Source organism: Ochotona curzoniae, unplaced genomic scaffold (genome assembly GCF_017591425.1).
Source record: "Ochotona curzoniae isolate NIBS_2020 unplaced genomic scaffold, NIBS_Ocur_1.0 scaffold_2683, whole genome shotgun sequence".
In the NCBI taxonomy this organism is placed as follows: Eukaryota; Metazoa; Chordata; class Mammalia; order Lagomorpha; family Ochotonidae; genus Ochotona; species Ochotona curzoniae.
Window position 1 is genome coordinate 7027087 of NW_024467100.1, and position 68993 is coordinate 7096079.

The following is a 68993-nucleotide window of genomic DNA, read 5'->3' on the forward strand; positions in this document are numbered from 1 at the left end:
GTCACAGCACCCATTTTACTCCCACAGTTTGGGAGGGAGGCCTGTGTGAAGTACAGAAATTTGAATTATGGAAATTTTTTTTTCATAAAGAAATGTAACTTTATTATTTTCAAGTACATAAGAAACACATCTCACACTAAGTTCCTACATAAGGTCACCAGTAAAGAGCATGTAAATAGATGTTTTTAACAGATATACAAGGATTGAGGTTAGCCCATGCATTTACTACTTATTAATGAAGATTGCCAAAGTGCCTGAAGAGTATTGTTTTAGGCAGAACTAAACATGCCACCTCTAGCAACAGTGTTTGTACTCTTTATTAAGCCAATGTCACTTTATTGTATGTACAAAGATAAAATTTTGCGCACAGTCAATAAACTCAAATTAATTGGGCCTCAGTTCATATGGTTTCCTATTTAGAGCTATCCAGAGCCCAAAGTCATGACTCACTTCAAGTCACATCCTGTAAAGCAAATTCCAGTGCAGTGAAATATACTAGGGGCTGGGAGGCTATTTGTAGGTCTGATCTGATGTTTGTCTTTTGTGTGCTCTGCTTTTCTGCATCAAGTTTCGCATTTTCCTTTGCTGTCTCCCTCACCTGCTTCGTTCACCTAAATCTCTCTGTATAGGACCCTCCCAAAGTTGTTTAAGCTCCAAGCATGGGCAGAACTGTCATCAAAGCCAAAATATTAGGTGGGGAGTGAGTAAAAGAGCAGTCTCTCCCAGAGACACCTGAGACCAGCTCCCATCTCAGAAAAAGCGGGTACAAGCACCATGCCCAGGAAAGCACTGGCTGGGAGCAAAGGCTCTGCCATCTGAGACATCAAAGGCGGGTCTCCTGAGAGTTTCTTTTTTGCTGTCCAGAGATTCTGAGTGTGTTCATGACCTAAGCTGAGTTGGCCTGATCCTGGAAGACAGGATGGCTCCGTGAACCTCTCCAGCCTGATTTCAGCCATTGGCCAAGGAACTTCTTTTCCAAGGCTGGATTGGCAATGCCCTGGGATGATGCAGATTCATCAAGGTGGACACGAGATGGTTGGGAGTGGGCGGGGCCGGGGAAGAACTGACAGTTGGCCCTCCCTGAACAACAAAGCTGCAGGGCTGGGTGAGACCAATCACGTGTGATGGAGAGAGCTGGAGTTTCTGGCATACGGGCCTTGTGAACCGAGAGGACTACTAAGCAAGGGCTCGGAGAGATCTGCGTCTCCTCCATTCAGCTCCCCAGGCTGCCTTCTGCCCCTGCCTTGCTGTTACTCTGCTGAGATGTGATTTTGGTCAGCTCAGGGAGGGACAGGAATTCTGAAAGGGCATGACACTGAGCTGAAGCCTGTCTTGAGAGCCAAGTCACATCACATTTTCCGTCATTCAGTGACACACTCCTTCCTCTCTTACATCTTTTGCTGGACCATTTCCCTCCTCCAACCAGCCAGACCCCTACCCTCCCAGCTTCCGTCCAGTCTCTTCTCCAGCTCTCTCTTTCTCTTAGCCTTGACCAGGAGATGGCCTTGGCTCTCCAACTAGTTGCCCCTCTGGTCTCAGGTTCTTGTACTCACAAGGAGAACCTTGTGTCATTTCAGGGCCTGTTTTGGGGCTGGTTAGGGACCCCCGCCCCCCATTAGGGACAAAATCAGAAAGAAAGCTAGGGGAGGAGTGAAAGCGGGAAGTTGAGTGAAGCTAGAGAGATAAGGGGACATGGTGGTGACCTGAGAGACTTGCTTCTCCCAGACTGGATGGACGTCTGACTTTGGATATTGATCTGTTTGAACAGGAGGTGGAAGTGAAAAGAGAAGGCACACGTGGGGCTGGGGTACTCTCAGTTTCTCAGGAAAAGTAGCATGGTGGAGCAGGCTGGAAAAAGATCTGCGGAGGGATGATTGATCACAGTGAGGTCTGCAGGTCACCCCAGGCTGATTTAAACACACCCCTCCTGACTCAGCCTGCTGACTTGCCTCATTCTCTTTTCCCCAGTCTACCCCCAAATCTCACCCCACTCTTTTCCATCCCTCTCCATCCCCTGCAACACCTCCAGAGCACCCAATCTTTCGCATGCCTGTTTCTTCTTCCATTGGGCTCAGTAGTATGTCTCCTTCTCCACCCAACCTGTTGGAGAGATTGGAGATGGGTTTGCAACGTGAGCTGAGAAGGAAGCAAGAAACCAACTTCCCCAGAGCTTGTGTCATTGATGCCAGGAGGAAGAGATGCCTGGTGAAGGAGGCAGAAGAAATCAGCTTGGGGAAAGTTAGAGGGAAGGAGAGTCAGAGCCTGGACCCATAGAATCAAGGCAAGGCCAGGTCATGCCTGCCTCTAGGGAAGACTTACATTTAGCTCAGGGGAGTATGGGCTAGAATAGGTCAGGGGCAAGAATGGGATGCCTACAAATGCAGGGCTGAGGGAGCAGCTAACCATTATTGCTGGACAGAGTTGTAGCTATGGGGTCTACAGCCCATCTGACTTCCCAGGAGAAGTCATGTATACATTTCACGGGAGAGCTACTACAATTTACATATTGGGCCAATTGGAACACCACCAGGCCACAGCCTATTGGGCAGACCAAACCAAACAGTGGCTAGGGACCCTATCTGGTTTGTAAGCCACCCATTTACAACCTCCAAAGATTGAGGTCAAGAGATCAAAAATCTTTACTGCCTTTTCTTTAGCTGTAAGATATGAAGGTGACCAGGTGTCCTAAAGGGCCCAAGTCTACTATTTTGTGGCTTCAGGTGCTTCAGGGAACAGATGTGAGTTAGATGGGACTTTGGAGAGGAAGAGGCTAGAGGGGGCAGGTTCTAAATATTCAGGCCTCTGGGGCCCCTACCCTAGGATCTGAGAGTGCCAAAGGAGTAGGAGGATGGAGAGTACACTTGAAACCGTGGTTAGGGGAGCTAGTGGTAGGGGTGGGACTCTGCTGGGAGTGGGGTGAGGTGCACAGGTGCTCACCACCAGGATAACGCCGCAGGATGAGCTTCCGGACTTCATCATAGATGAAGATGAGGAGGCTGTAGGGGAAGGCACAGAACCACCAGGTGACCCTGAAAGCAGCAGAAGAGAGGGTCAGCACGGGGGCCACATGATGTATGATTCAACTAGATGAGAATGTGGATGCCAGAGAGGCCCGAAGCCCTGCTGTGCCCCTTACTGGGGCCACCCCAAGAGACACTTACTTGAGTGGGTACATGCGGAGGGCCACACCCATGCCTGGGCAGTAAGACAGAAAGGCAGCCAATGCTGTCTCTTCCAGGAGTCCAAAAATCAGAATCTTGTTCCTGGAAAGGCAAAGAAAGGGAAGGTAGCAGGCAGCATTTACAGGGGTGGTGACTGGGGAAGGAGCTCCAGAGACTCTCCGGGGAGTGGGAAGAAGATAGCAAGCAAGGAAGGAAGGGTTATAAATGGCATCTTCCTTTATTCAAGCATCCTCTTTTCATGTGTTGTGTGGCTGAACATTCCTTCACCCAATTATAACTTACGAAATGTAGGGTGACAGGCAGCATCCTGACATTGGCCGGCCAATACCGACCTCCTGATACCTGCGGTGCCCACACCGATCTCGGAGGATCTCCCCTGCTTCTGTCTTACATTTTAATTGACTTGTAGTTCTCAAGCCACATTAGTGGATAAGGGCTGTAGTTCCTCCATTGAAATGAATTAGAAATGTTCATGCCTTTCAGACAGAACTGTGGATCAGCACACAATCCCCTTGCCTTAAAGTTTGTTCTCTTGGCTCTTGCCTAAGGACAGCATGTTAGTCAGCCTGGTAGCTTCTCTTCAGTAAGTTTGATTCCAGAGAACTTTTTGAAAGAATGGCAATAGCAGCTGGAGGGCCTTCAGTGGCCCAGAGACCTAAGGGACAGCCTGAGGCACTCAAGTGACTTGCTGTAGGAACACTCCTTCCTTGTACCCAGCCTGACTTTCCTCTTGATTTTCTCCCATGTGGCTCTCAGGTGACCTGGGATTATCTGGTTTGGCTGCATTCCCACCTTCCCATCACCCATGCCCTCATGGGAAGACCCAGGCTCCAGATTTGTGCTCAATTTCTTGGACTCTGCTCCTTGCCCCGCTTCTAGTTGCATTTCCCTATTTTTTTTTTTTTCTTTTTAGATTTGCCTTTGAGAGATAGAGACAGACTGACAGCAGATACACTGAAAGATCAGAGACAGATCTGTCCTCTACTGGTTTGTGTTTGAAAAGCCTGCAACAGCCAGAGCTGGGCCCGACTACAGCCAGGAGTAGGGAACTCAATTTAGGTCTGCCACGTGGAGGCAGGGAGGCAGTGCTTTGGCAAAAAGTTGGAACCTGGAGCAGAGCTGATATTAAAACCCGGGCCCTCCGGCATGTAATGCCAGTATCCCCAAAAGGCTTTTTCACCATTAGGACAAATGTGCCCCCAACCCCTCCCCATATCTGTATTTTTAGCTCACTGAAATCTCCTTCTTTCATGTTATTTCCAATTATCAAGCAAACTTTTCATGTTGCCCTACTTAGGCTATTACATGCTATTCACTCCAGACCAAGAAATCATGGCAAAATTCACTTGGGACGTGGTGGTCACAGAATAGAGAAAAACCAGCACAATGCCTTTAGCACACACCAGCATCCATGCCAGCATCATTGGTGAGTGTTAACGGCCTGCAGGTGCCAGGCTGTGTGACGGGGTACCCACTATTTGGAGGGTAGGAACCCACGCCTTGGGCCTCTAAGACCTGGGCAAGCCTTGACCAACTGGGAAACCTTGGTCCCTTCTAGGGGCCTCTTATCCACAAAATCTAAGTTAAAACCCCCACCACAGTAGACCGTTGAGAGGGCCAAGGCACTTAGTGAGGTTCCTGGCACGTGATAGCTCACTGGCAGAAGCCCTGACGCTGACCCCAAATAGCCCTCAGTGCCCAAGTGGACAGCAGTGCCATGGACCGCAGAGTTGGGGAGCCCAAGGGACCCAGGTTTACAGCTGGGACAAGGCTGAAGTTGGAGCCCTCAAGTAGGAGACGAAGAAAGTAAGGGAAGAAGGAAGGGAGGAGACTACAATATAGTGCATTTTAGGAGCAAAACAAGAAGCCATTGGAAAAGCTCGTCATTTCATCCTCTCCTCTTGTCTGTTGTAAACTTGGCTATGGATTCACAGCTGGATTGCTGAACACTGAAGTTAGCTCAGCATACTCCTACCCAGAAGGCTGAGGTGGCCTGCCCTGGAAGCCTGTCATGTGTGAGTTGGTGACTGTGCCCAGAGCACTCCGCCTACAGGGGATGGGGATGATGGGCGAGCACAAGGTGGGCATGGACGCTCACTTCATGCCCTGCTGGAAGACCGAGTTGCGGCGGGTCTTGCAGATGATGAGGTCAGCCCACTGCACGACCACGATGCTGGCGAAGAAGGCCGTGTGGCAGGTGAACTCCACTACCTTCCGCTGCTCGTAGGTCTGCAGGAGGGCAGGAGAGAGGTGAGAGTGTCAGAGGCCGGGACAGGACTGGAGCCTGCCAGGTCTCAGGACTGCTGTTAACCCCAGCCACACCCTCTGCGCCTTTGCCCTCAGCGCCAGCTGGCTGGTCCCTGGCACTCCTGCCAGGCCTTCAGCCCTGCCCTTGGGTGCCATCTCACCTGTACAGGACTACTTACCCACTCTTGTCCATAGCTGTCCTCCAGGTCATTCATAGTCCGGTCATCCCAGTCGAGGCGGATTCCCAGCAACCGTGATGGCAGAAAGCCATTCTCTGCCAGGATCACGAAGTAGGTGAAGAAGCCACCCAGTGCCTGGATCATTCCTGTGGGTGGCAAGCAGCAAGCAGAGGCAGTAAGGGAGCACCCCCTCACAGCGACATGGAAACCCCTGCCCTCCTCGCCACCCTGGGGGCTGATTCCTGTCCTGGAATTATGTCTGAGGCTTATCCCTCCACAGTCTGGGCCAAGAAATGTCTGGAGAGGTGGGGTGGGGCAGGGTCCCTCCTTGGGCCACAGGGCATGGCACACCGATCTGTCCGTAGGCCATGCTGATGAGGCGCTCATTCACCAGCTTGTCTGTTTGCGGGTTTCGTGGTTGCCGCTTCATGATGTCGCTTTCGGCTGCCTCATAGGCCAAGGAGATAGCAGGGACCTGTGTGGGGCAGGTATGAGGGAGGCAAGAGCAGTCAAAGGGGAGATGACAGACAGTGGGCATCAGGATGGAGATCTGTGATACAACTCAATGGCTGGGTGGGAAGGGCCTCTGAGCCCTGGGGTCGTCTTCACGGTGCCAGGTTTGTTCTGCTGCCCCCAGAGCAGCTCTCTCTTGCAGGCTGCTGCCCACCCCCACTTGCTGTGACCCCATGCCTGCCCACTAACCCACCCTGGCCTCACCATATCCGTGCCCAGGTCAATGCAGAGGATGGTCACAGTGCCCAGGGGCAGAGGGATGTTGGCGATGATGAACAGCAGGAAGGGGGTGATCTCGGGGATGTTGCTGGTCAGGGTGTAGGCGATGGATTTCTTCAGGTTGTCAAAGATCAGGCGGCCTGTGGAGAAGGTCTGAGGGCATCAGGGAGTCTGGGGGACCTTCCTCCCCACCCCCAGCCCAGAGGTCATTGCCCATCTTCCTGAGAGAGAAAGGTTGCATTTCTGAGGGAGCTTCAAGTGCACCAGGTTGCCCAGAATCTTGGGGTTGAATCTTTTTGGGGGGAGGAGAAAGGCATGAACAGTAGCCACACTGGACACCTGCCACACCCACACAGCCTCTCACCCTCCTCCACGCCCGTGACGATGGAGGCAAAGTTGTCATCCAGTAGGATCATGTCGGCTGCTTGCTTTGAGACGTCTGAGCCAGAGATGCCCATGGCAATGCCGATATCTGCCTTCTTCAGCGCCGGGGAGTCGTTCACCCCGTCACCCGTCACTGCCACGATGGCTCCCTGGGGAGAAGACCCTGAAGATGGAGCCCAGACCTACCCTTGCTTCCTGCCCTGGCCTTTCCCCTATAGTCATCTTGCTCACCTGCCTCTGACATCCCTCCACAATGATAAGCTTCTGCTGTGGAGACGTGCGCGCAAAGACAATCTCTGTGTGGTCCCTGAGGATCTCGTCCAGCTGCTCTGATGTCATGTCCTTGAGGTCAGAGCCATGCACCACGCAGGCCTTGGCTTCTCTGGTGGGGATGGGACAGAAGTGGCTGACTGGCTGGTCCATGCCAGCCCTGCTGCCTCTCCCACCCCTTGGAGCTCCCAAGTGCTGCAATTCCAGCTGTGTGAGGAAGCCTATCACAGTTGACGCTGGAGTGGGTGAGGCCAAGCCCCGTCCCTATCCAGTCCTGCAGCAGCCTTGCAGTGTGGCCAGCATCCTAATTTTACAGTATAGAAGTAGAACCCAGGAGGGGATGGCGCCCCCAAGGTCACTCACAGCCTGGGCACACTCAGAACTGAGGACCCGCTCACAGGGGTCTGCAGAGGTCCCAAAGAAGCTGTTCCCATGCTTCCAGGGGGCAGCCAAACCTTGCCTGGCAGCAGGAATTGCTTAGGAATCGTGGGAGGTACGTGAAGAGGCCTCACCTGGGATTGACTTGACTCACAGGAATGTTGAGCCTGGCTGCAATGTCCTCCACTGTCTCGTTCCCCTCTGAGATGATGCCCACGCCCTTGGCAATGGCCTTAGCTGTGATAGGATGATCCCCGGTCACCATGATCACCTGGAAGGCGGAAAGAGAACAGAAGATCAGGACGAAGGGGTTTCCCTCCTCCTAGCTCTTTTCCAGAAAAACCCAGCCAAAAGACAGGTGTGTGTGTTTGTGATGAGTGATTAAAAGGGAGAGACAAAGCCAAGTTGCACTGACCAAAGAGAGTTTGCTTAACTGGAGGGAAGCATCTTTGACAGAATCATGGGGTCATGAAGGTCCCTGGGAAGACAGCTCTCAAGTCTTAGGGTTCTTTGGGGGATCCTTGGGAGCAGGGATGTCCCGAGCTACGAGGCAGGCAGAGCCGGAGAGAGCTTCAGCAGCTCCGGGATGGTGGAGAGGAGCAATCCTGATGTGAGGGAGGGCCTCCTGTGCCACTCAAGGTCATGGAATCCAGAACCAGGGCCCATTTCCTCAGTGCCTCACAGGAGACAGCTACGGTGGCCTCCTTGGACAGAGAAGAGAGAGGATGGACACAGCGCCCCCTGTCCTCCCCACGCTGCTCCTTTGCCTAGGTGCATGACACTGTTTGTGGCTGTTGCGCAGGATGGATGGAGCTGGGGTGGGGTAGAGGGTGGGCAGCATCGAGCAGGCTGACTGGGGGCTCTTCGGAGCATAAGGGGTTCAGAGCCAGCTTAGGAGAGCACTTGTGGAGCAAACTGTACAGGAACCAAGAACAAAGCCTCTTGAGACCTCCTCCCCATTGCCTTCTTTCCTAATGTTACCAGTCTACTGAAACAGCCCCCACAAGGGCCAGAGGGGCTTCCTGATGGAAAAACAAAAGCATCTTTGCAATCCTCATGCTCCTGGACTCTGAGGTGTTTGGCACTGTACAGTAGCTCTCTTGGAAAATGTACCCAGGCTCCTCTGTTCCTCTCTGTAGCCACCTGGGGTGGACAGGGTGGGCAGCCTGGGCATTGGCTGTGGAGTTAGCAAGCAGACCTAAGTGCAAAGGTCGACTTTCTCCAGCTGGGGGAGCTTAGACAAGCCGGGCTGCACCATCTCTGCACAGGCCAGAGGTGATTTGTACGTTTCCTGGGTGTTCAGAAAGATCACGGGTCTCAGGAGGACACTTGGTGAATGCAAGCTGTGTCCTTCCACCTCCAGCCCCCTTCACTGGCCCCTCTTACTTCACTTGCCCTTCCATGTTGGTGAGGCCGGGAGCTTTACACCCCCCCCCCCCGCCTCCTTTGCTTCCCTGCCTGAGTGAAGCATAATGAAATACATCAGTGAGCCTTTAATTCACATCTCCAGTGATGACCATTTTTCTTGATTGCAGACCACACCCAAACTTTCACTGCAACATCTCTCTCTGGCTGCCTTACAGGCACTGAAGGTCAGAGTCACATTCGTTATTGCCACCACCAAATCTCCTCTGCTCCTTTCTTTAGATACCACCTCTCTTTCTTTTCTGACCCCTTCCTCTGTGTTTTCTGTAACTTCCACATCCAATCTGGCCACCAGGTTCTCAGCTATTTCTCTCACTCCCTTTGTTGCTGGTCTCCTTCAGCGAATCAACTCTTGTCTGAACTCTGGCAATAGTCTTAACCTGTTTCCTTGACTTCAGTTGGTCCCCAAATCCAGGCCCTCCTCCATCCAGGTGGTCTCCTAAAAGCTAGATCTGCCCTGTGACGACCCTGTGGCCTGCAGGAGAGAGCCCAAGCAAGTGCTCAAGACAAGTCCTTCCCACTGGCCTGTCCTAAGGCTGCGCTTGCCAGAGCTGCTGCTGCGGCTCTCCTCTGCCAAGCTCGCACGCCCGGGACAGTCTAGCCCCTGCAGGGTACACCCTGTTCCCTGGCCCTGATGCTCTTTGTCCTTCTCTCTCTGCCTTCAAGGCACAGATCAGGTGTCAACCCCCCCATCAAATGCTGTCCAGTTCCCGGAGGCAGTGTTAGCTGCTCTGGCCCTGTCAGCCCATGGAGGTATTGCCTTGGCAGCTGGGGGAGCTCTGGTCCTGGTGGCTGGGGGAACTCTGGGCTTTGCAGAGAAACAGAGCATGCTTCATATCCCTGCTCTATCTCTCATGAGAAGTTCTACGTTGGGAAAGTGGCTGCCCCGTTCTGAGATTCGGTTTGTTTTTTAAATAGGGATGATGATGCAGAGGGGATGGAAAAGGGCTGAAGTCTCGTCTAGACACAGTGCCAAGACCTGCTGGTGAAGAAAGAACAGACTGCCTTGGTTTAGACCCTGCCTCTGTCGCTCCCTAGCTGCGTGGCTTTGGGCATGTGATTTTGTGCCTAGGTTTCCTTCTCTGTTACAGAGTTCTTGCTCACAGCATTGCGAAGACTGAGATCACAAGGTGTAGGTACCTGCAACAGTTCCTGATTTACATCAGAGTAAACACTGCCTTTTTCTGAGAGTCTCTGACCTCAGCAGATTTCTCAATGACCTGTTGTGGTGGTTCGTTCTGCTGTTAACAATGAAGGCATTTGCTTTCCCTAGGGGATGAGGAGACACAGAGCCCAGGCCTGGGCCTTCTTGCCCTTTGTTCCCTGGGTGCCTAGCCCAGTGCTGAGTTCTGGATAGGCCAAGTTGTGTTAATTTTATCATTCAGGAGAAGCTGAGAAGGAAAAGCAAGTGACAGTGGCATAGTTGGTGATTGGGAAAGGGGGACAGTAGCCAGCTGACTCTTGAAGTCAGGAAGGTCACTCCAAGGTGGAAGGGATTTTTGTTTAAACCCAGTACCTTACACAGAGCCTCATTCACAGTTGGTAAATGTTACATTGTTGCTGAATGAAGAGCAGATAGAACATAATGTTGCTGGGTAATAGAAGCAGGGAGAGAGGGGCTTGAGCAGGAGGCAGGCTGTGAGGTTACAGGGTAAGGAGTGAGAGCCAATAGGAGCCTGTGGACCCCAAACCAAGTGCTTAGAGAGAGAGGGCAGGAGTGATGGAGGATAGGGCAGCTCGGTCTCTGAGGCAAGGATGTCAGTTGCTGCTTGAAACAAGAAGGAAGGTACACATAGAGTTGCGGCAGTGAGCTGGTCCAGAGAGGGGAGGATGGGCATGAAAAGGTGACCCATGAGCCAAAGGGTGAGGGTGAAGGTGAGGGCAAGTGTAAAGGCAAGAGTTAGGGCCAGAATAAGGGTGAGGGCCAGGATGAGGGCGAAGATGACGGAGAGGGTGAAGGTGAGAGCTAAGGTTAGGGCAAGGGTGAGGGTGAGGATGGGAGTGAGGGCCAGGGCTCCAGGCCTTTTCCTTGCAGAAGGACAGCTCCTCCTCCAGGTCAGTGGGAAGGAGGCCACTGTGGCCTGAGTGTCCCCAGGGTGTCAGCCTCAGTGGGCCTGTGATCCTTGGCATAAGGGAGGTGAGGGTGGAGCGGGGAGAGGGGACAATACCTTGATGCCTGCGCTTCGGCACTTGCCCACAGCATCTGGCACAGCAGCCCGGGGTGGGTCAATCATTGACATGAGTCCTACAAAGCAGAGCTTCTCCGTGGGAAAGTTCAGTTCGTCTGTGTCAAATTTGAAGCCCCGAGGAAACTTCCCAGAGGGCAGGTTCAGCTGGCAGAAACCTGAGGGGGCGTAAGAGGGTGGTGAGTGTAGCAGCAGCAGAGGGCTGCCTGGATTCCATGCTCAGCCCTGCTTCCTGTCCAACCCTCACCCAGCACACGCTCGCCGAGGCCTCCCAGCTCCATGTAGGCATTCTGAAAGGCGTCTTGCATTTCCTTGTCGAGAGGGATCTCCTTGCCCTGCACCAGGATGGTGGAGCATCGGTCCAGGATGCGCTCTGGGGCTCCCTTCATCACCAGCACATGGCTTTGGGGGCTGTCCTCTCGCTCATGGATGGACAGCTGCAGAAGGGACAGGAGATTATAGAGAGGCCAAGCACATCTCAGTAGCTCCAGGGCCCAGCATAGAGCTTGGTATGGAACAGTGGCTGGCAAGGAACCCCCACCCTTAATAAACAGCCCCACTCCACTAAAGATTGCCTGCTGTCTCAGGGCAGAGGGGTGTCGGATCCTCAAAGTCCCAACGCCTGTGACCCAAGAGCCATCTCTGCAGGATGTTCATCCATTCCACAGTTATCAAGTTATTTCAGACAGGCCCTGAACCAGGAGCTGCATGAGTCTCACCAATGTACCCTGCCACCCCACGCTCACTGCAGGAGCTCTCATTCACAGTGGATTTAGAACATAGTGGAGACTGCACTGTTGGCATTTAACAGGTACCTCCAAGTGGAGGGATTCCATAAAGGGATTACAGAAGTGTGGTTCAACTGAGTGGGATAGAAAAGTTAGAGGAATGTGGTCAGCAGATGGGAAGTTGTGGGAGGAAGAAAAGCTGAAGGATGCTGGACTGCAATGGGTGCAGTAAGGTTTAGGAGTTGGGGTGATTACAATCAGATGTGTGGTCATATAACTCATTCTGATGGTGAGGCAGAGGCCAGGGAACTTCCTCCTCAGATGCTGCTTCCTCGTCCAGTAGATGGATGGATGCATGTCTGGCTTCCCCTTGGTTTCTTCCCCACCCCTCCACTTCTGTCCCTCTGTCCTGGCAGTGTGACCGGACCTGGTACTTATTGGTAGAGTTGAAAGGAATCTCCGCCACCTTGGGGTTTCTGTCCCTCATCTTCCTCACTGAGCCGCAGGAGAGCTCGATGCACTTGAGCAGTGCTGACTCAGAGGCGTCACCAGCTGTGTCTCGCTGCCAGGGGAGAAGCAATTGCAGTGTCATAGGAGGGAGGGAGGGGCCAGGTGAGGAGGGCCCTGGCAGCCGCAGTGGGTGAGAGGGAAAGTGAACCCTAAACCCCTACCTTGGATACAGAAATGTTCTCCTGCCCAGCCTTGAAGACGGCACGGTTGCAGAGACCAGCAATGCGAGACAGGGCTGTCCATGTGGGTGATCGCTTGTCAAAAGTGGCCCCTGGGCACAGAGGAAGGCAAGTCAGGAGTCAGGCTCCCTTTGGGCGTACTCTTTGCATCCCACCTGGCCCTGTCCCTCCACGCGGTGCCCTCTGTGTCCCACTCTCCGCTCTCGCATGGCCTTGGGAGCGCCTAGTCACCAGACTGATCTTCGGTGGTGTCGGCTTCATGGATCTGATTGTCAAACCACATGTGGGCGACGGTCATGCGGTTCTGGGTGAGGGTGCCCGTCTTGTCGGAGCAGATGGTGGACGTGGAGCCCAGCGTCTCCACAGCCTCCAGGTTTTTTACCAGGCAGTTCTTGCGTGCCATGCGCTTGGCGGTCAGGGTCAGACACACCTAGTAGAGAGAGTGTAGGAACCACAGATGCCTAGGATTCCTCCCTGGGCTCTGCTCTTTTACCTTCTCCTTTTGATCTCACTCCACAAAGCAGAATCAGTGGGACCTAACTATAAACAGTGAACGAGCTCTGAGTCTGGCATTTCAATTGGGCAGATCACCAAAGAAACTTCGTATGAGGTGTTCCCAGGCCAGATACTCATATGCACTAGCAAGCACCGGGCCCAGCACAGCCACACCCGGTCACTGGTAGTTGCAAGTGCTTAGGTTGCTTCTGTTTTCAGCCCCACCTTCTACTGGAACCGATGGGTGTTGCAGTCCAGCTGGTTCAGACAGCACATACTTGGTCTTCACCTATACCATGGGAGCTGCATCCTGAATGAGAGCGGCCCATCATAACCCCCACCAGGACCACCCCCTACCCTTGTATGCCCAATATGTTGTGGCAGACCAGACCAATCTGACCCACATCCCCCTGGTTCCGTAATGGCAAATGGCAGTGAAGCTGTGGCTCCATCTACCCAGCTCAACAGTCAAGCCTTCACGGTGTGCCCTCTGTCAAGCAACCCCAGCCCCGGCCTAGATTCTCGGCCTTCCCGTGGCGTGGGTAACCCACGATGGGGATACCCACTATTTCCCTCCCAAGTCTCTCTACTCTCCCGGAATGTGCACTTTCCAGGTGGTTCTGCAGTTTACTTGACAGAAAGGACAGAAGATGAACAAGTTTAATCATACCCCTCACAACAAAATACCGCAAATAGAAGAAACGCTATGATGGACAATGTTTCAATTAATGGATTTTTCACAACCTCATTGGTGTTGGAGAGGCAAGATGGCAGCAATTTTCAAAACTGGTGACCTATTGAAACCACTACAACAGTATCTCGGAGCATGCCCCACAAGCGGGACTTGTTGGGTGGGGAAATCGGGTGGGCTTCTCCCTCAATACCTCCCCCTCTACCTCAGATATAGAAGAACAATATGGAAATAATAGGCTTACCCACTTTCCTGTAGCCCTTGACCCTTTATGCACAAATTAACCATGTAAAGATTGTTAAAATAAAAAAAAAAGAAAAAGAAAAAAAAAACAGTGAACGAGCTCAACAGACATGTAGACTTGAGATCCTAGGAGTACGTCAATACTCAATACGTGGCACACAGTTGGGGAGGTGAAGATGGGTGAAGAGAGTGGGAGGGGCTGTGAAAGCCACCCACATGGAAGGGACTCTAGAAGACTGTGGGAAGAGGAGATAGGGCTTGCACCAGGGCCAAATGTAAATGAGCAGTGAGCTGAGGCCTGAGATTCAGGAGAGGACAGAGGAGAATAGAGCCAGGTCCTGGCACCTGGCAGGAATGAACAAAGGACAGAACCGCAGGAAGGCGCCCAGCAGTATCCATGTCAGCAGCTGGGGGCAGAGCGGGAGCTGAGAAAGGTCACTGGATTTGGTGGTGTGTTACTGGTGACCTTTGAGAGAGAGCCTTTGCAGGAGAGCTGGCCAGGCTACGCCCCAGACAGCAGGCAGGAGATGGACATGTGGGTGATGGGAGAAGCCAGCCATGCAAACTCCACAGGGGCAAATGTGCATGCTCAGGTCAAGCTCCACCTGAGGTTTCTAGACTCAAATTCCAAGCTATCTGTTAAATGATCTCTGGGCTCAACGTCTGATCTGTGACATTCAGAGACTAGACAGAGACGCCTGCTGAAAAGTGACAAGCACCTGTGCCTCTATTGTTACAAGGGAAAGGTAATAAAAATCCTCTCTTTTCAACCCTTGAGCCTGAGCCACTCACCGTGACCGTGGCCAGAAGCCCCTCTGGCACATTGGCCACAATGATACCGATGAGGAAGATGACTGCTTCCAGCCAGCTGTAGCCCAGGATGAGAGACAGCACGAAGAAGGAGACCCCCAGGAACACGGCCACTCCCGTGATCAGCTGGATGAAGTGTTCGATCTCCATGGCTATGGGTGTCCGTCCGACCTCTAGGCCTGAGGCGAGGGTGGCTATGCGGCCCATGACTGTCCGGTCCCCGGTGGCAATCACGATGCCCCTGGCAGTGCCTGTAACACAGATAGTGATGACAGGTTAGATGCTCTGGGACTCCTAAGGACTGAAATTCCATTCTACACCTAGAGCAAGAGCGATCTCACTCGTCACAGAGTGGACAAGCCAGGGGCTCGGGTCTCGGAGGTCACTTTCAGTGGGTTGTTCCTCACCTAGGCTTACCCTTCCTGCACCACACCAATTCCAATCTCACATGACAGCAAATGGTTGCCTCTTGCTCTTGGGCTTGGGAGGAACTCAATGTGAATAATGTCAAAGTTCGACTGGGAGAGATAGAATACATTTTAAAAATTTCCTGCTGCATTTCAGTGAAATTGATCTCTTACTTGATACCATCTGAAAATACACTACAAGCAGAAAATAAAGCACTTGTCATGGATTTCCTGTTTACCATACTCTCCAGATTTTCTTGGCCCATGTTAAGCATGAATCTGTGTAAGAAGCCAGGCAATCACCAAGCCTGGGATGCTGCTGCAGGGTGCTGGGGGAAGGAAATGTGGTGTAGTGGAAAGAGTAAGTATGCATGTTGAAGCCAACCAAATCTGGGTTTGAACTCTTGCTGAATCCCTACCCGGGAGTTGCTTTAATAATTGATATGATGCAGTAATACACCTAGACCAGTGCTGGCACAAAGAAGGCATTTGACAAATGTTAGTTTCATTCATTTCCTCTCCTCTATTAAAAGCCAGCTGCCGAATAAGCAATGGGAAGATCTAACCAGCCATTTATGAATTAATTCTGGAAAATGTACAGTAAATTTCAGAATCCCAGTACATTAGCACTTCAGGAAATTTATGGTGGATTCCATTGTTGTTTCAACCCTAGAGAAACAGCATGCTGAGGAGAAATGGGTAATGGGAAGGAAAGGGCAAGGAGTGGGATACTGTACCTGCTTCACCCCACTTTCAGAGGCTCACGGTATGGCTTTTTCTCCCACCACTGCTTACTCTCTACCTTCTCAAGTCAGTCCTGCCTCAACTTACTCATTTCACAGAGGGCAAGGATCTCTGCCTTCCTGTGATGGTGGCTCTGGGGACTCTTCCTGACCCTTGCCATTGGTCTATAGAACCCAGGACAGAGATGGGCAGCCTGTGTGGGGTGCAGAGTTTCATTTGGGGCAACACTGACCTTACTGCCTGAGGGAGGGTCCAGGCATACAGTTGGTCTGAAAGCTTTTCTGACCCTCTGGCCAAAGCAAGGTATGTGAGTGTGAGAGTGTGTGTGTGTGTGTGTGTGTGTGTGTGTGTGTGTGTGTGTGTGTGTGAATGTGTGTGTATGGGGGCAGTGCAATGGCTTAATTGGCTAATCCTCCCCTTATAAGTGTCAGGATTCCATATGGGTGTTGATTCATGTCCTGGCTTTTCTGTTCTCATCTGCCCCCTGATTGTGGCCTGGAAAAGCAGTGGCGGATGGCCCAAGACCTTGGCATCTGCACCTGCATGGGAGACCTGGAGAAGACTCCTGGCTCCTGGCTCTGGATTGGCTTAGCTTTGGCCATTGTGGCCATTTGAGGAGTAAACTAGCAGATCAACAGATCAAAGACACTTCTCTCTGTCTTTTCCCATGTAAATCTGTCTTTCCAATAACAAACAAACAAAAAAAGCAAAAGAGAGAAGGAAGTGAACAGATCCAGAACCACATGTCAGGGAACATTGTGGAAAGCAGTAACTCCTAGGGATCCAGTTTAGCTCAGGGTGTCCATCTGCATGCAGACACATGTGCACTTGCATGTGTGTGTGTGTGTGTGAGTCCTGACCAGGGTCTGAAGGCTTTGGATGCCACCCTTAGGATGGACAGAACACACATCTGTGGGGATGCCACTGCTTGGTGGAGTTATGCTTCCCCTGTCCCGTGCCCTGCTCTCCAGAGCGGACTGTGTCTGTACCACTCAGGGTCTCTTCAGTCTTCAGATTCCTTCTTTGACACAGAGCTTTTTCTGGGTAAACACCACCATGGGCTCCAGTGCAGAGTAGGGGTTCAGAATTCTAAGTCCTCCGTCCTTTGTGCAGGCCAGTTACTCACCTTCCACACAGTTGGTAGAGAAGAAACAGATATTGCGGGTCTCCAGGGGATTCTCATGTGTAAACTCAGGTGAGCGAGTCTGGGGCTCCGACTCACCCGTTAGGGATGAGTTGTCCACCTGCAGAGGGAGGGATGCTAGTCATGGTGCTGGCAGAAGCACTGTGCACACACAGCTGTCTGCTGACCCATTCCAACCACGCTCCATCTTCATGACTTGAGGGACAAAATTATATTTGCCCTCATCACATATTTATGGCATTACTCAGTGATTGCTCCCACTCTGGTTTTCAACCCTGGCTCTCATTGGCTTTCTGTGTAACCCTGGGTTATTTCTTTAATCAACAGGGCCTCCACTTACTCATCTGGAAAATAGGGAATGTGAACAACCTCTACATTTTACAATTACCAGGGGTACCTCTAATACTGTAGTTTGAGAAAATGGTACCTCCTGGCACTGTTCAGTGTTCAACTGTGTGGCCACATATAGCAGCCTTGCCTGATCACATGATTCTTTCTGAATGATGTTAAATAGCACATGTGAACATCCAGAAAGCAGCTCAAACCTATTTTATCCTCAGCACACAATGGCTGTAAAGTGGATATCAGGGCCCAGGCACGGTAGCCTAGCAGCTAAAGTCAACACCTTGCACATGCCTGGGATCCCATATGGGTGCCAGTTCTAATCCTGTCTGTTCCACTTCCCATCCAGCTCCCTGCCTGTGGCCTGGGAAAGCAGTTGAGGATGGCCCAAAGCCTTGGGACCCTGCACCCATGTGGCAGACCCAAAAGAAGAAGCTCCTGGCTCCTTTGGATCAGCGCAGCTCTGGCCATTGTGGTCGCTTGGGAAGTGAATCAACAGATGGAAGATTTTCCTTTCTGTCTCTCCTCCTCTCTATATCTGACTTTCCAATAAAAATAAAATAAATCTTTTAAAAAGTGGATATCAAAGGTATAGGGCATTCATTACACACAGAGGGAGATAATGCAAAGAGGACCAGATGCTGAGAGAAGTTTCAGGAGGACTACTAATGTTTGGATCTAGGCTTCTAGCCATTAAACACTAACTGGGCCCCCATCAGCTCCGTCTGGCCCGAACACTCGCTGTGGTGGAGCCTCTCACCTTGCAGCCGTGAGAGGAAATGATCCGGAGGTCAGCAGGGACGCGGTCTCCACCCTTCACCTCCACCAGATCTCCAACCACCACCTCCTCAGCGTTGATCTGCATCTTCTCTCCCTCCCGGACCACAAGGGCTTGCTGAGGGAGGTAAGGACATCTCAGGAGCAACTTGCCTCTGCTCTGCTTTCCTCTCACTCTCCACCACCCTCCTCTTGTATGAGCAACACAGCTAGCTTCCCACGTGGTCAGCTAGAGTGTCTTTTCTGCCCTCCTTTATCTAGCTCAGAGCACAAGGAGTTGAGAGGTGAGGAACTGTGTTCTTCCAGAGACTAGATGCCTGTCCCAGCCCCAAGCCCGGCCCTGGCGTCTACCTGAGGCACCATATTTTTGAAGGAATCCATGATCTTGGAGCTCTTGGCTTCCTGGTAGTAGGAGAAGCAGCCAGTGACGATGACCACCGCAGCCAGCACCACACCTAGATACAGCTGGTAAGGAGGGAGGCAGTGAGGGACCCGCCTTTTCCCCATGCTAGAGCGAGAGCGGTCACTCACGGAAGGCAGTTGGGTCATCCAAGGTGACAGCCCAGATCCTGGACTGTGACCAGGAGAGAAAATAGAACCTCCAGTGTCCTAAGACAGAAGAGTCAGGGAGCCCCCAAAGCTAAGACTTCCCCAAGAGTATGTGCCCAGGAATGTAGACAAGTGCACTGAAGTGCGAAGGAGCAGGAAAAGCCTGTCTCATTCTTTAGCAAGCATGTGAGTATTGGGAGTGCTTTTCCATGTGTACAGAAGCCTCAGACTTTCTTTAACCTGAAGTGTGGGGTTGGGAGCTGTGGGACTTTGGCATGAATATCTTATTCCCTGACCCTTCATTGACCCTTTGTGTTGGGGGCTCAGGGTTGGAGGATGCAGTCACAAGTTGGTCCAGGGGTCAGGTGTGTTGGCTTACATTGTCATTGGATGGTTCGTCCTCCATGGCGGCCTGGATGCCATAAGCCAGGAAGCAGAGGATGGCTCCAATCCACAGCAGGATGGAGAAACCCCCAAAAAGCTGGCGACAGAACTTGACCCATTCAGGAGTGGTAGGGGGTGGAGTGAGGGCGTTGGGTCCATCCCGAGCCAGTATGTCCTGAGCCCGCTGGTTGGTGAGGCCCTGGGAGAGGAAGGAGAGGCATGGAGGCAGGCATCTGTACCTCACTGGGTCCTCAGAACGCCCCAGCAACTCTTTGGCTGAAGAACAGGAGGACAGTAAGAAGCCTTCTTGGCTGGAAGGGGTGGGCATTAGCAGGAGAGACCATGTGGAGGAGATTTGCAGGCACTGAGGTCTAGGAGGAGTTTGACTGGGGCTCCAACTGTGTCCAGTGCCACCACATCCTTCCTGGAAGACAGCCTGGGTAAGATTCCTGGAAAAAGGCCTCAACTGACTCTTTCCTGCATTTCTCTTTCTTCAGATTTCTCCTTTCTCCAAGGCTTCAAGGAGCACCACGCATCACGAACTATCAGCATCACATGGCTTTGGCAATCACCTGACACTGTCCATAAAAGGCCTCCTCCAACTGTGTTTTCCCCATACTGCAGGCTGGTTCAGATATTCTTTTTCTGGATCCCCATGGTATTCCATGCTAGCTTCTAGAGCCACACTCATTGTATTGTCTTGGGATTCTGTGTTGCATTTGTTTCTGTTACTAGATCTTGGGGTCTTTGAAAGCAAGTATTTCTTATTCATTTTTACACCATTCATTCACCTGTTCACTAAGTGTATAGTGAGTATCTGCTACCTTCCAGGCACTGTCATTGGCTCTGGGGAATCCAGCGGTGGACAAGAATGACAAAGTCAGGACTAACCCTGTGATCACACAGTTAGGTTGACACCTATGAAGCCAGCAACCCACATGATCATTAGTTTGAGTCCTGGCTGCTCTACTTCCAATCCAATCCCCTGCTACTGCACCTGGGAAAGCAGCACAAGATAGACCTGGTGTTTGGGTCCCTGGCACTTACATGGGAGATCAGAGTGGAGCTTTAGGCTCCTGTTTTCAGCCCAACCCATTTGTGATAATTATGGCCATTTTGGGGAGTGAACCAGAGGATGGAAAATCTCTTCTCTATAAATCAAATAAGCAAATAAGTCTTAAAAATGGGGGCAACAAGCACCGTGCTTCTTGTATCTTGGCTTCTGGAGAAATGCATGCAATAATCAATATCATATTAAGGGAAGACAGTGAAAAGCATGAGGAAAATAAAGGAAGAACAGGGTCATAGAATTTTGATAGGGCAGGAGGTGGCATTGTGTCATTGCAGGTGAAACTGCTGACTGTGACACCAGCACCCCATGTGGGTTTGGATCCCAGCTATTCCACTTGCAACACAGCTCCCTGATAATGGCCTGGGAAAGGCAGAAGAAAGTGACCCCAGTACTTGGGGCCCATGCCACACATGTTGGAGATGCAGGTGAAACTTCTGTCTGTTAGCTTTGGTCTGGTCCTGCTATTTGTAGCCAGCCAGCTGGGGTGTAAGCCAGTAGTTTGAAGATCTGTCTCTTCTCTCTCTGTAGTTCTGACTTTCATGTAAATAAAAGTCTTTTAAAACATTTAAATAGAAGATTCAGGCCCATGAGAGCCTTGTAGGAAGAGGTATATATCCACTATATTTGGGGTTAGGCTTTTTCTTTTTTTCATTTCAAAATGACAGGCTTTGGCAAAGGGTCCGTGCCACTTACTGTTTCTGAGACCTTGGGAAGTTATTCCCCCTGTCTATCTCCTTGCTTTAACAACCAGGTCTACAATACCAATTTCACAGGTTGCTGTAGAATAGAGAAATGTACATAAAGCATGCATCACAACATGATATACACTGCCGGGCACCAGCAAGTTACCAGAACAAGCTCACTAACTACCTCACTATTTCATGAGTGCCAACTCCATGAAAAGCCTTGCTGTAGTTGATTGGGAATGAAGTAAAGGTCCAGCTCATCAGACCTGCCCTGGGGCCTGAATGCTGAGAAGTTTTGGCTTCCAGGCTCCACAGGGCAAGAGCTTTGGACGAGGAAGCAAAGGATTCTGGTTCTAATACTGGCTCTGCCACCAGCTAGTCCTGTGACCCTGGGTAAGTCACTGGTGTCTGTTTCATCTGTCGGCTTCTTCATGTGAAGAGGGTGGCATTAGAGTTCTAAGAATCCTTCCACCACATGCTTCCTGATTCTCACATCTCTTAGAGGACTACCTCACCTGCTTCCCACCACTCACCTTGGACAAGTCCACTTGGTATTTTCGGCCCAGCTCATCCAAGGACAGCTTGTGGTCATCCTGGGGAAGGGAAGTTGTGGTTAGTATGGACCAGAAGGCTATGTCATGTAGAATGCATAGGAGGGCATGGGTGAAGCTAGGGCCCTAGGGGCGGGGACACAGAACTGTTCTTCCAGCACTGGGTCCCTTCTGGGTATCCCAGCTGCATGGACTCTGGGTCTCACCATGGCCACTTCCTTCTTCAGCTCATCCAGCTCCTTCTCTTTCTGCTTCTTCTTGCCACCTCCATTCTCCGCGGTGGTGGCGGCGGGCGAGTACTCGCGGCCGGCCTGCAGGAGGAGTGGGGCACAGTGATCAGAAGGGGTTGGGCTGCAGACTGTCGCCACACCAAGTGGTCAGGAAGCTCAGGCACTGGCAGCAGGGAGGTGGGCTTCGAGGCAGGGAGGAGGAGACTGCAGGGGCCTCCAGGTTCTCTGTGTGTGGATGATTGGCAGATCCCTGGGGCCCCACGTTTAGATTTGTTAGATTGGCTCTTCAGCAGTTCAGCACTAGGACTTCCGCTATGATTTTTGCCTGCTGAAAGGACACTGCTGGTGTTGAACAGGAAAAAGAACACATACACACTTTGAAAACCACCATCACCCACTGTTTGGAAGAATTCTGGGAGTGGCCAGAGTAGGAGGAGGTGAGAGAGAAGCAACGCTCTGAAGCAACATGGCGGTTCTTGTATTTAGGGGAATCAGAGGCAGTTGGGCATTCAGACCAAGAGTCTTCAGACATTGAAGCCGTTAGGACAGAGATGTGTTGGGGGGAGAGCAAGGGCTGGTGGGGAGTGGCAGCAGAGCAGTAAGCAGCGCTGTGGACTGGAAGAAGTCCCTGGGAGGAGGCCAGAGCATCTCCAGAGCATGGGAATGTGTGTGCTGGCAACCCCTCCATCCTGCCTGGAAGGCAATTCGCCAGGCTTGGTGCCCCAAGGCACAACTGGGGAAGATGCTAAGCAGGACACGCATCTGCCTGGACATAGTAAGAAAGTACATCTGAGTACTAAGGCTAAAGCAAGAATCTGTGTAACCCTTGGGTCCAGGCATTCCTGGAAGATGAGAACGGATCGCCCCTTTTTCTCCAAGGTTTATGATCTCCCATTGCCAGCCTTCTAGGGTCACACAAGGAACCTTTAGGGAGAGGGAGGGAAATCCCCCTCCCAGGGGTGGTTGTCTTGGGGTAGCAGGATAGTAGGGGACAGGAAGTTCAGGGAGGACATGACTAGAGCACAAAAAAGGTGCCTTCCCGCACCTGTCCCTCCCCTGTCGCCTCTCCCCCTGCTTCCCCCAGGATGCATGTCCTTGTCACATAGGAGCTGCTCAGTGTCCACCATGCCCGTCTTCCACTGGGCTCTAAAGGCCTTCCAGGCTTTCAGGACTCAGTTTTTCTCCATTACACCATTTCTTGACTTAAGATCAACAGGCATAACAGGCATATTTGCCTTTTTTTTTTTTTTTTTTGCAAGATGATGCATTTGGGGGTATTTGTTTTAAATAGACTTCATTTTAGGGAAGTTTTTTTTTTTTTGTAGCTTTTATTCACAATAAAAATGAGTGGAAAGTAGAGAAAGCTTTTGCATATTTCTTGTTCCCACGAACAGGCAGCCTCCACCACTATCAACATCCTGCATCCCAGCGGGACATTTGTTACAATTGATGGGCCGGCAATGACCCATGGCTGCTGTCCAGTGTCCGTGATTTACACTGAGATTCGCTCTCATACATCCACTGGGTTTGGACAGATGTAAGTAGATATAGATTCATTGCTGTGGTATCATATGGAATAATGTCACCAAGTCCTCCGAGCTCCTAGATAACACACTTTCGGCCACCACGGAGTCAGGGGCAACCTCAGGGCTGTGGCAGCTGCCCTGACCACAAGAACTCACACCTCTCACACCTTGCAAAGCGAAAGTCTGCACACAAAATGAGCAGCAAGGGTAGGGGTGGGATACAGTGGGAGTGGGACATGGCTGCTGCCTGGGATCGTCTGACCTAGCAGAGAAAGAGCTCTTCGAAGCTGCATTACTCAGAAGAGCTCTTCCCAGAAGAGACGACCAATCACCAATCATGCATTCGCCCTTCTCTGAAGCATCTGTGTTCAATCTGTTTTTGGCCTCCTAGGGAATGATCATCTTGGGGAGGCAGAAGCAGCTCAGCTGGGGAGTGTTCCCACCTCTGCCTTCCGGAACCAGGTGACTTAAGGAGGGTCTGTTTTGAGTGAGCCCAAAGGCCTAGGATTTCCTCACTCTGTCCTTGGCAGCACAAGGCCCGAGAAAAGGCGGAAAAGCGGTGAAGGGACCAGGGGTGTGTGATAAGGCTGGACAAGCTTCAGGGGCAGGTGTAGGGCCTGCAGACAGGAAGGGTTGGTGGCTGCAGAGCAGAGCCCCAAAGAGTTTCTGCACCTTCAGACCTGAGCTGGAGTACATGAGCATTAGACTCCAACGTGTGTTTTCAGAAAACTTGCCGGCCCAAGCACGCCAGCCTGTTGGGTTCTGGCTGAGCCAAGCAGTGTCTGCAGTGCCTCCTCTCCCCAAGCTCCCACCCTGTTCTCCTGTGGGCTCAATGCTTGGGACGCTCGGGCCCCCCCCCCCCCGCCCCCGCTGCCCTGGCAAGGATCTCAGGCTCTGCAGCCAGGAGCCTGTGGAGAGTTTGGGGCCAGTGGCTGCCCAGGCGAGAAAGAAAGAGAGGAAGCAAGGATTCCCCCTCCCCCTCCCCGGGCTGCCCTCCTGCTCTCCTCCGCCCTCCCCCAACCACAGTCCCCAATCTCTGGGTCTTGAATACTGAAGGAGAACAGAGAGTTCTTTCTAAGGAAGCCAGAGGCCGGGACAGAGTGGGGGCAGCTGGAAATCGGCCAGTGTTTTACCCCCCTTCCCCCCTCCACCAGCCTCTTGGTGGCAGCTGGAGCAGGCTGGGTTCCCTCCCACCAGTGCTGTCCCTTCCCCCAACTCCCACGCTGCCCTTGAGGACCACAGGGTGATGGGGGACAGTTCAGTCTTGTTCCAACACAGGCAGTGAAGAGGGAACAGGAGACACCTGCAGCCTAGAGCAGGATGTGGGTAGTGAGTTCCTTTCTCCCCGGGGGTCTTCTGGTGGGCTGGACTCCAAGGCACAGACCCCAGGTTCCCCTGTTCACCTGGCCTCTCAGGCCAGACACACCAGAATTTCTGAGTCTCACTGCTGCTTCACCCACACACTCATATGGGTAGAGGTTTAGCATCTTCAGGGGTGCCAGGAGAGAAAGATACACTGGAGGTATCAAGATTAAGTCACTTCCCAAGAAAGACTTCTTGAACCGGGTCCATTTGGTTCTAAGGTGAGACAGGTGAGAGGAGGGGGCTACCTTCTCTCCTTCTCCTTCCTCTGGTTGGGGGATTATAGGGCTTGTCTGACCGCCCCCTGCCCCAGGCCGGCTTCTCTTTTCCCCAGGGGACTTCCTTTCTGGGGGGAGTAAGACATGTTGAGATGCACTAGAAGGTCCCAGGACTGTGCAGCTTCCCTTAGGAATGACCTGTTCTGGCAAGAAACCCACATCTTTCGGACTGCTCCCAAGGGCAAGCTCACAGCTTCGCACACACTCGCTCAGGGCTATCCACGACTGTGCCTTCTTGAGGGCTTGTGCATTCACACATCTGCCTGCCAAGACTCAAGGCAGGTGCTCAGCTGTGTGTTATCTGCTGCACTTACAGTCTCGGAGAACCTGTTGCCCCCCCTCCCACCACACACATACACACATCAGGTCCTCTGGCTCTATTTATAGCTCCCACCCCACACCCCAGCTCAGGAACCGGAGTGTCCAGGCTCAGCGCTTCCCCAGCTGCTCTGCTCAGTGCAACAACACGTCCTTGCCTGACTCCTTCAGAGGGCCAGACACTGGCCCTGCTCCTTCCACGGCTCACGAAGCCCTTTCCCTCTGTGCCTCTTTGGCCAGCATTCCGCAGAAGGAGAGCGACCAGGCACAGAATGCTACGGGATTGGGTCACTTTTCTCTGTATGGGAATTTTATTTCCAAGAACAAACCCTGTCCCCAGCTGCCCCATGCAGTTGTTAATCTTCCCCTTGGCAGAGTCCTGACTGCAGAATGCCATGGACAGGGGTGGGCTGGGAGGGGATGCACTTCTCACCAGCCTCTGGGAAAGTTCTCAAAGCCAGTGGCCTGGAGCCCAGGACAATGCTGTTAGGAACATCCGGAGGGGTGCAGGGGAGGGGGCTAGTGGCCCCCAAGCACTCTCCCTCCCAAGCCCTCCCAGCTGTCCCTGGCGCTCAGTCTCCTGGAGCTGGCGTCTGGAACGAACTGCTTGGTGTCCCAGGAACAGAAAGCTCCCTGGCTCCTCTTCGGTTTCAGAAGGACCCCATCCTTTCGGGTTGAGGGCTTCCAGAGGAGTGGATGATTTCAGGGGGCACACCAAGGTGGGAGAAGATGCCTCCTTATTAGGGGTCAGGGGTCGGGGAGGCCAGGAAATGGTGTGGTGAGAGAGGAGGGATTGCCGGGAGAAGAGCGCCAGGGAGCTCACCCAGACGCCAGCATGAGAGCAGGCGGAGCTGGCGGGGATGTGGGTGGGGGGCACTGGCCACAGAGGGCACTTGGACTCTGCGTGGGAGCCACACAGGCTCTTGTGCTTCAGGGAGGCAGCTCTAAGTTCAAGTTCTCCCACTCCCTTGCCCACCTGCCACATCTCAGACCCACTTCATCCTGTCTCTGTCCCCCTCCCTCAACCCTCCAGAGAGCCTCACTTCTCTTTGGGGATACTCACCCCGCGACCCATCTTGGGGCAGAGTGGCTGAGGGGACTTAGGCCGGAGAGTTCACCGGGAGGGTCCCAAGCCCACACTGGCCCGTCCGGGACGCCTGGAGACCCTGGCAGGCAGACAGAGACAGCCCGAGCCACCGGGTAGCTTTAAATAGGTCCCTCTCCCCCTCACCCCCGCCTTCCCTTTCTCGGGGAAAGAAACGTTTGTTGAAACAGGATCCCTGAGGACTCCTCCCCTCCCGCCCCTTTAGCAACTAGCCTGTGGACCGCCCGTTTTTTTGTCCCGTGGTGCCCCCCCCTCAACCCTGGCTCCCCACAACAGCTCCTCAGGCCTATGGCAGCCACAGCTGAACAAGCCAAGGGGAGCGGGCTGCACAGGGAGATCCCGGGGGAACGTGCCTCCTAGGGAACAATGCTTCAGGATGCCAGGGTGTTGGAGGCCTTGGCCACTCAGCCTCCTCTAGTTTTCAGGTGGAGAGGCCTGGGCTACCTGGGATCCGGCAATTGGAGCCTAAGACTTAAAGCCAGCACTGAGATCTTTTGAGTCTCCGTCCATCCTCCAGGAGACAGGGGCAGGCAACCCTCCCTCTGCCATAGAACCCCAGGAAAGTCAGAATTTGACCCTTTGAGGTATTTTGGAGGGGACTCCAGTGGGAGCTAAAGGAGGTCCAGGAGGTAGCATGAGGTATGCAGGTGTACGGGCCACAGCAGCTGGTCCACACTCCTGGGGCTGGGATCGGGAGAGGCAGTCAGCAAGAGAGATGACCCAGGTGAAGCACAACAGCACTTGAAGGTCTCTCTGGGCTTCGTGTGTCCCTTGTTTATGGAAGAGACCCTTCTCTTCTTTGGGGTGTTGAGGAGCTGTAAGCTGAACCGGTCTGGGACTGGTGGGTGAGAAGCAGTGTCGTATCAAGAACCAGGATGGGCTCCGCTCCCCTCTTCTCCTGGGGGCGAGGGCCAGGCAGGGGGTCAGACAGATAAGAGCCCTGGGAGATTCTGGGAGGGGATCTTCCACCAGCTAGATCTGGGGTGGAAGGGGTGAGCCAGGCTAGGAGGCGACAGGGCCAGCTGCCCTGGACGTGTTGTTGCTGCTCACTCAATGAAAGAGCCAAAGAATGAGAAGCAAAAGGAGTCAGGGAAAAGCAGAGGGGGGGATTATGGCGAAAGAAAAAATCCTGCCCCCGCCTTCTGCCTGCAGCAGTCAGAAGACAGGATGCTCCTGGGCTGTCCCCATTTCTCTGGGCACAGAGATGGAGGGCAGGGAAGTGGCTGCGCCAGGACAGGTCTGAGGGCCTTGCGCGCAATGGAAACGAGGAACAGGGAGAGAGAGAGGGTGCCCGGGGGCTTTGGCCAGAGCTCTGTGGTGCCCGCTGCCTTGGCTGGGTCCCATTCTGGCCCCCAAGGGAGCTTCCTGTAGAGGGATTATCAACCTTCTCCCCCAGGAAATCCACTCTCGGGGCCCAAGTCTCACATCTGAATTCCCTAAATAACCTGCCCCATCCGGGCCTGCTGTTGAGATTTTCCATTACAAATCTGTAAGGTCATATCCCACTTCCACCCTCCTGGGCTACCGGAAGGGAGGGTAGGATGGGGCACACATGACCTTCTCATGTCTCTCTGTGGCTCCCTCTGCTGACCTTGGATTTGGGCCTGGGATAGAATGGGCAAGGGAGGAAACAATGAAGGATCAGCAGGCAGCAGTTCAAGCTCCCTAATGTCGCAGGGAATGGGAGAATGGGCCTAAGGAGGTCACTGAAAGAACGCCCAAAGAGGGCCAGGGTGAGTAACAAGATAACTCGGGGCTTAAGAAATACCTGTCCTTGGTTTCTCTTCTGCTCAACACTCCCCAGGACACCAAGTAAGACAGAAAAGGGAATTCCAGTCCCCAAACACCTGCAAACGCCAAACATTGGATCCTCAGTTTTTTCACTCCCCCACCTTCATCCACTGCTGGCACCTTCCAGTAGTGCCTAGGCCTTCCAAGGGCCCTGGCCCTGGGCCCCGAGTCCAGGCTCAATACCGGAAAAGACTTTGCCCTTCCTCTTGCCCGTAGAGCCTGTTGGGGCACCCTGCCATGCCCTGTATTTGAGCTACAGCTCGGCCCGAAGGGCACTGCTGTGGCTTATACAGCCAAGTGAGACAGGGGCTAGGACACTGAGGGCCCCTTTCTCGGCCTACACGTCACTGACAATAACCCTGCCTGGTGAGAGCTGGGGCTACCAGAATTGACATCTTTCCACTCACTATGAACCTCAGATTCCAGGACACAAGCGTGTGCCTGGTCCCTTGACCTGGGGTGCCTGTGCTGGCTTTGTATATATAACACAGTCAGTGGTCCCTGGAGTGAGAGGAGCAAAGGAGAGAGAAAAAAACTTGAAGGCAAAAGATGAGAAGGCCAGGATGGCTGGGCTGGGGAGGGCCTTGAGCCAGTCCCGGATCAGAAAGGGGCTCAACCAGTGGTGGCACAGGTGAGCCCTGAATGTGTATTTGGTTGGTGTGCGAGGATCTGGGATGGGGGATCTCAGAGAGAGAGAGAGAAAGAGAGAGAGAGAGAGAGAGAGAGAATGCTTTCCTGTATGTGTGGAGCACATGCTAGTTATTTCATGGGTAGGAGGCAGTGTGAATACATGAATACAACACTTGCTCAGCTGTGTGATCGGTTGATTACAAGTCAGTCATCCAGTGTGTGTTCATTACACAGGTGTGTGCGGGCATGTGTGTGTGTGGCACGTGTGAAGCCAGGATGTGTGTACGTGAGAGGCCATGGGAGAGTGTGCATGTGTACAAGCAGGGGGTGGGGCCGTGGCTCAGCTGCAGATGGGCTGGGGAGGTCTCCAAGAAACAGTTTTGTTTCCTAAGTGACTGGCCTCCTGGGGCCTCCAGCCCAGACTTGAAGGTTGTTTCAAGATCATGAAGGAGAGAGGGAGGGAGGGAGGAACTGGGAGGCCCCATTACCCCACTGGCCCTCCTCCCATCCCCTTACCCCACTGCTCTGCCTTAGCGCAGGCCACCTTCCCTGCAGCCAGCACTCCTGGGCCAGCTCTCCTCTGCTTCTCTCTTCCCTTCCCTTCTACTCTGTCTCCTTCCTCCTCTTCTTCCTTCTTTTTAAAAGATATATTTATTTATTTGAAAGGCAGAGTGCCGGAGTCCAGCTCCAGCTGAGTTCGGAACTCGCGAAGGGTGCGTGGATGAGGCGCAAAGAGGAAAGAAAGAGACGGACCACTAGGACTTCATGATCATAATGGACCATGCGGGAAAGCTGTCCGCTTTATTTATACAAAATCAGTCAAATTCTGGCTCAGACTTTTTACGTCATGAACAAATGGATATTTCTAAGGATAATTCTGCCATTAGTTTTACTTAGAAACAATAGAAGTTCCTGCTAGGATTCTTATCCTACAACTCATTCTTGTATCACAAAGAAAAGGAGAACTTAAAGGTCAAGGAAAGAATGAAAGCCTAAATACAGGTCCCTTGATTAGCATAGGTTCAATGGGGACAGTTAAGATAATAGGAATGACAAAAGGCCCCATTTGCAAGACATTGACCTCCAAGTTCAGGCTGAGCAAAAGGTTAACCTCGCAGTAGCAAATGTCAGGATGGATTAGAATTCTTCCGCAGGGCGGTCCAGTGTCCATGCAAAAGAAGATGGAGCTGCATTCAGGTGGTTGTAGAGACATCCGCCGGGTGAACAGCGGGAAATTCCTTGCGGCCCTGCCTGCAATGGAACACTCTTCACCTCCTCATGTCCCCCACATCTACTGCACGGACCCCAGCATCTCCCCCTCTCTTATTATTAAGTTGGAGGGTGTGGAGTTCTCTGCGAGTGGCTTGAATCATGGAGCTCAAACGTCGGAAGATGACTGGGCCAAAAAACAATACAAAAAGGAGAACAATTAGTGTTATTCCTAAATTTATAAAAAAAATGAGTAGGAGGTCTTATCAGATATAAGATGAAAGAGATTGTAAGAATTGATTAGTAACACTTCCAGCAGAGAGAGCCTGAAGGCGAGAGTGAGAGATGGCAGAAATCTGAGCATGTAATTCCTGAATGCTAAGGCTAGTAGATGTGTCATTCCATACACCTTGGAGATGTGTTTTAACATCACTCCAAGAGATATGTGAGTCATTATAAGGGAGAGGAGTGACACAAATCCATTTATAAATACTATGGCAAGTGGTACCAAATCTGGTTTTTAAACGTTAATTTCATTGCCAATATAAATATCTGCTTCTTCTAATGCACCAATATTGGCCTCCAAATTGATCAATACTTTCCTATGAACTTATTGCACCAGCTGTAAGAGGTCCAATTAGGGTAACAAATGCAGTGAGACCCAAACATAACATACAAGGATGGACAAAGTTGTTGAAAACAATTCCAAAGCATAAAGATCAGCATCATCATACCATGGTTCAGTCAAATTTACAGGTAACATTACATATGAGGGTCTTCTCAAGACACCAAAAGTACCAGGTTTCAGGGAACAATTAAGACAATTAGTGACAACACACTTTGTACAAGTTACAGTGTATACAGAGTCATCTCAGAAAAGCGAGAGGGAGCTTAAGGCTCCATCTTGTAAGGGAGGAATGTTACTTATCAGCAGTCCTTTTGGAAGTAGCTTGAGTCCTGCGCGGGGATGTCTTCGGTGGTTGAGGTGGTCAGCAGATGTACACGTGACGTGTCCTCGTGGCAGGTGTTGATCTTCTGCTGCATACTTGGCCTTTAAAAACAGTTCCAGGTGGAAGTGTCCATTGACCTCAGCAAGGGTAGCACTGAGGCTAGTGAAACTCTTCTGTTGTTTTGGCCAGAGGCAAGCAGGAAGGAGAGATAGCACCAGGGTTCCTCCTGGTAGCTAGGTCACTACTCTTCCTCTGGGCCTCTGGGAAAGTGGCTGTAGAGGCAGTCTTTGGGATGTCAGGTTTATAAGTTAGCCATATCTATATAAATTCTGGAGATATACCTGTATATTCTGAGAGGCCTTTTGAATTTTTAGAGAGGAAGTAGAAGAGAAGTGAAGAGAAAGCTAATCACGCTTAGTAACAACATCAGGTGAAAACTATTAAAAAACAGTTTTAGAAAATAAATTTTAAAATAAAGATACTGGCTTAAATAATACATTGAAAAGGCAGTGAGAATATACCATGAGTAACCTGGTTATTAAGTGAACTTGAGCGCAAACATATGGATGACTTGAAACATTTTCAATGACAGTCTGAGGCTTAACTTATGTGAGCCAAAAGCAACCTTAATTTAGGAAAAAGCAATAAAATAGTTTCAGTAATGATCTAAGATCTTAGACATTTTGAAATTATAAATTGCTTAGAATAATCTGTTGTTTGTAGTAAGATAAGTTTGCATGGTTATTCAGATGGTTTCTCATCTGATCTCAAGGAACGTTGAGACCAGACAGTAAAAAACACACACACATACATTCACTCCCTTTTTTTTTTTTTTTTTTCAATAGAGGACTGTAAGAGTAAAATTTCAAACAATTCTGACAGAAAGACATACAGCAAGACATACAGCAAGACAGACATAGGTGGCCACCACACTCATTCAATTTTAAATAGCTAATGAGGGTCTCATATGGACCCTGACTCAAGAAGTTGTGTTGTATCCAGCTCTCTTGAGTCCTAGATGAGTACTCAAAACAAGCAAATGTGATGAGTAACTTGTACATAGGCAGAGGTCAGTGCAAATCCTGTGAGCCAGGAAGCCAGGACTGGCAGTGGGGCCGTGTAAATCATCACGGTGGCCTCCCCAGATGACCAAGCCAGGCTCCAGAACACAGGATGGCTACTACCCTCTGACTGAGGCCTCCAAAATGTTGCAGAGTGCAAGAAAAATCATGTCAGATAAATTTAGAATTTATTAAGGCGCCTTTATAAACCAAGCTTGGTGATAGCAGTACCCATTAAAATTAGTAAGTGAGAAGTCAACAATGATAACTCAGTCTGAGTTAAAGCCCTGAGAGAAAAAAATTGGTCATTATCGAAGACCCTGATTTTAGTTATCTTAGCAATATAGATTAACCCAAGAGATATACAGTCAGCAGCCTAGACATATTTGCAAAACTGTAAACATTTATCTGTATCTGGCTTTTTGTTGTTAAGCATTACCTGTCCTGGAACTTTTGGAAATGCAGAAATTTGAATTAGTCTTCTGTAAAAAAAAATTTTTTTGTAGTAATAGTATTTTGATATGACAGAATTATGTTCCACTTAGCATCTCACAGTATATTTAATACAATCCAAATGCCTACTCAGTGGTATCTACTAAATAAAACTTTCAAATTTTTAAAATGCATATCAAGGATGTCAAGATTTATAATATCTAATTGAAATAGAATCTCTTTATAAAACACAATATAGATGAGATGTAATTATTGGCATTAAGTGACCACTTTAAATATCTATAAATAAGTACATAACTTTTATCAATCTTAAGCGAAGTGAACATACTGAAAGGCAGAAAACACAAAGATCACTTCAACATAGAATCTTATATTCTGAGACACTTCAACAAAGCCAGGTCTGGAGTTCACTGGAGCCAACTAGAAAGATTTAATCGTTAATTAGATTAAAAAAAAAAAACAGTTAACAGGAGATGTTATAATAATATGTGCTTTTAAAACTTTGTTGTTATAACAGAAGATCAGATTTTAATTCCATAAAGCAATGATGAACATTTTAGAAAACGTTGCAAACAGTTTTAAAAGAAGATATATCTAAATATAAAGACTAGCAGATAAAAGCATGGGTGCATCCCATACCTGGAAAAAATTTAACAGTGGATTAGATGTTGCTTTGATTCCAGTTTATGTTTGGTGTAAATGTTACACGTTTAAAGGAATGCCTTAAACAATACCCTAAGAGTTATATTCATAAAATTCAAAAATTCCAAATAAAAACTTACTAGAGTTAAAAGAGAGATGTTAATTATGAAAAAATTATTGTTTATAACAGTACAAGATGCTAGATATTTTTGTGTGGACCCAGGTTAGTTCATCTCCTACCACTCTGTTCTTGGCTAAAAAGATTGGGGGTACCAGGCTTGACAAAGGGGAAAAAAGTAAAACGTGCTGGAGAAACTGCACCTGTGGGCTGAGTATCCTAACAGAGAGGAGGGGGAGGAGGTCAGGGAGAGATTGTACCTGCTGGAGAGAAGAGAGTTTAACCCTGAAGTTGCTGGGCAGGAGGAGGAACTTCCGTAGAGGATGCTAATCCACGTGAGCAAGTCCATGACCTATGGAAAAATGAAAGCACTCCCTCCTCCAAATTTTAAGAGGAAATTGGGTCCTTTCCATTGGCCAGTAAGGATATCTTCAAAATCTGATTAGAGAAACTATTTTGTTAGATGACCCATCTGTAAAGACTAAAGAAGCAGGTTAAGGAAAAAGTTAAGGAACAAATCTTTTGAAATATAACTGGATGACCTAACAAGAAGGAGATTTTTAGCTAAATGTAATCAAATTGTACTTACAAGGGTGAAGAGTGCTATTTGTCAGGTCTCATCCTTGGATATTAGATAACTAAGCTGTTAAAAGCTATAAGGAACAATTATTTAATTTACATCTTTGCAAAAAGGCTCCTATTCCTATGATATCTCTTAATAATTAAGGTGGAGACCAAAGCACAATAAGGAGTAATAACCTTTTTATACATGGAAAGGAGATGCAGCCACTCTAAAGGCCCTTGTTGTCACAAACATACAGTTGGGATATGAACAGTAGGTAGAATAATTAATTGCCAAGGAAGATACCAACTTTTAATTAGCATTTCCACAATCAATATCAAATTTACTGTTACTCTTCTATAGGCACAGCTTGGGTAAAATATTGCTGTCTTTTAAATCTCTGATTCTTTAGGGCCCGAGACTGGCCCCGCCAGGAGTTTCCTGACCACAGCTGCTGGCCATCATGATCAATTTTAGATTTACATTTACATACTTTTGCCCAATGTACACCTCTGTGACATTTGGAATTGATTTTAGGGCATTGGTCCTTAGCAGTATTAGTGCCACATTTTTGAGCTAAAAGAGATGCTGCTGCTCGGCATGATTTTGGAAGGTGTCTGGGCTTCCCACCATTAAAACATTTAGCATGACATTTAAATCTATTTTGCTTTAACCCATTGCTTAATGCAGCACTCGATATTTTAGTTTTGTACCTTTCAGAGACAATATCCATACATGACCCCATTACTTGGGGGGCCCAGGACAGGGTCCGCCTCCCGTTTCCCTGCATCTGACCCTGTACAGACTGATTACTCAATCTAGATCGACTTTGAGGCAATAGAACTGTTCCATTCTTGTGGAATTTAGACTGACAAGCTTTCTGCCAATGAAATCCCTTCTCACACCGTGGACAGACAGTGCGAGGAATATTTAAATTAGGGTTAGGAGTGTCCATATAAGTTTTATCCTGTTTGAAATTTTGGGATGATTTTCTGACAGGACAGCTGTGGCTGAAATGCCCTACTCCACCACAAGAATAGCATTTGTTTCTTTTTCTATTTCTTTGATTGCCTCTTATGTTCTTTAAAATCTGAGTGGCAGTTTGACCTTGAAGAGCTGCAGCAATAGTTAACCCTTGTATGTAAGATGGAGTTACTTCAGCACAAGCTCGAACATAGTCTGACAAATCTCCTGTCCTTCTCACTGGCTGAATTAAGGTCTGGCAAGTTGGAGTAGCATTTTCAAAAGCTAGCTGTTTAACTATGAGATCTGTAGCTGTATTGTTAATTACTGTCCGGCTCACTGCCTCGGTGAGTCTAGCTACAAACTCTTCAAAAGGCTCCTCAGGCTTCTGCTTAACATTTACAAAATTTGAAGACTTTTGATCTGGAGATGGCAGGCGTCTCCATGCTCCTAGTGCCAGGGAGGAGATAAGCTGTAAGGTCTCCTTAGGCAGAGTAAGTTGTTCTGAAACGCCAAGATGAGTGCCCTGTCCTAAAAGCATGTCTAAGGTAAAAGAAGGTTTGCCACACCTCACAGATCCCTGAGACTTTACTTCTGCCTTAGCTAATTCCTCATATTCCATTTTCCACAAAAGGAAGTTTCCTCCTGTGAGGCAAGCCTTGGCAATCTGAAACCAATCATATGGAGTCATCCACTTTGCTGCTAGTCCCTCCACCAATGTCATAGTGTACGGGGAGTTTGGCCCGTAGTCAGAGACAGCATGCTTAAGTTCTTTAATAAGCTTATAAGGCAACGGCTCCCATTCAGGTTCATCCCATTCATAAACAACAGGAAAACAGAAAAAATCACCTTCCTTATGCGCCTGCTGCATTGCCCCTCTAAAGCCAACCTTTGCTGGATCTGGTCTTGCTGGAAGGGGCTCACAAGGCTTAGCAGAATACCTTGAAGGCTTATCATGTAACTCAGCCATTTGCCCCTTTTCACAATCTCTAACTCCTGATCTGAATATTTCTGGTTTTAAAAAATCTTCTTCCTCATCTGTTAAACTTTCCTGATCAGTTTTACAATATTTTACATTATCTTCAGTACAGACACTTTCCATTGAGCTATAGCTAAGGCCTAAGCCTCCCTTCTGAGGATCAAGAAGGGGAGTATGTTCTCCCTGCTGAGCTGAAGGCGCGGGATAAGGCTCAGGTCCCACATCTAGTGCCTGCCGTAAAACATTCCAAATGGCATATGCCGAGGATGGCATGCCCACTCGTCCATTACTCCGATACCACCTTTTCATATCATTTCCTACCTGGTCCCATGTGTTTAATTCTAAAGTGCCCTGCTCAATGAACCACGGGCTAACTTTTTGTACAAATTGTAAAAATTCTAATAATTGCTTCTTGCTAACTTTAATGCCCTTCCTATGTAAGGTATGTTTAATAATATCAGCATATAAACTTCTTTCACTAGAATCGCTCTGGCCCATTTTTACAGCACAGAGGGTACACAACTTCTCAATATAAGTTCTGACTATTCACCCCTCCTAACCTGACCTTCTGTCAGGGGGCCTGCAGCACCCTGGGTGAAGTCCTATCCACGCCGCAAAGAGAAAGAAAAGACTTACCTTCGTCGAGCCCTCACGTTGGGCGCCACTTGCCGGAGTCCAGCTCCAGCTGAGTTCGGAACTCGCGAAGGGTGCGTGGATGAGGCGCAAAGAGGAAAGAAAGAGACGGACCACTAGGACTTCATGATCATAATGGACAATGCGGGAAAGCTGTCCGCTTTATTTATACAAAATCAGTCAAATTCTGGCTCAGACTTTTTACGTCATGAACAAATGGATATTTCTAAGGATAATTCTGCCATTAGTTTTACTTAGAAACAATAGAAGTTCCTGCTAGGATTCTTATCCTACAACTCAATCTTGTATCACAAAGAAAAGGAGAACTTAAAGGTCAAGGAAAGAATGAAAGCCTAAATACAGGTCCCTTGATTAGCATAGGTTCAATGGGGACAGTTAAGATAATAGGAATGACAAAAGGCCCCATTTGCAAGACATTGACCTCCAAGTTCAGGCTGAGCAAAAGGTTAACCTCGCAGTAGCAAATGTCAGGATGGATTAGAATTCTTCCGCAGGGCGGTCCAGTGTCCATGCAAAAGAAGATGGAGCTGCATTCAGGTGGTTGTAGAGACATCCGCCGGGTGAACAGCGGGAAATTCCTTGCGGCCCTGCCTGCAATGGAACACTCTTCACCTCCTCATGTCCCCCACATCTACTGCACGGACCCCAGCAGCAGAGTTACAAAGAGACAGGAAGAAGCAGAGAATGAAAGATTTTCCATCTGCTGGTTCACTTCCCAAATAGATACAATGCCTAGGGCTGGGACCATCTGAAGCCAGGAGCTTCTTCCGGATCTCCCACATGTGTGTGTAAGGTCCCAAGGGCTTGGGCCATCCTCCACTGCTTTCCCAGGTCCATTATCAGGGCGATGGATCAGGAGTGGAGCCAGCCATCGGTACCCCAATGGGATCCCGCTGCTTTCCATCCTATGCTACGGTATCGGCTCCTCTTCCCTTCTTTGGAGCTTGTAGTCTTGACAGCCATCAGGCTCCCAGGGGCTTCCGCAGGTTGTGGGTGAAGATCTTCCACTTCTGAGGGAAGGCTCTCTTGTGGCGTGAGGTGAGTAGGAGCCCTAGAAGGCCTGGTGAGGCCAGGCAGCATCCAAGAAGAAGCCCTCTCACGCTCCTTGCACCCTGGCCTCTGCTCCTGCAACTGAGGGAAGATCAGGCTCCCAGCCAAGTGGCTCCTGACTCTGTTTCCCCACAGGACATAAGGGCTGTGTTGGACTTTCTCTTCCTGTCTTTTTTTTTTTTAAATGATTATATTTGAAAGGCAGATTTACAGAGTGGAGTCGGGGAAGAGTGGAGACAGAGTAAGGTCTTCCATCTGCTGGGTCACTCCCCAAATGGCCACAGATGCCAGGGCTGGGCCAGGTCTCCAATGTGATGCAGGGGGCCCAGAGGCTTGGGCCATCCTTCACTGCTTTCCCAGGGAGCTGAGTTTGAGCCAGTGCTCATTTGGGAAGTCAATGACAGAGGCAGCAGTTTAATCCTCTATGCCACAGCATAGGCCCCTCTTTCTGTTCTTTTTAGTCTTTCTTTTTGGTCTACTCAAAGTGGATCCTGAGAATCTCTTCCTTTGTCAAAGGTCTTTAACTTTTCCCTCAGATTTTTACTGTGTGTGTGTGTGTTTAAGATTTATTTATTTTTATTGGAAAGGCAGAATAAGAGACAGAGAGCAAGATCTTGCATCGACTGGTTCACTCCCCAAGTGGCCGCAACGGCTGGAGTTGAGCCAATCTGAAGCCAGGAGCCAGGAGCTCTTTCAGGTTTCCCACATGAGTGCAGGGTCCCAAAGCTTTGGGCTGTCCTGCATTCCCAGGCCACAGGCAGGGAGCTGGATGGAAAGCGGGGCCACTGGAATTAGAACCAGCACCCATATGGAATCCTGGCACATTCAAAGTGAGGACTTTAACTGCTATGCTATTGCGCCGGGCCCAAAGATTTACTGTATTTTTTTTTTAAAAATTATTTATTTTTATTGGAAAGTCAGATTTACAGAGAGAAGGAGAGACAGAAAGATCTTTCACCCACGAGTTCACTCCCCAAGGGGCTGCAATGGCCAAAGCTGAGCTGATCCAAAGCCAGGAGCCAGGAGCTTCTTATGGGTCTTCCATGAAGGCTCAGGGTCCTAAGGCTTTGGGCTGTCCTTGACTGCTTTCCCAGACCACAGGCAAGGAGCTAGATGGGAAGTGGAGCAGCTGGGATACAAACCAGAGCTCATATGGCATCCTGGCACATGCAAGGTGAGTATTTAGCCACTAGGCTACCGCACCAGGCCATCACACTTTTATTATTAAAGTACACAGAACTTGGGAAAATAGAAGTGGGAAAAGAACCCCAGAGGTAATTTCCTCAATCTTTCTGCTGCTTTTTCTTCCCATATTTCATGTCCTCCTCTCTTTCCCTGGGTTTGGTTAGCTCCTTGTTGGTAGCCTACCTAAACACGCAGATGCAAGTCCCTGGGAGAACAGAGAAAAGAGCCAGTGTGGCCCAGAGGCCTGAACCAGTGCTCGTCCCTGGGGTGGATGACTCTGGTGTTCTCCATATTCTCGCAGTTGCCCTGTCGGCCTCATGCAGTAGGTACTTGCCAGCAGATCAGGCTGGCTGAGGTTAGTGCTACAGGGACCACTAATCACCTGCATAACCCTGGACAAGCTGCTTCTGTACCTTGCCCTGGCACCATCATCTGAAAGACAGGGAGCAGGACTGACGAATCTCTCGGGTCTGGCGTCGGCGAGGTAGCACATCTGGCTAATCCTCTGTCCTATGGTGCCACCACCCTGCATGGCACCAGTTTGTATCCTGACTGCTCCATTTTTGATCCAGCTCCCTGCCTATTGCCTGGGAAAGCAGTGGAACATGACTGAAGTCTTGGGACCTTGTACCCATGTGGGAGACCCGGAAGAAGCTCCTGGCTCCTAGTTTTGGGTCAGCTCAGCTCTGGCCACTGTGGGAGTGAACCAGAAGTCGGACGATCTCTATCTCTTTCTTAAAATCTGCCTCTCAAATGAAAATAGATAAATTAAAATACACACACACACATCTATGGGGTCCCTTTCCTGCTCTGACAATCCCCATGTTCCATGCTGCTTCCTCCTCAGTTCAAATGAACAGCAGAAGTCACCCACAGTTGCACCTGTGTGAGAACCCCCAGCTGGAGCAAGATTCAGGAGTAGAACCAAGGGTGAAGGCAAGTGTGCCCACAGACAGGAGCCGGATCCCTCGGGACTCCTGGTGCAGGAACAGGAAGGGCTCTGCACTTGAGCAAAGACTAGCCTGGTTTCTCATAGAGAGCCATGGTGAGATGTGGGACAGGGCATGGAATCGTCTGGGGAGACAGTGATGGGGTGAAGCTGGGGGAAAGCAGACATCGTTAACTACTGTTTGATCAACAAATATCACATGAATTCATTTTCAGAGAATTCTTTGGGCTGGGAAAGTTATGTTAAAGGCTATGGGGAGGATGGGGTTAATGGTCCTTGCTGAGTATGGGAGCAAGGGTCACAGCTGGACGCTGTGGGGTTCCTGTTTGCCTTTGATTCCATCTGGTAGGGAGGGAGCTGGCCCCCCTTTCCAGCCCCTGAGGCAGGTTTGCTTTGGCTGGAGATCTGACCCAGCCACTGGCCCGCAGCACCCCACCTCCCTGCTCCCCCTATCAAGAGGCAGCAGGGTCTGCCCCAAGCCTCCTCCTTCCCACCTTCTTCCTCCCTTATGGGGCCCCCTCCACTTGGCCCCGGATGCAACTCTGTTTATCTGTCTATCCCCTGTGGTGTTCTGGACTCCACTGAGGACAGGATGCCCTGCAAACATCTGGCACAAAACACCCTGCCCTGCCCTACCTCCCACCCGCACAACGGATCCTCCTCAGAACCTCAGGGAGCTGAAACCCCTCTGTGCTTTGGTATCTGTGAGGTACCGGGGACCTTTCTCTCTTGTGCTTTTGTCCACTTGATCATCAGTGAATGGTCTTCTGGGAGCTACTGCCTCATTAGGGCATTTCAGGAGCATTTACAGAGCACTTACTGTATACCCTGTTCAATGCAAGATATTGTGGGCACAAAAAGCCAATCAAGACAAACGAGGGTGCCAGCCTTCTGGTCCTTGTGCTTAGGATCTTGTGCTGTTCAATTATCACCCGGACTGCTTCAACCTGCCTTCCCAGGATGAGTCCCTAGCCCTCTGCGGCTCTTCCCTCTTTCCTCAATACCTTTCTTTGCCTTCATTCCTGCTGAGTGAGGCGGGTAGGCCTGGACTCTGCTGCTCTGACGATTGTCTCATTGCAATGATGTGGAGCAAAAACTGGGTCCTGGCATGGTGAAGGCATTCTAAAACAGGCTGGAAGGAGGCTAGTGTTGTGGTGCAGCTAGTAAAGCTGTAGTTTGCAGTGCCAGCATCCCATATGGGCACTGGTTTGAATCCTGACTGCTCCACTTCTGATCCGGTTCCCAACTAGCGTGCTTGGGAAAGCAGCAGTGGATGGCCCAGGTGCCTGGGGCCCTATCACCCATGTGGGAGACCTAGATGGAGTTCCAGGTTCCTGGCTTTAGCCAGTTCCAGGCCCAGCATCTGTGGCAACTTGGAAAGTGAGTCAATAATTGATCTCGCTCACTCTCTCTTTCTCTCTCTTTCTGCCTATAACTCTGCCTGTCAAGCAAATAAATACTTTTTAAAAAAAGATAATAAAGAACCAGTAGGAGAGCCAAGGCTTCCAGAGCAGGACCTACTCTACCATTCACCATGTATGTACACTTGAGTCGGTCCTTTACCTCTCACCCAGAAGGCACCGGTGCCGGAAGGGCCAGAGAGTCCCACCCTGGCTGCATTCCATACTTGGTCCTGAGATCATGTTTTAGTTGTGCTGAAGTAGACCTAGGCTTCTGCATTTTTCAAAAGCTGCCCAGATTACTCAAGGGGCAGACGGAGCTGGGAGACATAGAGCTGGACTGTCCCGAAGATCTCAGCCCAGCACAGCTGGCCACTACTGAGCACCTGCGGGCTGCAAGTTTGAGTCTTCCCCAAACTCTAATGTTGGAACTTTAACCCCCAGTGTGATGGGGCCTTGGGAAGTAAGTAAGTGATGAGTAGGACTGGTATGCTCACAGGGCACAACACAACACGCTTCCTCATCTCCCTGCAGCAAGAAGACCTCCCTGGGCCCCGCAACAGGTGGGCTGCTCCTGGTCCTGGCTCTGACAGCACCTTATCCTTGGACTTTCCAGTCTCCAAGACTGAGCATGCATTACTCAGATTAGTCCTCATAGCCATGGTTTGACAGAGGGGAAAATGAGGCACACAGATCCCAGGTAGCTAAACTATTGAGGGATGCAAAGATTCAAACCTGGTGTGTGTGTGCGTGCAGGGTCTGCGTATTTGACCCCTGGAACCACAAGGACTTAGCAAAAGCATCTTTCTGAGTTTGTGTCTCTAGGATCACAGGAGCAGAAATTTAGACTGTGCAAAGGTGCGCTCCCAAAGGTGTTGGGGGAGAAAAGTCACTGACATGGGGCATCTGTGTTGACCCAGGTACTGCTGGTGGCTGGTTGCATGCCCCTGGGTGAGTGCCAGTCCCTGGAAGGAGAATTGGGAAGCTTTTCATGGAGGAGGTGTCAAAGTTGGGCCTTGACAGTCGTAGCTCAGATAGATGAAGGGGAGAGACCAAAGCGAGTTCTGCCACAGCACGCTGGATGGAACCTTCGTTGCACAAATAGGAGCTGGTGCGGAAACAGGAAGGAGGGATTTGTCCAACAAACTGAGCACCGTTCGAAAAGTGAGTGTTTTCCTAAAAGGCTTTTCTGGTCAGAATTCACCTGGGTGCCTGTTGCTGAAGCAGCAGACTCCCTTAGAGATTCTGATTCATGAGGGTGAGGGTGGGGAGTGGGAGTCTGTATTTTTACCAGCAGGCGAGTTGGAGACGTGTCGCTATAAACAATTTGGAGCCGTTTGAAGTTGGTGAGCAGAGGAGTAGGTTCACCCACGCTGTGTTCTAGGAGAGATCATTTGCTAGTGGGCTGTGTGCCCATACAGGGGCTGGAAGGGAGAGACATGCAGAGGTCAGAGGTGAGGGTCTGGTGCGAGACAACAGCGAGGAGGAAGAACTTAGGGAGTTTGGGGATTTTAGATTTGACGGCCGACTGGCTGTGTGGGTGAAGGAGCTGCAAGCTGGGAGAGAAAGCAGTTGTAAGAGGGGGAGAAATGAGTAGCTCCAGATTTTAGATGCCACTTTAAAAAAAAAAAAAATCAACTCAGAAGCCCCAGATAGGACCACTGGATCCCCTGATGGGAAATATTTCCACATAGGATTGAGTTTGGAAACAAAATTGTGATAGTTTGAGGAGTGTGAGGCGAGGGAGCTGAGGGAAGGTTGCAGGTTAACTTTTGTTTGGAGAGGAGAAGTAATTCAGTGAGCAGAAGGACCAGTCCCCTTCTTCCCTCTCTGGTCCCTACCATGTGCCCTGGCTGTGATCATAAGGCGTATGAGATCAGAAGAACCACAGTGCTAGAGAGAGCTGGTAAGAATCACAGTGCTAGAGAGAGATGGAGCTTAGATAGCTGGCAAGGCGACCTCATCCAGAGCCCGCAGGAACAAAGATGCCTTCTTTGGTCTGCTTGAGCTCCTGATGATTGATAGCAAAATCCATTCCCTGATTCTGAGGCTGGCTCAGTCTGGCCAATCCACTTTCCCAGGGCCACCTGGCTCAGCAGCTGGATCCTCCATGCCAACGTGCAGTGTCTCTGAGTTTTCAGGAGCGGTCCACCCTCCTCACCCAGGCCCTTGTCCTGTGATCTGGCTGGACCCACAGGCCCTGCTCCTTCTGCAGATGACAGAAGCACTAGATAGATGTAGTGAGGCCACGCAGGTGGCAGTTAGCCTGTGGAGTCAGAAAGCCCGAGTAAGAAGCCCTGGGTCTAACACTCAGTGGATGGGCATTTGACTTCCACTGACTTTGGTTTCCCTAAGAGCTCTAACCCATAGAACTGTTTTTGAGAATAAAGATGCTCGGCGAGTATGAGTCATTATCTCCTGCCCTTGATTTGCACAGTACTGGCCTTCACACTGAAATTCCTTTTTCAGCTGGATCTGATCTCTAGCACCAGGCTGGAGTTCAGCCCTTCCTAGGCATCTAGGAAGCCAGCCTGTGTTGCTTTCTGAGGGATAGAATGTTCTGGTTCTGACAGCTGTGGATGGGAGTGAACAATGTAAAATGGACTTGGAGGGGGGTAATCATAGCCTCATATCCTTTCCCCATCTTCCCTGCTCGGTGGAAGACCTATGGGCTCTAGAGAAAGAGAGGATACACAGCCCCTCTCTTGTCACCCACTCACACTCACCCACTTGCTCTGTTACTCCACACGTCTTCTGAGTGCCTGTTCTTGCTAGGCAACTGTGCTTAGGTGTGGAGCAGACCACGAGAGAGCTCACGGTGTCCTTGAGGAAGCTCACTGCCAAGATTGGGAGAAGGATCTCCAGCAGCCGTGCCATGGCAGCACAGAGTGGGAGACGCCAGCAAAACGCCGAGGACTGGGGGCTGGGCCAGTGTCGGCAAGGGGCTCTGGCTCCCAGGGCCAGAGTACTCCACCCCTGGAGTTCCATCTGTTTCTTTGTTTTCACAGCCTTTATTTCTGGCTGTGTTTCCTCTTTACTTTCCTAATAGGAAGCCTTTGGAAATATTCCACCCCTGTTTCATTTGGATCAGGAAAAAGGGAATTGTACACTCTTCAGCTGGAATGGCCAAGGGGTACCTGGCTCATGTAGAGTCCAGGTGGACAAGCGGAGGGGGCCGGGACCGGATGCAGGGAGGCCAATGAGTGGCAGGTGCAGGAGGAAGACAGCTGTGCAGAGAACCCTGTGTGAGTTCCATACTCTCCCCAGGCCCCTGCCCTCTCGGAGAAGCCTGTGAAGATCAGACCCATTGTTTTTACCCCATGCCAGAGCCTCCAAGGGCTGAACGTCTAGAGTTAGGAGCATCTTGGACATTATTTGAAGCAGAGAGCACTGGGTGTGTTCATGCTATCCCCACTCTGCTGTATCCCTCTACCCACCCCCCCCAACACACACACACACCTCATTATCTCCTCTCCTCCTGGGTGTTCATTCATTCAATAAATATTTATTGAATGCCCACTATGTGTTGCTTTAGTGGAAAAAGATACCTACTTCAAGTTTGCATAGGAATCAGATTCGGATGTGCATACATGAATCCATGTGTGTAGCTTGGGGAAGTGGGAAGAAAAAGTATGGGAGTTAGTTTGCATTTGCACCCAGCTGTAATCATGTGAGCTGTGTGACCTTGGGTAAATGTGTGTGGAAGCTGTGTGCCTTTGCTGCACATCCACACAGCAGAGACAGCCATGGGACACAGTGTCTGGAATTGTCAGGAGATGACATGAGTGGATGCGTGCAATGAGTATATGACAGTGCCCACCTAGCACAAAGCCAAGTGTTTGTGGGTGTTAGCAATTAGTGCTGCCTTCTGTCTATCTCACTCAGAGCTGGGTGGTGACAACCCGTAAATGACCCTTTTACAAATCTGAGTCTTGCTCAACCACGGTGACTCAGAGGCAGCCACCTGGTGCAGCCGCCACTTGGCCCTGAGGCTGATACAACTGTCAGGTGACAGAGCTTTGTCTAAGCACACCAGCTGCCACCTCCTGCCCTGAGTTGTTGCCCTCTTTGCTCCAGGCTACTCAGGTGGGAGAGCAGTGACATCACATGGCGGTGAGGGGGAGAGGTGCCGCCCCCCTGGCAGCACCACCCTCGGGACATGTGTTTGTACCACCTGGGTGCCTGGGGAAGGGAGTGGAGGAATGGGGAGCGTGTGGGTTGGAGTTCAGGCGCCCACCCTAAGGGACTGTAGAACAAAGGGTGACTTGGGAGGGAGGCCAGGGGGCAGGGATTCCAGCTCCGAGGATCCACGCGTGGCATTCCAAAGTGGGCGGGAGCTGGCACCAATCCTGGGTACAGAAAGGAAGGGCTTTCTTGGGAGTCAGGGCAGGGACAGACCAAGCCCCCAGTGTACTGTGGCTTCCCTCCTCTTGAACAGCTGTGCCCACCCCGTTCAGGCAGGAATGTGGGCTCAGGCAGGGCAAAGGAGGGTTCTGGGAGTAGACATGCATACAAGCGAGTGCATGCACACACAGGGCCCACGGTAAGGATGGAGAGAAGGTGCAGTGTGAATAGGTGTATGTGTGGGTAACGGGAGGTGGGTAAGCCGGCTTTGGGCTCTGTGAGCGCAAGTCTTGATGTGTGTGAGTATTGTCAGTGTAGGGGTGAGGGTGTTGGCTCCACTTCTATGCCCCAGCCTGGGCGCCAGCGGCTCAGCGACTCCGCAGAAACACTTATCCTGTTTGGGAGAGTGGAAAGAAAGGGCTTGTGGCTTCGTAAACATACGCATACATCCCAGGACACACTTGTGTGTGATTCTGACCTCCCCACGAAGCTGGGGCCTGTATACATTTTGGAGAGGAGCTGAGTGCCGTGTGACTTAGCATCTAAGTGTGTGTGTGCTCGTTTATTGGATGGGCTGGTCTCCACAGCAGTGTCTGTGACTACAGTTTGGGGTGTACTGTGGGTGCCTGGTTCATGTCTCACTGCCCCTAGCAATGTTGGCTCTAAGAAGCAGCAACATAACAAGGCTGAGAGGCACAAGTTTCACCGGAGAACTTTATGTTGCATGAAACAAGCCAGACACTGAGAGACAAAAATGGCATCTCTCTCCTTCAACAGAAACCTAAAAAGTTGGTCTTAAAGTGGAAGAGACTTACAGAACAGTGATTACGAGGGCCTAAGAAAGGGAGAAAGAGAAAGGAGGAATGTGGGTAATTCACTCAACAGGAGTAATAATTTCTAAGTGATGACAGTTTATAACAACATATGACATATAAAACCTATTTACAAATAAAAAGAATGAAAGGTTCCACGCATGATAAATGAAAGCGTTAATGACTGATCCAATTAATAACTATTATATGCATGCACTATAATATTAACTCTACCTCACAAATATGGAGAACTATTAATGCTAATTAAAACTAAAAGAGTACATTTTTTCCTGATTTACGTTTTTAAAAATCTGTATATTTGAAAGTCAGCATATAAAGGAGAAGCAGGGAGAGACTGACTGATTTTCCACCTGTTGGTTCACTGCCCAAGTGGCCACAAATGCTCAGGGTGAAGCCAGGAACTAAGAACTTACTTTCCCAGACACATTAGCAAAGAGGCGGACTGGAAGTTGGGGAAGCTGGGACTTGAACTGAAATCCATATGGGAAGCAGGCAGTGCAGGCAGCGGCTTTACACACTAAGCCACAGTGCCAGCCTAAAACAATAATTAAAAATTATATGGAAAGGTGAATAAAATAAAATAAAATGCTGTTGAGAACTGAAGTGAAAAAGCTGCTCAACGTCAGATTAGATGTTCTCCGGTAAAACTTGAGATCGCTGAGTAACCTGGGCAATCCTCTAGCCTCTTCTGCTTGGCTTGTCCCAGGGAAGAACAGCACCACCCTCATGAAGTTATGATGAGGACCAATGGAGGCTGCGGCGCTCACCGGCACCTGCTACAGGTGGGACTACCTGAGGGCCCTGTCTTTGAACACACTCCGCTCTGAAGTCTTCCTAGTTGTCACCGCAGCAGCACGCTTGGCAGTTTATCAGCCAAGTGAGAAACTGTTTAGGGCAGAGCGAAATGACCCCATGCCTCGCGCGCGTCCGCCAGCTCGCGGTGAGATGAACTCGGGGAGCACGTGAAGCCACACCCAGCAGTGCGTGGAGGTTGGCTGGGACGCTGGTGGTTGCTTGGGGGCAACAGAGCGCGGCCAGGAGGGGGGTCGGGGTCTCTCTGGTCCCTACTGCATAACCGCCTCCCTCAGGTGGCTGCTTGGCCTGGAGGCTCAAGGAACGGCGCCCCGGCTTCGCTCCTCGGCTCACCCACCCTAGCGCACGGGCCTGGGAACTGCACGGACCAGCAATATTTTGTTTTGCTTTAGTGAGTATGATGGGTGCAAACAGAAACGCTCGCCGACGTGCACGCGCGTGTGTTTGCGCACGCCCTGTTGGGGGCGGGGTGCGCGCCGTCTTTCTGTGGACGCACCTCTCCCTTTACCGTGGCTGCCCAGTCCCCTCGTGTGACGCCATGCGCGCCCTGGCTGCACGCGCCTCCCCCAGTTTTCCCAGTTACATAAGCAGCCCAAGCGGCGTCAGGCCTGGACCAGGGGCCCCATCTGCCGGCCACCTCTGGAACCGGCTGCGCTCTCGTGCCTCTGTTCGCTCTGGTGACCCCAAGCCGGTCCTCAACACATGCCTACGTGTTTCCCCAACTCCTTCGCGGCTGCTCCCTGAAGAGTCCTCCGATAGATAACCTAATCCTGGGGAGTAGCTGGTGCTTGTTGGTGGTCCGTACCTGCAGAAACGACCCGGATTCCTAAGGACAGGGAACTACACCTGTGTGGTTTACCAGGCCCTCTCCAGTGCAACCAGCAGTTGTTGAACGAATGCCTCGATAGGAGGGGTTTGGGAGGAGAGCACGTGGGGTGTTGGTGGACTGAGGGCTTTGGGGACATTCAGGCCTGGGTCCCAGACATCATACCTTGACTTTTTATAAGTTGGTTTAACCTTGGGTAAACTTCAGGCTGCTCTTTTGTTTCATGACACCATCTTGCAAAATTTTTTTGAAGGACTGGAAACGGTATAGCAAAGACCCTATTATGCAAGCATTTCAGAAATGGCACCTGTCATTAGGATGATGATTGCTAACACCTCTCACCCAGCAGGCCTCAGGAAGGCACGGAATCTACTCAGCTCCTGAAGAAACCCAGGACACCTTTCTACTCAAAGTTCTTTCGTGTGGTCTATGGATGGCCTTGGATGAAATGGGTCTGGAGGCCCCAGGCTTGGGATACCCGTATACACGCAGCTGGCCTGCTCCTGGGCTCATCTTGGGAGGTGACAGCTGGACGGCAGGTTTCCCTTCAGGGTCCTACACTCTGGTTCCTCCAGGCTGCTGGGTGAGGCTGCCTGGGCAAACTCATGAGCACTGCCTCTAGATCAGGTACTGTAACAACCCCTTGCAGGCAGGAAGCCAGGGGTGAACTAGGTCCTGGCTCTGGTCCTCGCTCTCCTTCTCCGTGATGGGAGAGGACTGGCAGCTAAGAAGGGTCGGATGAGAGCAGAAGGATGCCTGGTGAACTCTGGGTCACCTCACACTGACAGCCACTGTGGCCCACCTGGCTGTCCCTTCTCTCCCATCTGGCCTTCTCCTTGCTGCAGCTCCCCACCCCCAACCTCCAGGCCATGTCTACTCCTTGCTGGCCAAAAGCCCCAGGTCTGAATTTAACCCTCTTAGGAAACTGTTTAGATAATAACAAAACTAAATAGCATCCCCACGGCACTTCCTCATTTGTGCTGGTTACACTGATATCATCAGCTCCAGCTATGTCTACAAAGTAGAAAACAGGTTGCAGGAGGTTAAGCAACTGGGCCAGGATCACGGACCAGCAAGCCATGGCTTCCGGATGACGCATCCCCCAACCCGATTTCCTTTCATTTCGCCCTCTGCGCGGTGGGGTGGGAAGGGAGTGGCATTGGTCTCCAGGGACTCCTCCGGCCCAACCCCTCACGCCCCCGAACTCCGGGGTCCTGCCACCACCTCCTGCAGCGTCTGCCTCGAGGCCTAGTGGCCCAGAGTTCTAAATGCGTGGATTCGGAACGCGTGGCCACTACCGCAGGGCTTCTCTACCCAACTTTCCGGGAGAGGCTAGCAGGTGCAGCGAGCGAAGCGCTCAGAGGGGAAGATGGGGAACGCGAAGGGGCGGGGCAAGGCTGGAGCGCTTCAGGGGTGACGGCGGTGGGGCGGGGCCAAGGGGTGGAGTCAGAAGGAGCCCGGGAGCGCGGTGGGCGGGGCCTGGCCTAAGCTGGAGAGTGGAAGGGCTGGAACCGCGGGGGGCGGGGCCTGGGGCGGGGCGGGTCCAAGGGTGGGTGGAGTCAGGAGGAGCCGGAGCCTGCGGGAGGCGGGGCCTGGGGCGGGGCGGGGCCTGGGGCGGGGCGGGGCCTGGAGAAGAGCGGGATCTGAAGCGCCACCAAAGTTGGAGCCTGGGCAGATAGGGAATCTCGGTGGGGCGGAATCTTAGGCGGGGTCAGGGGCGGGGATGGAGCCTGGGGCGGAAACGGGAGAGGCTGGAGAGTGCCGGGGCCGGAACTGCGGGAGCGGGACCTGGGGTGGGGCGGGGCCTGGGCGGGACCGGAACCGCAGAAGACAAAATCTGGGGAGGGGCGTGGCCAATTCTGAAGTGGGGCGGGACCTGAGGCGAAGCCAAGATTGGAGACTGGCGGGGCCTGGAGCCGCGGGGGGCGGGGCCTGGGGGCAGGGCCAAGGCTGGAGAGGGGCGGGGCTTGTGGGGACGTGTCCAAGGTAGGAATCTGGCGGGGCCTGTGTGGGGCGTGGCCAAGGTAGGAGTCTGGCGGGGCCTGGGGGCAGGGCCAAGGCTGGAGAGGGCGGTGCCTGTGTGGGGCGTGGCCAAGGCCTGAGTCTGGCAGCCCGTGGGGGCGTGGCCAAGGCTGGAGGGGGCGGGGCGGGAACGGTCTCCAGAGCCGCGGGCGGGAGGGACGGCGGGAGGCGGCTGGGCGGAGGGAGGGGTCCCGGCAGCTCCCGCTCGGCGCCGCTCCGTGCACCCACGCCTCGCTGCTCCGCTTCTGCCCCCCACCCGGGCATGCGCCCCCAGGGCTCCCGGCCCCTCAGAGTCCGCGCCGACCCCCCGAGCCTCCTCAGAGCCGGCTGCGCACGATGGGCGCTCTTGGCCCCACGCCGCCGCCGCTGTTGCTGCTGTTGCTGCTGACGCTGGGTAAGCCCGGCCCCCGCCCCGGCCCCCGCCCCGGCCCCACCGTCTTCCTGCGTTTTAGAACTCCTCGCAGCCCCCTTCTCCGTCAAGGGTGTCCCCAGCCTTCCCGGGCTTGGCGCCCCGCTGCTGTCCGTCGCCGCCGGCCGAGCCCCGTGTGGGGAGAACGCGGACTTCCCAGCTCCAGGCCCGGGGCTGGGGCACCCCGGACCTGGGACGCAGGCCTGCTGCTCAGCCCGCTTACGCAGGTCCTGGGGTCGCCGCAAACCGAGGGCTGCCGGTCCTTTCCCGGCCCGGGGTCCGGTCTTGGGTGTCCGCGCTGCGTGGGCAGTGCCCGCCCGGCTTCATAATTGCATCAGAGTTGGCTGGAGGCCCAGGAGCCTCTGGTGCCCACAATCTTTGAAGTTCCCTAATTGCCCCCCCATGCACTTTATCAGAGGTTGGGGCACTTTCTACTCCCAGCTCCCATGTCCGCCCCGGCCGTTCCTGTCCCTGCTGCCAGCCGTCAGGTGTCCCAGATGGCACGGGGTGCCGCAGCCCCTCTGGTTGTCACACCCCTTGCCTCAGAAGAAGCCAGGCTCCTTGGAGACTGCTGCTGGCTGTGATCTCCCAGTAGCCCAGCTGCAGTCTGGGTGTTTACATGGGGTGGGGGAGGGGTGGCGTTGGGGCCCACCTCGAATGTGGCTGCGGGTGGGCAGTGACCATCGAGGCTCTGTAGGAGGTGTCTGGGGGAGAAAATGGAGGGAAGATGGTGAAACTGCCTGATGCCCAAGAGACCCAAGGGCTTGAAACAGCAGAGCCCAGGGTGGCGGAGTTGGAGGAGCCAATTGGAGAGGAGCTGGGTGCTGCGGGGGAGAGGGTGTTGACTTCAGAGTTGGGTCGTGAAGGCGCAGGTTGAGGGGAACTTCAGTCCCCGCCTCCGTTTTCCCTGCCTCGCGCCCCGGTACCCTCGGGGCTGGGACAAGTCTTTGCTTTGGGTCCCTGGGAGGGAAGCAGATGGGCGTAGAGAGAGAGAGGAAGGAGCTGGGGAAGAGCTGGTCGCCTAGCACTAGGCGTATTTTCTCCAGGGGGCAGCATGGAGCAGAGCGAAGAGCCTGGGAGAGGCTGGGGCTGGAGCTGGGGGAAGGGTGGCGCTCAGAGATGCTCTGGGCACTCACCTGCAGGGAGTGAGTGCCAGGATCCGCCTCAGGGGTGAGGGAACCTGGCTGGGGAAAGAGAGAGAGAGAGCTGTGATTTTCAGAGGCTGGGAGGGTCACTTTCCCATGGGCATCTCAGGACATCAGCATCTGTGGAGCCAGAGAGGGCGGAGGGGCCCTTCTCAGCAGTCTGCCCCCAGGGGGTAGCCAGGGAAGGTGGCAGCCTGGTTGTCTGGCCTTCACCCTGATTAGGAAATGTGCCCCAGCAGGGTCTGAGTCACAGATTCAGGGTGGAAGCAGGCCTGGGAGAGTAAGAGATGGATGGTCCTGGGCCATCCATCTGGACAGGGGGCTGGAACCTGATGTCCCGCCGGCAGGCCTGTGTCCTGCTCTGGCTGACCAGGAGTTCCTGTGACCCAGCCAGAGGAAGAAGGAAGGGGCTGAAAGGGGGGTGGTGGTGGGAGGACTCTTTCTAGAGCGTCTGGAGGGCAGTGGGATCACAGACTGCTGGGTGTTTTCCCTGCTGCTCTAGCAGCCTGGCATGGATATCCCCCCGGAAGCCTGGGAGTGACTCAGACCTTGGAGTTTCTCCGTTTTCTTGCCCCTCTGAAGGGGTGTGTAGGAGTCAGGCAGGGGTAGCAAGGCCCTGGCCAAGGCCTCTTGGTCCCCTCACCTCACCTTTTTCCTTTGTAAAGTGGGAGGAGGGGATTGGGGCCGCCCTGCTCACATCTGAGCTTATCTAATGGGAGCCATGGAAGGACGGGACAAGAGAAGGAAGCAGCCCTTCCTTGGAGCATATGCTGGGGTGCCACTGGGTATGGGGTGGGGGCAGGTGAAGAAGAGAAAAAAACTAGAAAAGGGCAGCTGGGAGCTTTGTGCCTCCCCACCGACAAGTGCAATCCGTATGCAAATAAAGGCTTTTGTCTGTCAGTTGTTGGGGGCCCCAGGGCAACAGCTGGCCAGGCCTAAAGGTTGGCACTGGGGGAGGGGCTCCTCTGCCCCTGTTGGCCTGGGCAAAGCCTGGCTCTTACCCCAGAAGTCCCAGGAGGAGCAGTGAGCTCATGGCGCAGCTGGAGCGGGGGAGGGCATTGTGTGATGAGAACTGACTGGGGCCGTGCCCTGTCCGGCTTGGGCCACTGGCTCCATTGTCTGGCCCAGGTGACATGGCTGAGCCAACCAGTTGATCAGCTCCTCTTGAGCAGAGGAGGGGGCCCATTTAGGTTCTGGATGCCTGAAGTGAGAAGGCTGCAGGCTCCTGGAGGAAGGCATCTGACTGAGGCATGGGAAAGGTGATCAGGTGCTGATAAGGCAGGATAGGTGGAGTCAGGCGGCAGGAGCCCTCTACAGCCCTCAGGGGCTCTGCCTCTGCTTGGCTGGACTGAGGCAGACCTGGGCCTAGGCCACTTCCGCAGATCCAGGTATGCAATCCCTTCCCTATTCTCAGTGTTCCAGTCCTTCCAAGGTTTCTTTTCCTTTCACAGGCAGGGATCAAGGATGGTGCTGGTGGTGACTGGGGACATGGAATGGGGAGCCCTGGCACTGCCAACTCCTTCTGCTTTCCCACAGGAGTCAGGTGTAATGCCCGGGAGGTGCTGGTCCCCGAGGGGCCCCTGTACCGTGTGGCTGGCACAGCCGTCTCCATCGCCTGCAACGTGAGTGGCTACGAGGGCCCCGCCCAGCAGGACTTCGAGTGGTTCCTGTACAGACCCGAGGCTCCAGAGGCTGCCCTGGGCATTGTCAGTACCAGGGATGCCCGGTTCTCCTATGCCATCTTCGGGCCCCGTGTGACTGCTGGTGAAGTGCAGGTGCAGCGGCTACAGGGTGATGCTGTGGTGCTCAAGATTGCCCGCCTGCAGGCCCAGGATGCAGGGGTCTATGAGTGCTACACGCCCTCCACTGATACCCGCTATTTGGGCAGCTACAGCGGCAAGGTGGAGCTGCGAGGTACTGGGTCCTTGGATGGGGCAGGGCCAGAAAGTCAGAACCAGCTGGGAACTGTCTAACCACCCCTTGGGTGTTGCCCAAAGAGCCCGAGTGACTTCCATAAAGGCACTCAGGGAGTCAGTGGCTAGTGTGGGACTAGAACCCAGATCTTGTGATCACAGTTCGTTGCTTTTCTTATCCAAGTATCTCCTGGGAGGAGGGGAAGTGGGGAATGGTCTGTAAGCTGTCCTGGCCTCTGTCCACTCCCAAATCGGGTGGGTCAAATAGGCTTTATTCCTGCAGAGTCCAGAAGTAGGGTAGAAGTGGGACCAGCTGACAGGCTTGCTCTTGTACACATCTTTGTGTTTTCTGAGTGTTTCCATGAAGGGTCAGCCTGGAACGTAAGGGTGAGTAAGCAGTGGGTTGGTGCTACAAAGAGCAACCATTATTTATTGAGCTCCTGTGGTGTGCCGAGCCCCGTGGTTGGCACTGACGGAGTTAGGGAATAGTCATAACATGCAGTCTTTGCCCCCCCCCCCCCCAGGAGCTCACTCAGGGTCTCCCTAGGGAAATGCATTGCCCAGGGGAAACAGGACAAGAGCCGCCAACTCCCAGCCCTCCCTCACGCCAGTTCTTGTCGTTCCCCAGTTCTTCCAGATATGCTACAGGTGTCTGCTGCGCCCCCGGGGCCCCGAGGCCGCCAGGCCCCAACCTCACCCCCACGCCTGACAGTGCATGAGGGCCAGGAGCTGGCGCTGGGCTGCCAGGCACGGACCAACACACAGAAGCACACACACCTGGCCGTGTCCTTCGGACGAGCCATACCCGAGGCGCCAGTGGGGCGAGCCACGCTGCAGGAAGTAGTGGGACTGCGCTCTGACCTGGCTGTGGAGGCCGGAGCTCCCTATGCAGAGCGCCTGGCTGCAGGGGAGCTGCGGTTGGGCAAGGAGGGGACGGATAGGTACCGCATGGTGGTGGGGGGTGTGCAAGCCGACGACGCAGGCACCTACCACTGCACTGCTGCTGAATGGATTCAGGATCCTGATGGCAGCTGGGCCCAGATTGCCGAGAAGAGGGCCGTCCTGGCTCATGTGGACGTGCAGACACTGTGTGAGTGCCCATATGTCCCCTGACCCTGACCCTGAAGCTGAGTGGGCCCACCAGTGAACTTGAGGTCACCTCTGACTTGAGCCAATCCTATCAGTTTCGTTTTCCTCGCTACCCGTGACAGGGTTCCTTCGCCCAGATGTTAGGGGAGGGCTGGCAGGGCCATGGCTAGGGATGAGTTTCACATCCCTTGGTCCTGGGGATGGTCACACCCAGTGAGGGGCCTCCTAATGGCTGCTGCTGGGCAAGAAACTGCAGCTGGGGAACCAGATGCTGCTGTGACAGCCTTCTCCCCTCCCTTGTTTCAGCTAGCCAACTGGCAGTGACCGTGGGGCCTGGGGAACGTCGCATTGGCCCAGGAGAGCCCTTGGAGCTGCTGTGCAATGTGTCAGGGGCACTGCCCCCACCAGGCCGTCATGCTGTGTACTCTGTGGGCTGGGAGATGGCCCCAGCAGGGGCACCTGGACCTGACCGCCTGGTAGCCCAGCTGGACACTGAGGGTGTGGGCAGCTTGGGCCCTGGCTATGAGGGCCGGCACATTGCCATGGAGAAGGTGGCATCCAGGACCTACCGGCTCCGGTTGGAGGCTGCGAGGCCTGCGGATGCTGGCACCTACCGCTGCCTCGCCAAAGCCTACGTTCGAGGCTCTGGAGCTCGGCTTCGTGAGGCAGCCAGCGCCCGTTCCCGGCCTCTCCCTGTGCACGTGCGGGAAGAAGGTGAGCATGGCTTTGCCTTCAATTTCCATGCCCTTTCCCTCTGCTTCAGTTGCTGCCACGCCTCACTGTCTTGCTCCTCTCCTGCTGCAGTTATAGGGACACCCTGTGCTGCCCTGAACCAGGCCTCAGGTCCTTGCCCCCCACCCTCTGATCTCATTCATGTCCTTTGCTCTGCAGGTGTGGTGCTGGAGGCTGTGGCGTGGCTGGCAGGGGGCACCGTGTACCGGGGGGAGACCGCCTCCCTGTTGTGCAACATCTCTGTGCGGGGCGGCCCCCCAGGACTGCGGCTGGCTGCCAGCTGGTGGGTGGAGCGAGCAGAAGAGGGGGACCTGAGCTTTTCCCCTGCCCAGCTGGTGGGCGGTGTGGGTCAGGATGGAGTGGTAGAGCTGGGGGTCCGACCCGGCGGAGGCCCTGTCAGTGTGGAGCTGGTGGGACCCCGAAGCCACCGGCTGAGACTGCACAGCTTGGGGCCTGAGGATGAAGGCGTGTACCACTGCGCTCCCAGTGCCTGGGTGCAGCATGCCGACTACAGCTGGTACCAGGCTGGCAGTGCCCGCTCCGGGCCTGTCACAGTCTACCCCTACACACATGGTGAGTGGTTCCCCACCCCCCCAACCCCTGCCCCTTCCCTTCCAGTTTCTGATCCTGTTCCCAGCCTCTGTCTCCTCCACATTGCTTGCTCAAAGTCTTAAATACTCAGTTTTCTGCCCTTTGTGCCTATCTGTACCCATGGCTGTGCTGACTGGGTGCCAAGAGGGTACAGTGGGTGGGGAGGGGGTGTGTGCACAGTGGAGCTGGGTGACCGGTGTGACAGCGGGGGGCACACAAGGGCACCCCGCTGAGCAGAACCATACTTTTCCATCCAGCCCTAGACACCCTATTTGTGCCCCTGCTGGTGGGCACAGGGGTAGCCCTAGTCACCGGCGCCATCATCCTTGGCACCATCACCTGCTGCTTCATGAAGCGACTGCGGAAACGGTGATCCTCCACTCCCCAGGTGAGGGAAGAGACTCCCAGCCCCAGCCCCGGTCCTATCTGCCTAGGTCTCCTGCCCCTAAGCCCAAGCTGAACTGCCCTCTCCCTGCCCCACCTGGTGGAGGAGCAGGCAGTTGGGTTCTGCAGGTTCCTGTTAGGATGGGAGGTTCAGGGAGTCCCGCCCAGGGCTCTCTTCAGCCCCCTGCACACTCTCTCCAGTTCTTGCAGGTGTTGCCTGTCTTCCAGCCCGGCTCCAAGCCCTCCTGTGGTTGATTGGACACCCTCTCCATCTGCCCACCCGCTGGCCTGTTAATTTATTTGACCTGTTCCCCCACCCCCAACCTCCAACCCAGAGTGGGATGCCCATTCCTCGCCTCTCAAAATACCTCCCTCTTCCCCCTTCTGGCCACCTGTTCTTGATCTCACACCCATTCCCCAAGGAGGCCAGTCCCTGTCCTAGAATTAGTTTTTCTAAAATGTGAATAAACATGTTTTATAAAGCCCAGGCCTGGCTGTGTCTTCCCTTGCCATGAGGCTGTCCCAGGCTGGGGGTGTACTGGGGCCTGGAGGCCTATTCTGGACAGCCCGGGCTCCTCCCCCCACCAGACACCATCTGGCCTCTGTGGGCCATGCCGCCCACCCCTGGAGGGGACACCTGGGTCCCATCTGCTGCCGGAATTGTCAGTGCTGAGCCAGCGCCACACTGGGCTTCTGCTTGGGAGAAAGCATGGAAAGGGAGGGGAGTTCTGGCTGAGCTTGGTCCCTCTCTCCCCAGCGGTCCTCAGTAGAAGATAAGGGCTTCCGGCGGGTACTGTCCTGAACTCCCCCAGCTTCACTGATCCTCAGCCCTCTGCCAGGCTCATCGTCCTGGTCTGGCTAGTCTCGGGCCTGCCTCCTCCCAGTAGGCCCTGGGGTGGCTGTTTCTTCCTGACCTTAATCATCCTGTCTGACAGCAGGACAATAGAAGCCCCAGAACACAGCCACCTGGGTGGTGGTCAGGAGGACCCGTATGCCCAGAGACTTGCTGCACCTGCTCATGCCTCCCCCCAAGGGCTCCCCCACCCCTGCTCAGCTGTGCTCGGCTACACTGCACCTTAGGAGGCACCCGGTGTACGTTTCAGATCAGTTATTCAGACATTTATTGAGCATCACTGGTTTGCTAAGTGTCATTTTTACAGATGGGAAAACAGGTCCGGAGAAATGTTGTGACTTTGCCCCAGTCCTAGAGCTTCTCCGTGACAGAGTGAAGACCAGAACCCAGGCTTCCTGACTCTGCACTGCATGGTGGTGCCCTGAGTGGTGACGGGAGCAAGGAAGTGTGTGGCAGGCTCTCAGTGACATCCAGGGGACAGGAGGAGGCCTGACCTAGCCCCAGTTCTGCCGGGTCAGTTCCAGTGGGTCAACTACAAAGCGCCTGTGTGGAGGGGGATTGGGCAGCCCCCACACCTGTCCACACTGCACCCGCTGCTCTGAATTCAACCGAAAGCACTCCCCATGTCCTGTGCAACATCCACCTGTTCTGGAGGGGACAGCCAATGCCAACATTCAGAGACCCTGTCTGAGTGGGACCTGGGCAGCATGGTGACCTGAGACAAAGATGTCCCATGCCTAGCTGAGATGGAGAAGACTGCAGCTTGCATCCTCTGAATCTCTCTGTGAATGCCCAACTTTCTCCCTTCCAGGGAACCCTGGCCTTCCTGGCCCATCACAAGTCCTGCTCGTTGGGCTATGCTCTGCTGCAGGAACTAACCTCGGATCCCTGGATGCTCTGCCCTTCCTTCGCTCGCCACTGCTATCCCCTTCTCATCCTGGCGTGGCCAGGATGAGACCAGGAAGGGCTGGAGGTGGGGTAGGAGCAGACACCTCCATGGGCCTGCATGTCCTCTCTGGGCAGGACAGCCAGGTGTCCACACTCCCTTCTCACCTTCATGGGTCAGTTCTGCCTCTGCAGTCTGACAGGAGACTTATTCCTCTGCCTCTGGGGTCTTTGCTGCTACAGCTCTCCATGGATCCTCTGAAGCCCCTACAACGGCCTGCCTGTCTTGCCCATTCATCTTGCCAAAAGCCACCTCTTGTTCCTATCCTGTCCCCACTGGGCAGGAAGTGAAGCCATTAGGTCTGCGTTCCAGGTCCCCTTCCTCCTCACACACACACACCTCCCTCTACCTTTTTCTGACTACTGCCCCAAGGAACTTCTGATAGGGCCTCCGAGACCTTGTTAGAGCAGCAGTTCTGAGGGTGCCCCTCCCCCACCCCAGGTCCAGCAGCGTCAGCATGACCTGGAAGCTGGTTGGCAGAGAATTCTTGATGGTCTCCCTCCAGAACTGTTGAGTCAGAAACCCTGGGAGTGGGGCCCAGCAACCTGTGTTCAAACATGCTCTCTAGATGACTCTGATCCATCCGGACCATCTCAAACTGTGAGTTTACGTCATTGCCTCTGGGTTACTCAATCCTCTGCTTGCGGGTGTACACAACCCTTCCACCCTCTGCTCCGAGAGATTGAACAGGTCTCAGCTGGAACTCGACCTTGTTCAGTTGTCCTAGGTATAGGCCATGAATACCCTGGCATAAAGGCCAGGTCTTAGAAGGTACGCTCTCCACCATACTGATCAATGATTTGAGGGACTTTGCTCAGTGGTGCCCCCAGGACAAACTGCCTTCCCAAGGACCGCTGGTGTCCTGCCCTTAGCAAACTCACTTTCTACATCTTTCTCATTGCCCTTTTTTTTTTTGCTTCTTGGAACTTCTTTCTCCCTACTTGCCCCTGCAGTGGTACCTGCAAGATTTCATTCCACTGTCAGAAAACAGCCATCCCCGGGGTCTCTTTTCCCAGGCTCTGCTCCAGGGTGCCAGCTCTTTTCTTCCTGCCCAGCTTCCTTACCTCAGGACCAAGATCACTAACACCTTCGCTGCTGTCTTCCTACCATACAGTCCTTAACCCTTGTGCTCAAGCTGCCACAGTGGGAGGGGTAGAGTTGGGAGGGCACTCCTTATCTGTGCCCACCCCTATGGAGCTTTCTCTCCTCTGCTCCTTCTTGGATTACAGGGTCCAGTTGGACAGGTGTGACATACACAGGGAGGCAGGCTGAAGAAGTGAGTGGAGGCTGCACTCCACCCCACACTCTGTTCCCAAAGCTGTGCATCCCTGATTTAGGGCTGTGTTGGAAGGAAAAGGATATCTTCCTAGAACTTGCACAAAGATACTTTGTGGGGAGTATTCTATGAGTACAGCAGCTGTTGGTCTGTGTTGGTCCCATGCAGCAGCTGCCTCTATCTGCCACCACCTTCTATTCCCCCATAAGTCCATCTCGCTGTCCACCTATCCACCTGTGAACAGACATGGAGGTCAAACACAGATTGGCACTTCTACCCTCGCTGCCCTCCATTCTCATATGAGGATCTCTGCCTTCTGTATTGGATCCCACCCTCTAGCTTTTGAGAGGGGGTCTCTGCAACATCTGCACCCTCCCAGGGATCTTGCCTGCCCCCTCCACCTCTGCTAGTCAGCTCCCATCTACCTGTGTCTGGCTCCTGGTCTGCCACAGGGGTCTGGAGCAAACGGGTCACACCTTGGACTCACTCTCTGGAGGTGGCAGGCAGCCGTTCTGCTCTTTGTCAGCCTCAGCTGCCTCCCCTGCCCCCTCCCCCGAGCCTTCCTCCTCCACCTTCTCATCCAGCCGGCTGGGGATAGACCAGTAAAGATGGGCATCCAGGCGGGCTGCAGCCTCTGCCAGCTCTCGGGCACTGCAGGAGGGCGTGGGCACCTCAAAGGTCTCATGGAAGCTGGCATAGTCCACCTCGTAGTAGCCGTCCTCCAGGGTCAGCACCGATGTGAAGCGGTGGCCCCACAGCACCTCGTCCACCAGGTAGGAGCTCCGAGCTTGACACGTCATTCCTAGGGAGAAGGGAGGGGCAGGGCAGGAGTCACTGCCAAGTCCCCTTTCGGTACCCTTCCCTCCATCCCCTGCCAGGCTTCCCTGTGCTCCAGCCCATTCTCTTTCCTTTCTCAACTCCTGCTCTTGCCTAGCCCCATCGCTTCTTTTCCTTTGCCTGGACTCCCCTCAGTCTTCAGCCTACGATTTCCCCTCCTCCCCACTGCTGATGCCAACTGCAGAAGCTTAACCTTGAAACTAAGCTGAGGGGTCATCTGGTTCAAATCCGCCTCTACACGGGGCTTCCCGCTGGAGCACTGCCAATGGTGGGCATCTTACCCTCTAGGATGAGGACCCTACCACCTCGTAAGAAGCCCACTGCTTTCTGTGAGGGCCCTAATAGTTGGATGGTTCTTCTTCAAACAGAATCTGCCTCTTGAAATTTCCACCCGTTGGTTTCACTCCCTACCCCAACTGACAGCCCTCTGAGTATCTGAAAATAGGAGTGTTTGCTGCCCTCATGTCTCCTTCAGATTGAACACCCCTGGCTCCCTCCTCCATGCCTTATTTAGCCTGGTTTCCAAAAATTTAACTTTCTTGATTGCAAACTAGAATGGCCATGGAGGACCCTTTAAGTAACTCTTTGAGTGTGATAAATTCTCAGCCATGGCCTGATCCATGCATTAAGAGAGGGCTTGTCGTCATCATCATCTCTCTCCCCGTCCTCTGGCCACAATGCTTTTTTAATGCATTACATAAATGTTTTTGGAAGCTGCATCACATTGCTGTGACATCAAGCCCATGGCCAACTAAACCCCCCTCCCCCCCAGTTCTTTTTTCGCCACAGCTCTCCCATGCTGTGCTTACATAAGTGATTTTTTTTTTTAAGCCTAAATGTAGAATTTTATATTTATTCCCTTTAAATGTCATCTTGTTGGGTTTTGGCTCATTATTCTTGCTTTTCAAAAGCGCTTTTGAATCCTGACTCTCTCACCCAAAATATTATCACCCTTTCCAACTTCATCTCTCCAGAAAAATCAGACGCTTCCCATCCCTGCTCTCTCCACCGCCCCCTCCCAGCTAGCCCTGTTGGGTCAGCACACTGCCCGGGGTAGGTCATTCCTTAGGACCCTTGGTTGCTCTGTCTTGGAACAAGGGACACAGAAAGGTGGGTGTGGGCCAACTGGAGATGTTTTCAGTACAGGGGCCTGGCCCCGAGACATTCTGGGAACCTGTTATTCTGGAGTGAAGGCTGGAAAAGGGGGTGTCTGCTGAGGGGGAGGAGGAGGGGATAGAGGAAGAAGAGACCTCAGGGGCAGTGAGGGAGAGAGGGAGCAGACAGGAACCAGGGTCACAAAGAGAAGGTCTCTAAAGAGAGGGCTCACCTCGGAAGGACGCTGCCAGAGGAGCTGCAGCTGGAGAGAGGAAAAGGACTAGGGGAGTGGGGGTAGGGAAAGGAGGTCAGCAGAGTCCAGCAGGGGGACACTGAGGCAAAGGTCGGGTGAAGGGGTCAGGGAGGGGTTTCAAGGCATCAGCATGTCAGAAGGGCCACATGGGTTAACAGAGGTCCTGGAAAGTGGCTCAACTGCAAAGCCCTCTTGTGGGCCTTCTGTTTTCCAGGGAGGCAGGCAATTATTTTCCTCATCTCCAACCTGTGAATCTCAAGTCTTGACTACAGGGTCTCATTTGAACCTGCTACCCCGAACTTTTTCTTACCTAACCCTACACCCGGCACTGGGGCCCCAGCATGATAGCTTAGTGGCTAAAGTTCTCGCCTTGCATGTGCCAGGATCCCATATGGGCTCAGGTCCCGGTTGCTCTACTCCCTGCTTGTAGCCTGGGAAAGCAATAGAGGATAGCCTAAACCTTTGGGACCCTGCTCCCACATGGGAGACCTGGAAGAAGTTCCTGGCTCCTGGCTTTGGATCAGCTCAGCTCAGCTCTGGCTCTTGCAGCCACTTGGGGAGTGAACCAGTGTACAGAAGATCGTTCTGTTGCTCCTTCTCTTTGTAAATCTGCTTTTCCAATAAAAATAAATTAATTAAAAAAAAAAAAAACACCTTGCATTGTACGGGCCTGACTGGGAAGGGGTTAGGAGTGGTGTTTCTTTTGTTCCATGGAAGTTGAAAGTCTTTTGATGACCAGGGAAACGAAGGCAGGAATGAGCAGGTATTAATCTGTTCTTAAGGTCCAGCTAGGACTAACTTTTGCCCTAGAAATAAAATTGTTACCATTTAAGCTCCAGGAGTCTGGATCTCTCAGCAAAGAGGAAAACCCTTCTTTCAGCTGCAGGCCACTTAGGTGCTGAAGCCAGACAGCCTGGGAGCTCAGGGAGGGCCACCACTTTGTGCCTTACAACAGCAGACAGTTGCTGAAACCCTCTGAAAACTGAGCAAGATCTCGCCTTCCTGGGGCTCCTGTTGGAATGAAACGAACTTGGGAACTGTGCAGGGCATTAAGCAGGCACCTGCTGCTGGGATTAGTCTTCCGAAGGACACACACCTCTGCTTGAATTCCAACACACTTTTTTTTCTTGACTCTCTGAGGCTGATTTTCTTCTGCACCTCCTCTCCCGCCTATCTCGCCTCCACCTCTCCCTCCATCCCCTGCCACCATTCCCATCCTCCCTCAGCCCTGCCCATCCACTGCCTATGCTCTCCTCCGGCCCGTCCGCACCCGTGGCTTCCACCATGCCCTCGAGGATGACCACGATCTCGAAGTCGTCCCTCTCCAGGGCACGGCGCGACGCCTCCCAGAAGGGGCTGGCGGCATCGATCTCGTGGCTGATGACGAGCGGCGAGACGAGGAAGAGGCGGTCGTCGCCCGTGTCGAAGCCCACGCTAAGGTCGGTCTGGTGCAGCGGGATGAACTCGCCCTCCAGCGTCTGGCGCGAGCGGATGAGCTTGGCGCGAATGGAGGCCTCGACGATGTGTGAGGAGCGCAGGTCGCCCACGCGGAACATGAGGCAGAGGCGCCCGTCGCGCAGCGACACCACGGCGTGCGAGGAGAAGACGAGCGTGGCGGCGCGCTTGTTGGGCTGTGAGATCTTGACGAACATGCAGCCCACCATGAAGGCATTCACCATGGAGCCCAGGATGGCCTGCAGCAGCAGCAGCACGATGCCCTCGGGGCACTGGTCGGTGATGACGCGGTGCCCGTAGCCGATGGTGGTCTCCGTCTCGATGGAGAAGAGGAAGGCGGCCACGAAGCCGTTGAGGTTGTTGACGCACGGCGTCCACGCCGTGTCCTCCAGGTGCTCTAGGTCCCCGCGGCCGTAGGCGATCAGCCACCAGATGGCGCCGAAGAAGAGCCAGGTGAGCGCGTAGGCCAGCACGAAGAAGAGCAGGCTGAGGCGCCACTGCAGGTCCACGAGCGTGGTGAACAGGTCGGTCAGGTAGCGGTACGTCTCGCGCACGTTGCCCTGCTGCACGTTGCACCTGCCGTCCTTTTCCACGTAGCGCTGGCGGCCGCGGCGGCGCGGTGGCTCCTCCGGCCCCGGCGAGAAGGCGGCGTTCTCCTGCGCCATGGCGGCGGGCAGCTCCGTGCCCGCGCGCTCAGAGCGTGCTGGGCTCCTGGAGGGGCTGCAAGAAAGGTTTGCTGGGGTAATGGACGCCCTGGCGGGCGTGGAGGTGGAGGTGGGGAGAGGCTCGGAGTTTCCAAGCCAACCTCCCTCCCACCCCAAGTAGCCGGGTGTTCCTGAACGAGCTGCTTGGTTTCCCAGTCTCATTCTTCCCACCAGAAGAATGGGAATCATACACACAGTCCTTGGTAAGTTGGGAGAATCAAATGGTGTCAGGGACACGAACTGGAAGATACTGTGGGCATCCCGGCGACGACCCATGCTGGAAGGAATTTTCTGGTATCCTAAGAGTGGAGGTTAATGTCTCCCCTCCAGCATAGCGCCAGCTCTCCCCATCCTAAGGCCTTCCTCCCTTCTTTCCGTGGCTGTCATCCATGCCCCCTTCCTTCTTCCCTGGCCCCCTGCCCAGTCCAACAGGCTATTTCGGAGTTCACCCCCAAGATGTCACAAAGTCCTCCCAGCTTTGTCCTCCTCGAACCACTGACTCGCTCTTCCTGCCTCAAGGGGCTTGTAGAGGGGAGTAGGAATAGCCTAAAAGTGGGAAGGGAGGTGAAGGCTGTGAGGGCCACACAAACAAGCAGGCTACTGCAAGCAAGGAGTTCCGGATAGGCTTGCACCTCTCGGCTCTACTTTCTTTATGACGGATACAGAATCAGAGTGAGTGGAGCAATAGGCACCCACATTCATTCCCCACCTGCTCCAGTTCTGTTCCCGCCAGCCTCCTACTTTCCATTGCCTATCCTAACAGCCCTGCCTACACCCACCATATGCCCCCAAGCCCACACACCCAGCGAAGCCCACCTGACTTGGCTCCGAAGTCTTCCCCCACTAGGAGCTCTGAGCTGCCATCTGCTCTGAGACACAAGTCCACAGTCCTTTTCTGGGTACCCTGGGTCTCCTCTGAGGTATGGGCCATGCAAAGAAAGGTCTAGAATGAAGACCTTGTATTCTTCCATCTTTCCTTCTTTTTCCTGAGTATTGTCCTGCCCTCCTAGGAAACCTGCATTGGTGGGCAGCTGGGGACGACATAAGGATTGCAAGGAGAATCTGCCAGGTGAGGATGGTCAGTGCCCAGCACCCTAGAAGCTTGTGCCACCAGACCTCTTCTGGAGCGGGAGATGTGTTGGGGCAGAGGGCAGGAAGAGAAATTAATAAGTCGGAACTTAGATGGAGTTCAGGGGCACCCCAACACTTGCTTCCCTGGAGGCTGGCCACATGGCCACGGCAGGTTAGGGCCTTCTCCTGCCCCCACAGTGGGCCTCACGTCTTTCCCGAAGCACAGACTGTCCTCAGGAAGTGATCACAAACCATGCACACCCTCACAGACCCCAGGTAGTGAGTGAAGGTACCCAGAGTCTAGTCATTCTAGCTTCAGCCCCCAAGTGGGCATCCCGGCAGCCTCCCAGGGAGGGCACCCCCGTGTCTTGTCACCCCTCAAGCCCTCTCCCTGCCCTTTGCCCCAGAGGTCCGAGAGAACCTTCTCTTGGTTGTATCCCCCTGCCCTCCTGAGTAGGGAGCTGCATTCTTCTCCTAGGGGAGGAAAGGTGTGAGATTGCTGTGTTCCTTCCTGGGCCAGCTGCATCTTCCTCCAATAATTCCAGTCCCTCCAGCCTGCTGCTCCTCGTTTTGTGGGCATGCCGTGACTCCTTCCCAAAAACCTCATTAGCGTATTTTCCTGCACCCCTCCTCCTCCTTCCCGGAAAGAGCTCTGGGCCAGCAAGGGGGACTTATGGTTTTGAAACGAGATTTGGGAAAAACTCCCTTGGGAACCAGCTCCTCCCTAACCCTGACTTGCCTTGGATATAGGGGCCCAAACCCCAAGTCCCCCCGCAACTCAACTCACAGTGTGTGGAGAGGAGAGTAGCCGGCAGCAGCAGAGCCCTTTGGGGGGTGGTGTCCATGCCCCTGACACCGCCCCCCACCAGGCCCCCTCAGATGGGGGAGCCGCAGACGCTGCTGTTTCTTCTAGATGTAGCGGCAGCTCAGACTAGGACTTGCTATCTGTGTCATCCCCACTTCCCAGGCTCCCCTGCTCCTCCTGGTTTCCATGGCAACCAGTCTGGCGACAGCTCCACAGCATCCCCCACCCCTCCCCAGTCCTGGGTACCACTAGAGGCTGAGCCACACGCCAAAGCTATTTTTAGCCCAAATCCCTCCTCTTGGACAGCTCAGAGCTCGCCTCCTCACCCCCTCATAGGAGAGGGGGGAAAAAAAAAACAAGGAAAGAAAGCTGGCACACCGGCTGTTTCTTAAGAGGCTTCTTGCTTTGGGAAAATACGAGCCCTGGTGTGTTTTGGGAATAAGGTGTTGGGTTTCAGAGGGTCACGCCAGGGGCTTGCCGTGTACCCGGGCTGCCTTCAGGTCAGGCGGGGACCACATTTTTGGAGACGAGATCCACACAGGGAAAAGAAGAGAAGGGTTCTGATCTTTGGCACTAGTTAACGTGCCACCTGCTTCCCTGAACTGCTGCTGTCCTGTATACCGCAGACTGTGGACATGTGCAAATAACGCACATCACAGGGTGCCCAGGGTAGGTGAAGGAGTACAGAACTTTGCAATGCGTGGTGTCAGTGAGAGAAAGTCTAGAAGCCCCCCAGATACCCCTATCAGAGAGGGGAACCTGTGTTTGGGCTTATGGATTCTTCACCCAGCAGCCTTTTGGTAAGCCCGAGCATTAGGCTGTATGCTACTTGGGGGAAGTTACAGAAAGGCAGTCCCTGCTCATGAGGAGCTTACGAACCCAGGGAGGAAAAAGACACATAAACACAATCTATTCCTCCTTCTTCCAATTCACTGTGCATCAGCTGTGGACAACCCCACCTCACTGCATCCCCACTAAGAGGTAGACATGATTTTTCTATTTGTAGATGAGGAACTACTATTGTGAGAAAGGTTCAGTGATTTACTGTTTCCGAGTTGGACACAGATAGGATTCAAGAGACACATGTCATCCCATATGGTTTTTTAAAGACCATTTTTAAAAGAACAGTTTTACTCTCTCTTTAAGTTGAAAGGTAGAGTGGCAACTGGTAAGGCAGAGGTCAGGGAAAGAGCAAAGATCTTCCACCAGTTGGTTTACTCCGCACACAGCTGCAAGTGCTGGGGCTGGGCCAGGCTGAAGCCAGGAGCCAGAACTCCACCCGGATCTCCTATGTGCGTGGCAAGGCCTAAGTCTGTGGGCCATCTTCTGTAGCTTTACCAGGCATGTAAACAGGGAGCTGGAGCAGAAGCAGAGCAGCTGGTACTTGAACTTGTGCTATGATATGGATTGCCAGCATTGCAGGTGATAGTTTAAGCTGCTGCACCACAACGTTGGCCCCTTAAGAACAGTTTGAGGCTCACAGCAAAATTGAGAAAGGCGCAGAAATTTCCCATACACCCCTAAGGCCCATACGTGTAGAGCCTCTACCATTTCCTTTAAAAAAAAAGATTTATTTTTTTATTACAAAGTCAGATATACAGAGAGAAGGAGAGACAGAGAGGAAGATCTTCCGTCCGATGTTTCACTCCGCAAGTGACCACAATGGCTGGTGCTGCGCCGATCCGAAGCCAGGAACCAGGTCTCCCACACAGGTGCAAGATCCGAAGGCTTTGGGCCGTCCTCGACTGCTTTCCCAAGCCACAAGCAGGGAGATGGATGGGAAGTGGAGCTGGCTGGATTAGAAACCAGCGTCCATATGGGATCCCAGCGAGTTCAAGGCGAGGACTTTAGTGCTAGGCCACGGCACTGGGTCCGCCTTTCTCATTTTCAACAGGCATCTCAATGGTACCTTTGCTGTAATTGACAACCCTATTCTGACACTCAAACCTACTCCATGTCCATAGTTCACATTGGGTTCATGCTTGGTATTATGTAGACTATGGATTGGGATAAGTGTGTGTGAGATGACGCGTCTCTACAACTAATGTAACATTTGAGACAGTCTCATTGCCCTAAAAATCTGTGTGCTCTACCCCATTAGCCCTCTCCCTGCCCCCAAGTCCTGCAAGCTGCTCATGTTTTTCCTATTGTCTCCATAACATAACCCACCCTGAATGTCGTGTTCATATAGTTGGAATCATTTGTGTAGCTTTAGCAGTTTCTCTTCTTTCATCTAGAGCTGTGCATTTAATATCCCTCTCCTTTCTTTTTAAGTGCTGCATCATATTGCATTGTCTGGACATGCCACAGTTTATTTGCCCATTGATTTACTGTAGGAAATTTTGGTTGCATCCCTGTTTTGACAGTTATGACTGAAGTTGCCTTAACAGTTGTGTGTAAGTTTCTGTGTGGACACATTTTCAACTCCTTTCAGTAGATGTTGAGGAGTGTGACTGCTTGATCATATGTTGAGTCTGTTGAGTTTTGTAATAAGCTGACCAACTGCCTGCCAAAGCAGCTGGTGCAGCATTTTGCATCCCCTGCAGCCATGAATTCCCCTGTTGCTGCACTTCCTTGCCAGCATGTGATCTTCTCATAAAATAATGTGATATCTGTGGCATATCAACACAATAGGGTTCTGCAAAGCCAATATCATTGTTATGTAAATACCAGGGCAGTTGGAGCAGATTATGAAAAATGGAACTAAAGATTATTTTTGGGCAAAAAAGGGGAGTTTTCAAAAAATTCCTGAAAAATATATGTCATGAAAAAAGCATGTGTATATTTCAAAAAAGTCTTGCACCAGAATATGTTTAACTTTTAATTGCAATTCCACAAGTTTTTTTTTTTTTGCAATGTCTTCTCTGCCTGTAAACACACACACACAGAACAAACACATAAAAATCTAAATACAAATTATTACGAATTGATCGCCTAGAGAATGGAAATATTCCAATGTTCATTTTTCCCAGGGAAATAGTTAAAAGAAGAGTGAACAAATGCAAGATGCTGCTGTTATCAGTGATATTAAACCCGAGATGTCGATCTGTCATTCTCCAGAGCGCTTAACGTCAGAACAACAAAGTTTGAGCTAGTGGAGCAGGAAGACCTTGAACCAGACATGGGAGAGCTAGAAATCCCTGGAATGAAATGGCAAGGTGGGGAAGGCTACTGGCTTCAGATCCCAGCTCTGTCCCCCACTAGCAGGGCAACTTTCAGCAATTTCTTAACCTCTCTGTGCCTCACACTCTTCACCTAAAAAATGAGAACAACCACATCCATCTTTGGGGGCTTCTCATGAGGGTTGCATTAGCAGGGCCCGACCCACCCGTGAACGCTCGGGCAGTGTGGCTGCTGCCTCTGGCTTCTTGTTGCTCTGTCACCACCAGCACACGGGGTCCAGGGCTCTGGTCAGCTCCACCCAGCCTATGCCGTCTTCCTCTATTCTGGCACTACCCGATAAGACCTGCAGGGGGCACTCCTGGCTCACTGCCCTCTTCTCTACAACCCTCCTGCCTGTGTTTCCTGTTGTTCCAAGTGGAAATATCGAGTTTTCAGCCGAGATTGGCATCAAGAGCACTGTTAAAGTCCCACTCAACATCTCAGTCTCTTGGGCCTGGCCCTGTCACCCGAGCCTTGGGACTGACTGCTAGCCTGCCCTTCTCTGTTCTGCCAGGCCGCTGCTCACGTTGGTTCTACCGTGCCAGGAGCTGGGAGAGAAGAAATCAAACTCCTAGGAAGACTGTATTTGCATAGCGCTGGCCCCATTTCCTGGAGGGGGAAATCACAGGCCTGGGTGCGGGAAGGAGGGGCAGAAGGCGATTCCAGCCAGCCTCCAGTCAGTCCCAGTTGCCCTGAACCTAGCCTTGCTGACAAGGAGACCATTC

At 52.6% G+C, this 68993-nt stretch overlaps 3 protein-coding genes across 4 annotated transcripts; 1 reads left to right on the plus strand and 2 right to left on the minus strand.

Moving 5' to 3' along the window:
- Positions 1-1930: 1930 nt before the first annotated feature.
- Positions 1931-26192, minus strand: LOC121171462 (sodium/potassium-transporting ATPase subunit alpha-2). Of its 2 annotated transcripts, none has more exons than XM_041003152.1 (23): positions 26073-26192; positions 21502-21606; positions 21278-21337; positions 18982-19185; positions 18405-18518; positions 18037-18171; positions 16917-17034; positions 14622-14890; positions 12632-12830; positions 12383-12492; positions 12139-12273; positions 11231-11420; positions 10966-11141; positions 7507-7643; positions 6956-7106; positions 6705-6873; positions 6326-6480; positions 5960-6083; positions 5609-5754; positions 5281-5411; positions 3162-3263; positions 2938-3029; positions 1931-2100 (listed from the first exon to the last, which is right to left on the minus strand). In XM_041003152.1, exons 1-23 carry the CDS (start codon positions 26082-26084, stop codon positions 2072-2074), a joined length of 3063 nt encoding a protein of 1020 aa, XP_040859086.1. In that variant the 5' UTR covers positions 26085-26192; the 3' UTR covers positions 1931-2071. The 2 variants fall into 2 exon arrangements, with proteins under 2 accessions (XP_040859086.1, XP_040859087.1); XM_041003153.1 differs by having other exon boundaries at positions 2050-2100; positions 2938-2996; positions 26073-26170.
- A 23544-nt stretch (positions 26193-49736) lies between these two features.
- On the plus strand, positions 49737-56163 carry IGSF8 (immunoglobulin superfamily member 8). Its single transcript, XM_041003358.1, has 7 exons — positions 49737-49942; positions 52639-53016; positions 53644-54105; positions 54411-54818; positions 54996-55409; positions 55685-55815; positions 56013-56163. The coding sequence occupies exons 1-6, from the start codon at positions 49885-49887 to the stop codon at positions 55798-55800; spliced, it is 1836 nt and encodes a 611-aa protein (XP_040859292.1). The 5' UTR covers positions 49737-49884; the 3' UTR covers positions 55801-55815; positions 56013-56163.
- Positions 56164-59356: 3193 nt separating this feature from the next.
- KCNJ9 (potassium inwardly rectifying channel subfamily J member 9) lies at positions 59357-63191 on the minus strand. The gene is made up of 2 exons (XM_041003366.1): positions 62342-63191; positions 59357-59688 (listed from the first exon to the last, which is right to left on the minus strand). Exons 1-2 carry the CDS (start codon positions 63189-63191, stop codon positions 59357-59359), a joined length of 1182 nt encoding a protein of 393 aa, XP_040859300.1.
- Between the last annotated feature and the right edge of the window lie 5802 nt (positions 63192-68993).

What these genes read in the sequence shown, in the direction of transcription:
- LOC121171462 (XM_041003152.1), bottom strand. An exon ending in TCAAAAATATGGTGCCTCAG is followed by an intron (nt 18,172 to 18,404) that starts GTAGACGCCAGG and finishes TACCTCCCTCAG; the next exon opens with CAAGCCCTTGTGGTCCGGGA. An exon ending in TTGACCTGGGCACGGATATG is followed by an intron (nt 6,084 to 6,325) that starts GTGAGGCCAGGG and finishes TGCCCCACACAG; the next exon opens with GTCCCTGCTATCTCCTTGGC.
- IGSF8 (XM_041003358.1), top strand. Translation starts at nt 49,885, where the DNA reads ATGGGCGCTCTTGGCCCCACGCCGCCGCCGCTGTTGCTGCTGTTGCTG. An exon ending in GCTGTTGCTGCTGACGCTGG is followed by an intron (nt 49,943 to 52,638) that starts GTAAGCCCGGCC and finishes GCTTTCCCACAG; the next exon opens with GAGTCAGGTGTAATGCCCGG. An exon ending in TGTGCACGTGCGGGAAGAAG is followed by an intron (nt 54,819 to 54,995) that starts GTGAGCATGGCT and finishes TTTGCTCTGCAG; the next exon opens with GTGTGGTGCTGGAGGCTGTG.
- KCNJ9 (XM_041003366.1), bottom strand. Translation starts at nt 63,191, where the DNA reads ATGGCGCAGGAGAACGCCGCCTTCTCGCCGGGGCCGGAGGAGCCACCG. An exon ending in GGGCATGGTGGAAGCCACGG is followed by an intron (nt 59,689 to 62,341) that starts GTGCGGACGGGC and finishes CCTTCTCCCTAG; the next exon opens with GAATGACGTGTCAAGCTCGG.